The sequence below is a fragment of the Salmo trutta genome, unplaced genomic scaffold, assembly GCF_901001165.1.
Source record: "Salmo trutta unplaced genomic scaffold, fSalTru1.1, whole genome shotgun sequence".
NCBI classification, from domain to species: domain Eukaryota; kingdom Metazoa; phylum Chordata; class Actinopteri; order Salmoniformes; family Salmonidae; genus Salmo; species Salmo trutta.
Genome location: NW_021822911.1, coordinates 11,804,540 through 11,876,628, shown reverse-complemented (window position 1 = coordinate 11,876,628; position 72,089 = coordinate 11,804,540). Strand labels below are relative to the sequence as shown.

The window sequence follows — 72,089 nt, the reverse complement described above, 5'->3', positions numbered from 1 at the left end:
CAACTTCAACGGGCTAGGGACGTCCCAAGGATGTATCTCTACCTAAAAATACATGATCTAAGTGATTTATAGATGGTATTCAGCAGTCATAAAGCCTAATTTACTTTAATGAACTACTAAAATAGTGATTTTGTCAGACAGCAGCTCTACACTTTATTGAGTGACTGATCCATTCATCCTTCCATCCCTCCTCAGCCTTCCTCTCCTCTGAAGACCCAGTGAGGGTGGAGCTCAGTCAGAGAGCTGTTGAGGGACTGGTTAGGAAGAACACTTCTACAGCCAGAGAGGTGAGAGGTCACACATGGTTTATATGGTAAATATTTATGTCCCCTTAGTGGTTCATCACATCAGCAAAAAGGAATATGTTCCATCATCTATGTTTATTTACATTAGTGCAAATTGTCCACTGATATTGGTGTAATTTCTCACCCCTTTTGGCTGTATGAAAGTTAATTTCCCCTCAGACACACACATTTGTTCTTTGATATAATGAAGGTCATTTGTGTCAAATGTACTTTTCCACACTCATTCACCCCATCTCTTTACATTGCTGATGGATATTCGGTGGCCAGACTCAAATTCAGAACACAATGCCCATCCTGGCAGATCTAAACCTAATGCAGCTCATTGTGACTTTAGTGCATCCAGACCTAATGCAGCTTGGAGTGATCAGAAGTCACATTTAGGTGCCAGGTGTAACTGAGGCTGTAGATGCTCCATATCCATTACTTTGAGTGTTTTATATAATATGACTAAATGTGTTTATTTCTGTGTTGCAGGGGCAGTCAATAAATGGAACAGCAAGGCCACAGAACATGACATAAGCAGAGCTGTGGGAGACCACCTCAAGCCCCTGGTAGAGTCGGGGGTGGTGTTTACCACTCCACCACGCCTTCAGCAGGCTGGAAAAGTGGGATTGATCTGGTTGATCCATTTGAATCCTTTGACATATTGATTTCAACAAATGAACTGGGTTGGTTGAAAAGTGATACTAAACGTACATTCCATGCACTATTTTGACAGTGGAACATCTAATGATTTTATACTGTTTTTCATACTAAGATGGACCAAGAGTCTGTTGATTGGTCAGTCATTGGGTTAATATGTTTTGCAATATGTTCAAATCAAATCAAGCTTTATTTATACAGCACATTTCAGACATTGATGCAACACAATGAATTCACAGGAATAAACAAATATTTACCACAACAAACAAGATCAACAACTGAAAGACTAGTGAGCATTCTAAGGAAATTCCATTGATTCAAATATTAATTGGATGCAACATCCAACCCAAAATATCAGCTTGTTTTACAACACTGTTTGTTGTTACGTTCCCCAGCAAGAAACCAGAAATGTCCCTTAATTAGATTTTTTATTTTTTTTATTTAAAAATTCTAAAATGAATTTTAACAAAACAGACAGAGTTACTGACAACAACCACAATTGAATATTAACAACTGGGACATAAAAGACACCCACCATGAGACCCACTAAATCTGCCCAAGAAGAGGAAAAGAAAAGAAAAACCCACACCAAACTTAAAGACAGGAAGCAAACCAAAAAGGTGGAGCAACTAAAGGTGTTGACTCTCCACATGTATCAAGACAACTGGAGCACTGGGCCAGACACTCTTAAATAGAACCTGGACCAGCTCAGGTGAAACACCTTCCCACTAACGAGATGGACAAGCCAGCACAGGTGTAACACATACTGACTAACGAGGTGACACCAATCAGTGCGTCCTACGAGCTAGACGTGCTAACGAGCTAGACGTGCTAACGAGCTAGACGTGCTAACGAGCTAGACGTGCTAACGAGCTAGACGTGCTAACGAGCTAGACGGGCTAACGAGCTATACGGGCTAACGAGCTAGACGGGCTAACGAGCTAGACGTGCTAACGAGCTAGACGTGCTAACGAGCTAGACGTGCTAACGAGCTATACCAGCTAACGAGCTAGACGTGCTAACGAGCTAGACGTGCTAAAGTCCAACCTCAAAACATAAATGAAAAAACCAAAGCCTGTAACACCTTCCCCCTTAAGACAACAAATATATCCTATATTTTTGTTGGACAAGTTTGCTCACCACCAACAGAAAACAACTTGCTGTCAACAATTAAAAACAAGAAAAAACAAGTACTTCTAAATAATAATATACAATCAGAATTTTTTTCTCCTTTTTCTTTCTATAGAATCCTAAAACCCACTAGTTTCTAAAACTCTCGTTCCCTCGCCCAAACAAAACTCAATTACTAAATGTAAATATGAATACCAAATGTACACCCCTTTGTTAATATGTATTGGTAATAATTAACTTAATGGTGAGGCATGGAATAATAAAACGTATCTTTTGTCAGGCTGAATGTTTGAAATATGAGGTGATTTGAGTCATGCTTCTTCAGTAGTAGAATAAAGACAATTAGCATTTGAATGTTGTCAATAAATGCTGGAGTGATGTAGGATTGTTAATAAAATTGATTATAGACCAATTTATTATACTGTGTCCATGTGTATAGGCTGCAAGTACGTTGAAATGAAGCTGTTTTCAAGTCATTGAAAAAACGACCAGAAAAGACCTCTTTTCAACTTTCACTTTCAACTACAACCGAACATATATTGGACATCGGGCATAGTCTTATTTTCAACGTCTTTTCAATGACATTTTGCTAAATGAGAATAGTGCAATGTCAAAACACAGTTTTAACGTGTCCAAATCAATAACCAGTAAGCAGAAACAGTTGGCGATATATTGAAAACCTAAACATTTTGAAGTGTTGTGTTTTGATTCAAGTTTTATTAAATCTCATAAATAGCAACTCTTCCATTTCAGAGCCTGGATTTTCCCCTTGAGGCTAATATCCATATCATGTTGAAATCAATAGAACAGGGGACAAACGTTTAGGGTTCTACATTATGACATCATTAAAATACTCCTACTACAATGTTAAAACATTCTACATTGTGACATTATATCATTGATATCATGAAACAACTCCTTCATGTATTTTCTGATGTTTAATCAGAGATCTTTTATCAGAGTATCTCTTCCCACATTGATCACAGCTAGGAGGTTTCTCTCCTGTGTGTGTTCTCTGGTGAATAGTTAGACAGCTAGATGTAGTAAAACTCTTCCCACATTGATCACAGCTAAAAGGTTTCTCTCCAGTGTGTATTCTCTGGTGTGATTTCAGGGTTTGTAGGCCAATAAAACTCTTCCCACATTGATCACAGCCATAAGATTTCTCTCCTGTGTGTGTTCTCTGGTGTATAGTTAGACAGCTAGATGAAGTAAAACTCTTCCCACATTGATCACAGCTATAAGGTTTCTCTCCTGTGTGTCCCCGCTGGTGTACTATCAAGTTGCTTAGCTGAGTAAAACTCTTCCCACATTGATCACAGCCATAAGGTTTCTCTCCAGTGTGTGTTCTCTGGTGTGATTTCAGGGTTTGTAGCAGAATAAATCTCTTCCCACATTGATCACAGCCGTAAGGTTTCTCTCCTGTGTGAATTCTTTGATGTATTTTAAGGTTTGATGAAGAGTTGAATCTTTTCCCACAGTCAGAGCAGCAGTGAGATTTCTTCCCTGTGGGTCTCTGCTGGTGTTTCTTGAGTAGTTCTGATCTGGAGAGACTCTTCTCTGCCTCTTCAGCATCATGTTGTTGAGGCTCCCCAGAGGATCCAAGATAGTCCCGTCTCTCTCCTGTGTGAACAACAAAGTCAGACAGATGGTTAAAGTCCCACAACAGTGGAAATCCACTATTTATTTGAGGTAAAGGGTGATGCCCAGAGCGTACCAATGAAGCTGTACAACAATCGACGTCTGTTAAATTTGAAAATTAAGACAGTCAAGATAGCAACAATAGTCAGATTTAGTCTTGTTTTCACAGAAGTAACATCGATGAATGTAGGCTAGAAATAAGTTATTCAAGTTGTTAAAATCCTAAAAAGTGTGCCAGATGACTTTTGGTCTCCAATAAAGGCCTTTATCTGTGTTTGCTAAAATTGCAGCACGAGGGCAAAGCACACACAATCTGGTTGCAGAAACTCCTCCCTGCTAATGAGGAAACCGATAGTTATGGATGTAGTATATCTGGTAATGAGGAAACCGCTAGTTATGGATGTGGTATATCTGGTAATGAGGAAACCGCTAGTTATGGATGTAGTATATCTGGTAATGAGGAAACCACTAGTTATGGATGTAGTATATCTGGTAATGAGGAAACCGCTAGTTATGGATGTGGTATATCTGGTAATGAGGAAACCGCTAGTTATGGATGTAGTATATCTGGTAATGAGGAAACCGCTAGTTATGGATGTAGTATATCTGGTAATGAGGAAACCACTAGTTATGGATGTAGTATATCTGGTAATGATGAAACCACTAGTTATGGATGTAGTATATCTGCCTAGATCAAAAATGGTGAGCAAAGATTTTAGATTTTCACAATGTATTCTGAATATCACAGCACAAGATCAGGAGTGCTACTCAAGGAAACTCACATTAAGCTCTGTGTCTATTTACCAATTCACCACCGTGGGGCAAAACTCAGGGGAGTTCTCATAGGCTGATAGCAAAAACAGTCTCCATTTACAGGTTGATTATGAGTGTATTTCCCACTACTTTAAGATTATAATTGTAAGGCTCGCTTGAATCACCTGCTTAATATGTTTGTGTTATTGTCGCAAATCAACTGCTTTATACTTAAAAAAACACTTCAACCAGTAACATGCTCTTTGGCTAGCTTTGCCATCAGCCTGACAATAAGGGTTTGTACACTAAGTGTTTAACAAATTGGCCCATAACTTTACCTAACAATAACATAGACCTACTGTAGGACCCATAACTTCCCCTAACAACAACATAGACCTACTGTAGGACCCATAACTTCACCTAACAACAACATAGACCTACTGTAGGACCCATAACTTCACCTAACAACAACAACATAGACCTACTGTAGGACCCATAACTTCACCTAACAACAACATAGACCTAGGACTATAAATCATTTCATATTTCAGGTGAAACAAGGAAACTAAAATGTCTTTGTCATGACATTTCATAACCAGATAATTTTGTGAATAATCCCACAAACCTACTCTGTAATGTGTTGTCATTCTAAATGTCCTGAATAAAGGAAAATAACTCTGTGTGTTAAACAATAGCCTATCCATCAAAGAACAGTTCTCTACACATTATGAGCTAAGTATCTCTGTGTCCAGACAGACTAACGAGACCCTACAGTAAATCAAGCAGACAATAACACATTATAAACATCAATTTGTTATGGACTAACACGGACTGAGACGGACTAACACGGACTAACAGTTGAAGCATCAGTTCAGTTCAAGTTCTGCACATACAGTTGATTTTATTAAACACATGGGGTGTGTCTATATGGAAAAATACACGTCATAACATTTCAACCAATCAATCGGTAGAAAGAAAATGTATTTTTTAATCTGCCCTAGAACATACAACATGCTCTCATTCAGACCCCTTTTAAGCATTTTGTTACATTACATTACAACCTTATTCTAAAATGGAAACATTTTTTTTAAATGATCAATCTTCAGACAATACCCCATAATGATATCACAATACCCCATAAAAGTGAGAGAAAGTTTAGAATTACCAGTAGGTTGTAACTCTCTAGGTCATGCCAGTAGGCTACAGTAGGTTGTATCTCTCTTGGTCATGCCAGTAGGTTACAGTAGGTTGTATCTCTCTAGGTCATGCCAGTAGGTTACAGTAGGTTGTATCTCTCTAGGTCATGCCAGTAGGCTACAGTAGGTTGTAACTCTCTAGGTCATGCCAGTAGGTTACAGTAGGTTGTATCTCTCTAGGTCATGCCAGTAGGTTACAGTAGGTTGTAACTCTCTAGGTCATGCCAGTAGGTTACAGTAGGTTGTAACTCTCTAGGTCATGCCAGTAGGTTACAGTAGGTTGTAACTCTCTAGGTCATGCCAGTAGGTTACAGTAGGTTGTATCTCTCTAGGTCATGCCAGTAGGTTACAGTAGGTTGTAACTCTAGGTCATGCCAGTAGATTACAGTAGGTTGTATCTCTCTAGGTAGTGCCAGTAGGCTACAGTAGGTTGTATCTCTCTAGGTCATGCCAGTAGGCTACAGTAGATTGTAACTCTCTAGGTCATGCAAGTAGGTTACAGTAGGTTGTAAATCTCTAGGTCATGCCAGTAGGTTACAGTAGGTTGTATCTCTCTAGGTCATGCCAGTAGGTTACAGTAGGTTGTATCTCTCTAGGTCATGCCAGTAGGTTACAGTAGGTTGTATCTCTCTAGGTCATGCCAGTAGGTTACAGTAGGTTGTAACTCTCTAGGTCATGCCAGTAGGTTACAGTAGGTTGTAACTCTCTAGGTCATGCCAGTAGGTTACAGTAGGTTGTATCTCTCTAGGTCATGCCAGTAGACTACAGTAGGTTGTAACTCTCTAGGTCATGCCAGTAGTTTACAGTAGGTTGTATCTCTCTAGGTCATGCCAGTAGGTTACAGTAGGTTGTATCTCTCTAGGTCATGCCAGTAGACTACAGTAGGTTGTAACTCTCTAGGTCATGCCAGTAGGTTACAGTAGGTTGTATCTCTCTAGGTCATGCCAGTAGGCTACAGTAGGTTGTAACTCTCTAGGTCATGCCAGTAGGTTGTATCTCTCTAGGTCATGCCAGTAGGCTACAGTAGGTTGTAACTCTCTAGGTCATGCCAGTAGGTTGTATCTCTCTAGGTCATGCCAGTAGGTTACAGTAGGTTGTATCTCTCTAGGTCATGCCAGTAGGTTGTATCTCTCTAGGTCATGCCAGTAGGTTACAGTAGGTTGTATCTCTCTAGGTCATGCCAGTAGGTTACAGTAGGTTGTATCTCTCTAGGTCATGCCAGTAGGTTACAGAAGGTTGTATCTCTCTAGGTCATGCCAGTAGGTTACAGTAGGTTGTATCTCTCTAGGTCATGCCAGTAGGTCACAGTAGGTTGTATCTCTCTAGGTCATGCCAGTAGGTTACAGTATGTTGTATCTCTCTAGGTCATGCCAGTAGGTTACAGTAGGTTGTATCTCTCTAGGTCATGCCAGTAGGCTACAGTAGGTTGTAACTCTCTAGGTCATGCCAGTAGGTTGTATCTCTCTAGGTCATGCCAGTAGGGTGTAACTCTCTAGGTCATGCCAGTAGGTTGTAACTCTCTAGGTCATGCCAGTAGGCTACAGTAGGTTGTATCTCTAGGTCATGCCAGTAGGTTACAGTAGCTTGTATCTCTCTAGGTCATGCCAGTAGGTTGTAACTCTCTAGGTCATGCCAGTAGGTTACAGTAGGTTGTATCTCTCTAGGTCATGCCAGTAGGTTACAGTAGGTTGTAACTCTCTAGGTCATGCCAGTAGGTTACAGTAGGTTGTAACTCTCTAGGTCATGCTAGTAGGTTACAGTAGGTTGTATCTCTCTAGGTCATGCCAGTAGGTTACAGTAGGTTGTATCTCTCTAGGTCATGCCAGTAGGTTACAGTAGGTTGTAACTCTCCAGGTCATGCCAGTAGGTTACAGTAGGTTGTAACTCTCTAGGTCATGCCAGTAGGTTACAGTAGGTTGTATCTCTCTAGGTCATGCCAGTAGGTTACAGTAGGTTGTAACTCTCTAGGTGATGCCAGTAGGTTACAGTAGGTTGTAACTCTCTAGGTCATGCCAGTAGGTTGTAACTCTCTAGGTCATGCCAGTAGGTTACAGTAGGTTGTAACTCTCTAGGTCATGCCAGTAGGTTACAGTAGGTTGTATCTCTCTAGGTCATGCCAGTAGATTACAGTTGGTTGTAACTCTCTAGGTCATGCCAGTAGGTTACAGTAAATTGTAACTCTCTAGGTCATGCCAGTAGGTTACAGTAGGTTGTATCTCTCTAGGTCATGCCAGTAGGTTACAGTAGGTTGTAACTCTTGGTCATGCCAGTAGGTTACAGTAGGTTGTATCTCTCTAGGTCATGCCAGTAGGTTGTATCTCTCTAGTAGGTTACAGTAGGTTGTAACTCTCTAGGTCATGCCAGTAGGTTACAGTAGGTTGTATCTCTCTAGGTCATGCCAGTAGGTTACAGTAGGTTGTATCTCTCTAGGTCATGCCAGTAGGTTACAGTAGGTTGTATCTCTCTAGGTCATGCCAGTAGGTTACAGTAGGTTGTAACTCTCTAGGTCATGCCAGTAGGTTACAGTAGGTTGTAACTCTCTAGGTCATGCCAGTAGGTTACAGTAGGTTGTAACTCTCTTGGTCATGCCAGTAGGTTACAGTAGGTTGTATCTCTCTAGGTCATGCCAGTAGGTTGTATCTCTCTAGTAGGTTACAGTAGGTTGTAACTCTCTAGGTCATGCCAGTAGGTTACAGTAGGTTGTATCTCTCTAGGTCATGCCAGTAGGTTACAGTAGGTTGTATCTCTCTAGGTCATGCCAGTAGGTTACAGTAGGTTGTAACTCTCTAGGTCATGCCAGTAGGTTACAGTAGGTTGTAACTCTCTAGGTCATGCCAGTAGGTTACAGTAGGTTGTAACTCTCTAGGTCATGCCAGTAGGTTACAGTAGGTTGTAACTCTCTAGGTCATGCCAGTAGGTTACAGTAGGTTGTATCTCTCTAGGTCATGCCAGTAGGTTACAGTAGGTTGTAACTCTCTAGGTCATGCCAGTAGGTTACAGTAGATTGTAACTCTCTAGGTCATGCCAGTAGGTTGTAACTCTCTAGGTCATGCCAGTAGGTTACAGTAGGTTGTAACTCTCTAGGTCATGCCAGTAGGTTACAGTAGGTTGTATCTCTCTAGGTCATGCCAGTAGGTTACAGTAGGTTGTAACTCTCTAGGTCATGCCAGTAGGTTACAGTAGGTTGTATCTCTCTAGGTCATGCCAGTAGGTTACAGTAGGTTGTATCTCTCTAGGTCATGCCAGTAGGTTACAGTAGGTTGTATCTCTCTAGGTCATGTCAGTAGGTTACAGTAGGTTGTAACTCTCTAGGTCATGCCAGTAGGTTACAGTAAATTGTAACTCTCTAGGTCATGCCAGTAGGTTGTAACTCTCTAGGTCATGCCAGTAGGTTACAGTAGGTTGTAACTCTCTAGGTCATGCCAGTAGGTTACAGTAGGTTGTATCTCTCTAGGTCATGCCAGTAGGTTACAGTTGGTTGTAACTCTCTAGGTCATGCCAGTAGGTTACAGTAGGTTGTAACTCTCTAGGTCATGCCAGTAGGTTACAGTAGGTTGTATCTCTCTAGGTCATGCCAGTAGGTTACAGTAGGTTGTATCTCTCTAGGTCATGCCAGTAGGTTACAGTAGGTTGTATCTCTCTAGGTCATGTCAGTAGGTTACAGTAGGTTGTAACTCTCTAGGTCATGCCAGTAGGTTACAGTAAATTGTAACTCTCTAGGTCATGCCAGTAGGTTACAGTAGGTTGTATCTCTCTAGGTCATGCCAGTAGGTTACAGTTGGTTGTAACTCTCTAGGTCATGGCAGTAGGTTACAGTAGGTTGTATCTCTCTAGGTCATGCCAGTAGGTTACAGTAGGTTGTAACTCTCTAGGTCATGCCAGTAGGTTACAGTAGGTTGTATCTCTCTAGGTCATGCCAGTAGGTTACAGTAGGTTGTATCTCTCTAGGTCATGCCAGTAGGTTACAGTTGGTTGTAACTCTCTAGGTCATGGCAGTAGGTTACAGTAGGTTGTATCTCTCTAGGTCATGCCAGTAGGTTACAGTAAGTTGTATCTCTCTAGGTCATGCCAGTAGGCTACAGTTGGTTGTATCCAAGTTAAAACAATTATCAACCCAATGTGGAAAGTGTTGAATTTGGTCAACAACAAAATGAATGGCTTATTTGCTACGTGAGGTTTACTTGATCTAACAGAAGTTTCATAATGATTAAGTTGTTATGTGGACACGTGACATACCGACAACTTTGATAAAAACACTATAGGAGTTGTCTCCAGATCGCTATGCATATTCATCACTACATGCCGTGGCCCCCCAGTCTGCGGTCAGCAGATAGACCTCAAATATATATGTTAAGTCACTTTTTGGAAACGGAACGGAGAAAACAAGGGGTAGCTTGTTCTCTACGTCGTCTGATTCTAGACATATCAGTCATCATCTCAGGACCCTCCGTTGAAGAGGTATTGACGAGCCAACTCCGAATATCCAAAGTTAAAAACTAATTGAAGGTGGTACTTACTGGTGTTACTCAGTTCTCCTGTCTCCTCCTCTTCATCTTTCAATGTGACAGTAATCTCTCCTTCCTTCTTCACTCCAAAAACAGCATCATCCTCTTGTTTAACTGAAACGTCTTTCTCTTCTTCTTTCACTGTAACAGCCTCACCCTCTACTTCTTGTTTTACTGTAACATCCTCCTCTTCCTCCTCCTCTTTCACGACAATGTTCAGCCCCAGAGCTTCTTTCTCCGTCCAGCAGACCTCATCTTCTTTAACAGGAGGGGAGTAGTTTAGGGAGCTCATGTTCGGGGATGTTAGCTAGCTAGCTATCATTAGCGACTAGGCTAAACGCTAACTTAACCAGCCAGCTACTATAGCTGACTAATAAAAAATAACGTAATATTAAATTAAATAGGTTAACAAGTAGATACGACAGAAGTGTGTCTAAAACACAGTAGGTAATATAGACCGAAAGCGTATAAATAGCTTGAATGTTTCGGCTATGTTGGCTAGCAAGCTACCGAGGTGGTTGACGAGCTGTTTATGAAGAACCGTCCACTAGATTATACGTCACGCTGCAGCATCGCCTGAAAGACGCACATCGCCGTCTGCTGACTGGAGGGAAACGCAGTTGAGGATCACATTTTATTTTCAGCCAAAGATTATCTTACATGGATTTAATTAAATAATACTATTATATTGAGAAATACATAGACCTGAATGTGTTGGTTGATTAGTGCGAATAAAAAATGTTTACTACAGCACATTTAAGGCAGTTTCATTAAGTCAAACTAAATCTAAATAAGTAGCCAGCTACTGTAGGTCTATACTGCTCCTACATGGTGTAACAATACATCATGTAGATGTATATAATGAACAGACTAGGTCTATACTGCTCCTACATGGTGTAACAATACATCATGTAGATGTATATAATGAACAGACTAGGTCCATACTGCTCCTACATGGTGTAACAATACATCATGTAGATGTATATAATGAACAGACTAGGTCTATACTGCTCCTACATGGTGTAACAATACATCATGTAGATGTATATAATGAACAGACTAGGTCTATACTGCTCCTACATGGTGTAACAATACATCATGTAGATGTATATAATGAACAGACTAGGTCTATACTGCTGCTACATGGTGTAACAATACATCATGTAGATGTATATAATGAACAGACTAGGTCTATACTGCTCCTATATGGTGTAACAATACAACATGTAGATGTATATAATGAACAGACTAGGTCTATACTGCTCCTACATGGTGTAACAATACAGTGCATTCGGAAAGTATTCAGACCCCTTCACTTTTTCCACATTTTGTTACATTACAGCCTTATTCTAAAATGATTAACACTACCGTTCAAAAGGTTGGAGTCACTTAGAAATGTTCTTGTTTTTGAAAGAAAAACACTTTTTTGGTCCATTAAAATAACATCAAATTGATCTGAAACACAGTGTAGACATTGTTAATGTTGTAAATGACTATTGTAGCTGGAAACAGCTGATTGTTTATGGAATATCTACATTGGCGTACAGAGGCCCATTATAAGCAACCATCACTCCTGTGTTCCAATGCCACGTTGTGTTAGCTAATCCAAGTTTATCATTTTAAAAGGCTAATTGATCATTAGAAAACCCTTTTGCAATTATGTTAGCACAGCTGAAAACTGTTGTGCTGATTTAACAAAGCTTTTGTAAACAGTGTTGTTGCATAACAATCAGGGAGTAGAACAACAATAATTATCACCCTCTTGACCAATCTTCCCTCCCCTTAACATTGGGTTGATTCAGACCCTGTCAGTGTACCAGGTGGACATTGGGTTTGATTCAGACCCTGTCAGTGTACCAGTTGGACATTGGGTTGATTCAGACCCTGTCAGTGTACCAGGTGGACATTGGGTTTGATTCAGAGCCTGCCAGTGTACCAGGTGGACATTGGGTTTGATTCAGACCCTGTCAGTGTACCAGGTGGACATTGGGTTTGATTCAGACCCTGCCAGTGTACCAGGTGGACATTGGGTTTGATTCAGACCCTGTCAGTGTACCAGGTGGACATTGGGTTGATTCAGACCCTGTCAGTGTACCAGGTGGACATTGGGTTTGATTCAGACCCTGTTGGTGTACCAGGTGGACATTGGGTTTTATTCAGACCCTGTCAGTGTACCAGGTGGACATTTGGTTTGATTCAGACCCTGCCAGTGTGCCAGGTGGACATTGGGTTTGATTCAGACCCTGCCAGTGTACCAGGTGGACATTGGGTTTAATTCAGACCCTGCCAGTGTACCAGGTGGACATTGGATTTGATTCAGACCCTGCCAGTGTACCAGGTGGACATTGGGTTTGATTCAGACCCTGCCAGTGTACCAGGTGGACATTGGATTTGATTCAGACCCTGCCAGTGTACCAGGTGGACATTGGGTTTGATTCAGACCCTGCCAGCATGGCCAGAAATGTATTCCAAGGTCAGTAACTTATAACCACAGAACCACCCCAGACCTTTCATGCATGACTAAAAACACCTAAGTATTAGATTTACTGCCATGGTCTAGTATGTCACCGCCTCAGACACCATTCACAATGCTGGCTGGGGTACGAGTAAAACATGACATATTATTTCCTAACCATTCACAATGCTGGCTGAGGTACGAGTAAAACATGACATATTATTTCCTAACCATTCACAATACTGGCTGAGGTACGAGTAAAACATGACATATTATTTCCTAACCATTCACAATGCTGGCTGAGGTACGAGTAAAACATGACATATTATTTCCTAAGCATTCACAATGCTGGCTGAGGTATGAGTAAAACATGACATATTATTTCCTAACCATTCACAATGCTGGCTGAGGTACGAGTAAAACATGACATATTATTTCCTAACCATTCACAATGCTGGCTGAGGTACGAGTAAAACATGACATATTATTTCCTAACCATTCACAATGCTGGCTGAGGTACGAGTAAAACATGACATATTATTTCCTAACCATTCACAATGCTGGCTGAGGTACGAGTAAAACATGACATATTATTTCCTAACCATTCACAATGCTGGCTGAGGTACGAGTAAAACATGACATATTATTTCCTAACCATTCACAATGCTGGTTGGGGTACGAGTAAAACATTACATATTATTTCCTAACCATTCACAATGCTGGCTGAGGTACGAGTAAAACATGACATATTATTTCCTAACCAGTCACAATGCTGGCTGAGGTACGAGTAAAACATGACATATTATTTCCTAACCATTCAGAATGCTGGCTGAGGTACGAGTAAAACATGACATATTATTTCCTAACCATTCACAATGCTGGCTGAGGTACGAGTAAAACATGACATATTATTTCCTAACCATTCACAATGCTGGCTGAGGTACGAGTAAAACATGACATATCCTTAATCAACTAGTCTCTCACTGTTTAACCAGAATAACATGAGTTGTGTCCTTCAGACTGTTAGGCTGTTAGGCTGTTAGTTAGTTACAGAAATGTAAAGGGTACGAATCAGAGACGTCGCTAGGGCTAAAATATTCATTAGCCCCCCCCCCCTAAGTAAATCAATATCAGTCAATATATTTTTTCTGTGATTTCGTTTTTTCGTCAACCGTTCCATCGCATCTTAAACTTCTTACCGGGCCGACACTAGGACCGGGGGAGGCTGCTGCTGCACTAGTGACTGTTAGACTTTCTTCAGCAAAGATGGCGGACAGAAATACGAGGAGAGAGGGGTACCCCTACACAGAACTGAACTGGATCAAAGATGGCGGACAGAAATACTAGGAGAGAGGGGTACCCCTACACAGAACTGATCTGGATCAAAGATGGCGGACAGAAATACTAGGAGAGAGGGGTACCCCTACACAGAACTGAACTGGATCAAAGATGGAGGACAGAAATACTAGGAGAGAGGGGTACCCCTACACAGAACTGAACTGGATCTAAGATGGAGGACAGAAATACTAGGAGAGAAGGGTACCCTTACACAGAACTGAACTGGATCAAAGATGGCGGACAGAAATACTAGGAGAGAGGGGTACCCCTACACAGAACTGAACTGGATCAAAGATGGCAGACAGAAATACTAGGAGAGAGGGGTACCCCTACACAGAACTGAACTGGATCAAAGATGGCGGACAGAAATACTAGGAGAGAGGGGTACCCCTACACAGAACTGATCTGGATCAAAGATGGCGGACAGACATACTAGGAGAGAGGGGTACCCCTACACAGAACTGATCTGGATCAAAGATGGCGGACAGAAATACTAGGAGAGAGGGGTACCCCTACACAGAACTGAACTGGATCAAAGATGGAGGACAGAAATACTAGGATGGAAGCAAATGTAAGGGATTATAGCGTCATAACGAATCATGCAGAAACATGTACAGTTGACAGGAATGTTAGTTAATGTAGAGACAAACGATTATGCATTTTTTATCATGAAGTTGATTTACGAAAATCGCGATTTAGCATTAACGAGCTAGCTGACTAGCTAACATTAACGAGCTAGCTGACTAGCTAACATTAGCCAGCTAGCTGACTAGCTAACATTAACCAGCTAGCTGACTAGCTAACATTATCCAGCTAGCTGACCAGCTAACATTAACCAACTAACTGACTAACATTAGCCAGCTAGCTGACTAACTAACATTAGCCAGCTAGCTGACTAACTAACATTAGCCAGCTAGCTGACTAGCTAACATTAACCAACTAGCTGACATTAGCCAACTAGCTGACTAGCTAACATTTGCCAGCTAGCTGACTAGCTAACATTAGCCAGCTAGCTGACTAGCTAACATTAGCCAACTAGCTGACTAGCTAACATTAGCCAGCTAGCTGACTAGCTAACATTAGCCAGCTAGCTGACTAGCTAACATTAGCCAGCTAGCTGACTAGCTAACATTAGCCAGCTAGCTGACTAGCTAACATTAACCAGTTAGCAGACTACCTAACATTAACCAACTAGCTGACTAGCTAACATTAACTAACTAGCTGACTAGCTAACTTTAGCCAGCTAGCTGACTAGCTAACATTAGCCAGCTAGCAGGGCTAGCTTTATGGGTGTTGTGACATGAGTATGAAATTGTACATCTGGTTGTTTCAGGGACTCCTGAAACAACCAGCAAACCAGGCTGTCGTTTTGTGAAACAGTGGATGTATAGAATCTGGCTAGCTGAAGAATTTACTGTAAATTGAATGTACAATTGTGTAAGCTTGCCTTGCTGATATTTGCCATGCAGATAGATGAAATAACGTAGCTAGCTATGTTCTTGCTTATTGTGCAGTGGATGATTATAATACCTGTATGTCTATGGATGTGTAGCTAGCTATCTAGCCGATCTGTGTATGGACCCAAACGTTTGCTATACATATTAGTTCAGAACCTATGAACCTCAGCTATCATAGCCAGTTGTATCAACTTCAAAACAGCCTGAATGACATTAATGAAGCCTATGGATTGAGTAGAATATAATATCATGTTGTGCCAAGGATGCAAGTCGTATATACATGTAGTTATTACCATGCATGAGATCCCCACTTTGTAGCCTGTACATTTAATATATTCACTGATCATGTACTCTACCTTGGCAAATAAAGGTGCAGTTTAGGTATGAATGTCTTTGAGATTATTTTTCAGTCATATCCAATACCAGGATTATCAAATTCCAGTCTTTGAATGACGCTGTGTCTGCATGTATGGATTACAATTATAAACTTCGACAGTGTTTACCAATCTTGGTCCTGGGACATCAATGGTTACACATTGTAACTAATAGACTAGAAACAGGATTTATCTAGTTCATTCATATATACATAAATATAATGTTAAAAAACAGAACACTACACTTCCTATGCATCATGTAAATACTCTAACACTGGTTAATCTCAACATCTAATGCCCTTCATCTGCATTGATCTGATAAACACAGGATAGGTGGAGTATTTCATCAAATTACACTTCATTTCAACCAGTAGAGAATGTGAAACACTTTATTGAAAAGCTCATTATACAAGTGTTATAAATACAAGTTCAATCTGTCCTTCAATGCACATCTGTTGTGCATTATAAAAACAGAGGAAGAAAGAGGAGGGGGTGAGAGAGGTGTAAAAGACAGAAAGGGAAAGAGGTAAGCACATAGGAGCAGGGAAGGCAGCACATGATTAATGAATCACAGTGCTACCTAAATATTCTCTCAGTTCATAACAATTACATAATAGTGTCTCTCGTCGGCACAAAGGTTCTTAAAAGCAGGTGAGGTGGCGATGATGGGACTGGGGGTTGGCATCCTCTCACATCAAAACATATCTGCAGACGAGAGACAGATGGAGAGAGAGAGCATGTTTAAACCTTGTGTTTTTATTTTTTATTCTAACATTGTTAGTCATCAATCAGGAGATGAAATGCAAAACTGACCTTGTATCATTAACTCTGGGACTACTGCATCTCTATCTGTATTTCAATGTAAAGCATCTCTTTAATAATGCTTCCTGTATAATATAAACTGACCTTGGATCATTAACTCTGGGACTACTGCATCTCTATCTGTATTTCAATGTAAAGCATCTCTTTAATAATACTTCCTGTTGACCTGACCAAGTGACCTCTCACCTCTGATCATGCTGAGCCCTCTATGTAGCCAGTTCAGATGCAGGAGGGGTTCACCGACACAGCTGATATAACCTAGAGGATTTAGGGAGAAGGGGAGAGAGGGATGAAGTGAAGGAGAGAGACTGTTATTGAGAAAATAAGGTAGTTAAAGTGACAGTGTTCAACAGTAATCTGTGTGTGGCCTTACCTGGTGTCCACACCACACTAAGTGGCTGCAGAGTACTTTATGCTGAAAAACATGAACGGACCCACAAGGACAAACAATATAGCGTAGTTATAGAAATAATGAAGTGTCTCACTATTCTCCATGGTTGGCCCTCTTGCATATTCTTTGAAGGTTGAAGGAGCCACAGTTATACACCTGAACCTGTTTACTGCACAACACAATCCATCAATCAGATTGATTCATGAGTGTGTAGGTGTGGGTTATAGGGTGTCTAATTGTTCTACATTTTTTCAATAAGGGTGATTTAAAATAGCCTGTTTTGTTTTTGTACAGACATCACACCCTTACCTAAACAGCACCCTCACATGAGAAGTAGAAATCAAAGGGAGATAAACTGTGAACTGAATAACTGCAGTTGACATAGCTCAGTAAATGGAAGAATACTCTTATTGCAATGTGAATGGCTCTTAAAAGAGCCTTTGGTTGTGCATAGTGACGTCTATGGTGTTGCCAGGGAACAGCACCCTCTTTGAAGAAGTAGGAGGTGAAGATCTCCTGCACACGGATTGCCTCTCTTGCTGCGTTGTTGGACCCCATCCTTGAAACATCCTGCAGAGCTGCAGACTCCTTCTCTGGCACACGGCGGTGAGCTGCAGATCCCCTCCTGGTCCTCGTGTCCATCCTCATGAAGTTACGCAGGACACAGGTAGCCTTCACACACCTGAATTCCTCCAGGAGGCAGTCCCAGATGGCCCTGGTCACCCAACCTTGCAGTGCCCTACACGGTAACTGTAGGCAATCGTTATGAAGGAATCTCCAGTTACAAGGTATCTGTAGGAATATGGAAGACAATGTAATTATTAGACTGTTACATCACCAGGTCATTGTGGATTACTAAAGTATAATATCCCTGATAACAAATCATGATAACATTGGATTGATAAATGCATGGGCACACATATGTACATGTGTAGCATGTGACAATAACAGGATCATATCAAGGACAGCATCACAAATGAATACATAAATACCACTTGAAGCTTGATGATGAGTTGATCATTTGAATCAGCTGTGCAGTGTGACGGCAAAAACAACAATGTGCCCCTCTGAGTCCCCAGGACTGAGAACCACTGCTCTTCATTGGGACCTCTTCATATGTAGACTGGCTTTCATAGAGCTCTTTATCTGAGGACAGAAAACCTCACAAGAAACAGACTTCATTATAGTCAAATTACACCACACTGAATATTATGTTACTATTATCTCCGTCCTCACTTCTAGGGACAGGAACTACACAAAAGTACCTGCCCTATCCTTTCACCCTCCTCCATGGCTGTTCTACATTTGGAGTTTGTTTTTTTACAGTGATAAATAGATAGCTGGTCTGATGTGAAGGAGGAGGTTGATCATCAGGAGTCAGATGTGAAGGAGGAGGTTGATCATCAGGAGTCAGATGTGAAGGAGGAGGTTGATCATCAGCAGTCAGATGTGAAGGAGGAGGTTGATCATCAGGAGTCAGATGTGAAGGAGGAGGTTGATCATCAGCAGTCAGATGTGAAGGAGGAGGTTGATCATCAGGAGTCAGATGTGAAGGAGGAGGTTGATCATCAGGAGTCAGATGTGAAGGAGGAGGTTGATCATCAGGAGTCAGATGTGAAGGAGGAGGTTGATCATCAGTGAACCTCTAGGATTGTGGCTGGGCTGGCGTTTCCACTTCCAGCTTGGTCATATATTTTGATACATTGAATGTTGATATTGTGAACCTATGTTATATATTTGTACCTCCTGTTTCAGGAAGTGATGTCACTAGGTACTGCCCCTATATATACAGTGCATTCGGAAAGTATTCAGACCCCTTCACTTTTTACACATTTTGTTACATTATTCAAACATTTATGAGGAAAACATTGATTTAATCCATCTACACACAATACCCCATAATGACTTCACAATACCCCATAACGACATCACAATAGCCCATAATAACATCACAATACCCCATAATGACAAAGCAAAAACCGTTTTTTAGAAATGTTTGCAAATGTAACAAAAACAACAACTGAAATATCACATTTACATACAGTACCAGTCAAAAGTTTATACACATCTACTCATTCAATGGTTTTTCTTTATTTTGACTATTTTCTACATTGTAGAATAACATTGAAGACATCAAAACTATGAAAAAACACATGGAATCATGTAGTAACCAAAAAAGGTGTCACGTCCTGACCAGCAGGTGGAGTAGGTGTATAGTTTTGGTCAGGGCGTGGCAGAAGAAGTTGTGTTTTCTATGTTCTGTCTAGGTTGGGTGTTTCTATGTAGAGTTAATTGGGGTGGACTTCCAATTGAAGGCAGCTGTGTGGTGTTGCCTTTGATTGGAAGTCCTATATTAGTTGGGTGTGTTTGTCTGTGTGTTTGTGGGGAATTGTTTTTGCACTGCGTTAGTATAGCATGCAAAACTGTTGGTGTCGTGAGTATCGGTTTTTTCTTCTTCTGTGGATGCTTTACTCTTGTTTTTGTGAATTAAAAGAATGAGTATCCACAACTCTGCTGCATTTTGGTCTTCCCTGCAACAGCACGACATTATTTGTGACAAAAGGGTTAAACAAATCAAAATACATTTTATATTTCAGATATTTCAAAGCAGTCACTCCTTGCCTTGATGACAGCTTTGCACACTCTTGGCATTCTCTCAACCAGTTTCATGAGGTAGTCACCTGGAATTAATTTCAGTTAACAGGTGTGCCTAGTGAAATGTTAATTTGAGGAATTTCTTTCCTTCTTAATGCGTTTGAGCCAATCAGTTGTGTTGTGACAAGGTATGGGTGGCTCTCATGAGGATTGCCACAGGAAATGAAGACCCAGAGTTACCTCTGCTGCAGAAGATATGTTCCTTAGAGTTAACTGCACCTCAGATTGCAGCTCAAATAAATGCTTCAGAGTTCAAGTAAGACACATGTCAACATCAACTGTTCAGAGGAGACTGTGTGAATCAGACCTTCATGGTCGAATTGCTGCAAAGAAACAACTACTAAAGGACATCAATGAGAAGAAGAGACTTGCTTGGGCCAAGAAACATAAGAAATAGACATTAGACCAGGGAAATTTGTCCTTTGGTCTGATGAGTCCAAATTTGAGATCTTTGATTCTAACCGCCGTGTCTTTGTGAGATGCAGAGTATGTGAACGGATGATCTCCGCGTGTGCGGTTCCCACCGTGAAACATGGAGGAGATGTGATGGTGTGGGGGTGCTTTGCTGGTGACACGGTCTGTGATTTAGTCAGAGACTGCGTGAATCAGGCCTTCATGGTTGAATTGCTACATGCAAAAACACTGTTTACAAATAATGTGCTTTTTAAAAAAAAAAGGACATTTCTAAGTGACCCCAAACTTTTGAACGGTAGTGGTGTATTGTTACACCATGTAGGAGCAGTATAGACCTAGTCTGTTCATTATATACATCTACATGATGTATTGTTACACCATGTAGGAGCAGTATAGACCTAGTCTGTTCATTATATACATCTACATGATGTATTGTTACACCATGTAGCAGCAGTATAGACCTAGTCTGTTCATTATATACATCTACATGATGTATTGTTACACCATGTAGGAGCAGTATAGACCTAGTCTGTTCATTATATACATCTACATGATGTATTGTTACACCATGTAGGATCAGTATAGACCTAGTCTGTTCATTATATACATCTACATGATGTATTGTTACACCATGTAGGAGCAGTATAGACCTAGTCTGTTCATTATATACATCTACATGATGTATTGTTACACCATGTAGGAGCAGTATAGACCTAGTCTGTTCATTATATACATCTACATGATGTATTGTTACACCATGTAGGAGCAGTATAGACCTAGTCTGTTTATTATATACATCTACATGATGTATTGTTACACCATGTAGGAGCAGTATAGACCTAGTCTGTTCATTATATACATCTACATGATGTATTGTTATACCATGTAGCAGCAGTATGGACCTAGTCTGTTCATTATATACATCTACATGATGTATTGTTACACCATGTAGGAGCAGTATAGACCGAGTCTGTTCATTATATACATCTACATGATGTATTGTTACACCATGTAGGAGCAGTATAGACCGAGTCTGTTCATTATATACATCTACATGATGTATTGTTATACCATGTAGGATCAGTATAGACCTAGTCTGTTCATTATATACATCTACATGATGTATTGTTACACCATGTAGGAGCAGTATAGACCGAGTCTGTTCATTATATACATCTACATGATGTATTGTTACACCATGTAGGAGCAGTATAGACCGAGTCTGTTCATTATATACATCTACATGATGTATTGTTACACCATGTAGGATCAGTATAGACCTAGTCTGTTCATTATATACATCTGCATGATGTATTGTTACACCATGTAGGAGCAGTGTAGACCTAGTCTGTTCATTATATACATCTACATGATGTATTGTTACACCATGTAGGAGCAGTATAGACCTAGTCTGTTCATTATATACATCTACATGATGTATTGTTACACCATGTAGGAGCAGTATAGACCTAGTCTGTTCATTATATACATCTACATGATGTATTGTTACACCATGTAGCAGCAGTATGGACCTAGTCTGTTCATTATATACATCTACATGATGTATTGTTACACCATGTAGGAGCAGTATAGACCAAGTCTGTTCATTATATACATCTACATGATGTATTGTTACACCATGTAGGAGCAGTATAGACCGAGTCTGTTCATTATATACATCTACATGATGTATTGTTATACCATGTAGGATCAGTATAGACCTAGTCTGTTCATTATATACATCTACATGATGTATTGTTACACCATGTAGGAGCAGTATAGACCGAGTCTGTTCATTATATACATCTGCATGATGTATTGTTACACCATGTAGGAGCAGTGTAGACCTAGTCTGTTCATTATATACATCTACATGATGTATTGTTACACCATGTAGGAGCAGTATAGACCTAGTCTGTTCATTATATACATCTACATGATGTATTGTTACACCATGTAGGAGCAGTATAGACCTAGTCTGTTCATTATATACATCTACATGATGTATTGTTACACCATGTAGCAGCAGTATGGACCTAGTCTGTTCATTATATACATCTACATGATGTATTGTTACACCATGTAGGAGCAGTATAGACCTAGTCTGTTTATTATATACATCTACATGATGTATTGTTACACCATGTAGGAGCAGTATAGACCTAGTCTGTTCATTATATACATCTACATGATGTATTGTTATACCATGTAGCAGCAGTATGTACCTAGTCTGTTCATTATATACATCTACATGATGTATTGTTACACCATGTAGGAGCAGTATAGACCGAGTCTGTTTATTATATACATCTACATGATGTATTGTTACACCATGTAGGAGCAGTATAGACCGAGTCTGTTCATTATATACATCTACATGATGTATTGTTATACCATGTAGGATCAGTATAGACCTAGTCTGTTCATTATATACATCTACATGATGTATTGTTACACCATGTAGGAGCAGTATAGACCGAGTCTGTTCATTATATACATCTACATGATGTATTGTTACACCATGTAGGAGCAGTATAGACCGAGTCTGTTCATTATATACATCTACATGATGTATTGTTACACCATGTAGGATCAGTATAGACCTAGTCTGTTCATTATATACATCTGCATGATGTATTGTTACACCATGTAGGAGCAGTGTAGACCTAGTCTGTTCATTATATACATCTACATGATGTATTGTTACACCATGTAGGAGCAGTATAGACCTAGTCTGTTCATTATATACATCTACATGATGTATTGTTACACCATGTAGGAGCAGTATAGACCTAGTCTGTTCATTATATACATCTACATGATGTATTGTTACACCATGTAGCAGCAGTATGGACCTAGTCTGTTCATTATATACATCTACATGATGTATTGTTACACCATGTAGGAGCAGTATAGACCAAGTCTGTTCATTATATACATCTACATGATGTATTGTTACACCATGTAGGAGCAGTATAGACCTAGTCTGTTCATTATATACATCTACATGATATATTGTTACACCATGTAGCAGCAGTATGGACCTAGTCTGTTCATTATATACATCTACATGATGTATTGTTACACCATGTAGGAGCAGTATGGACCCAGTCTGTTCATTATATACATCTACATGATGTATTGTTACACCATGTAGCAGCAGTATGGAGGTACAGTGGGGGACAAAATTGTTGACACCCTTGATAAAGATGAGCAAAAACGACTCTATAAAATAAATAATTAAAATACTGAGCTATATTGTAGTAAAATAAATAAAGGGAAATTATATTATTTTATACATTTATATTATACTAATACAATAAAAATAAAGGGAAATTATATTATTTGACACTAATACAATTGCTCAGAGAAAGAGATTAAGTGTAACATGTAATTCTCAAACGGTAGGGGTTTGAATTATTGCCACCCATGTTTTCAATACTCCAGCTCCCTCCCCTTGGGAGGATAACGACACTGAAATGTTTTGAGATTAGAGAACACATTGGAAGGGATCTTAGACCATTCCTCCAGACAGAATCTCTCCAGGTCCTTGTTTTATTTAGTCTGTCTTATGGACTGCCCTGTTCAATTCAAACCACAGGTTTTCAATGGAGTTCAAGTCTGAAGACTGAGATGGCCATTGAAAATGTTGATTTTTGTGCCCAAATAACCATTTCTTTGTGGATGTTGATGTGTCTTGCTGGAAGATCCACTTATGGCCAAGTTTCAGCCTCCTAGCAGAGAGGTAACCAGGTTTTGGGCTAAAATATCCTGGTAGTGGGTAAAGTTTATTTATTTATTTTATACAGTAATTTTTGCTCATCTTTATCTAGGGTATCAATAACTAGGTGCTTATTTTGATATCTAGTTATTTGACTGAATCAGAAATACAGATGTGGAGTAGATGTAGAGTTTGTTTAAAATTTTCATAAAAAACTGAACTAATCAAACAACACTTGTTGCTCTTTATACGTGTTGATATAATATTCATATTTAATGGAGAGGAAAAAAACGTTTCCCTAAACTGCTTTATAATATTATAATTCAATGAAGAATAAAAATAGTTTTCCCTCCTCAACTGCGTTTCCTCCCTCCAGACAGCAGATGGCGATATGTGTCTTTCAGGCGATGTTTCTAGTGTGACGTATAATCTAGTGGACGGAACGCTTCTTCAACAACTGCAGCCACCTCGGTAGCTCGCTAGCCGACAAAGTCTGAACATTCAAGTTCTTTAGACAATTTCGTGGTTTAATTGTCTCTGTGATTTAAACATAGTACTACATTTTATGTAATATTTACGTTGTAAGTCAGCTAGCTGGCTGGTTAAGTTAGCACTAGTCTAGTCGCTAATGCTAACTAGCTATTATCCCCGACCATGAGTTCACTAAGCTACTCTCCTCCTGTTAAAGAAGAAGAGGTCTGTTGGACGGAGAAAGACACTCTGGTTAAAGAGGAGGAGGAAGAGGAGGCTGTTACAATACAAAAACAAGTAGAGGGTGAAGCTGTTACCGTGAAAGAAGAAGAGAAAGACGTTACAGTGAAAGAAGAGGAAGACGCTTTCAGAGTGAAAGAGGAGGAGGATGTTACTGTGAAAGAAGAGGAGGATGATGCAGTTTTTGGAGTGGAGGATGAAGTGAAAGAAGATGAAGACGTTTTTGGAATGAAGGATGAAGAGGGGGAAATTACTGTCACATTAGAGGAGGACGAAGAAGAGAAGACTGGAGAACTGATTAACACCAGTAAACACAGTGAGTACTATCTTATAAAACAGGGACATTGATCTGATTAACACCAGTGAATACTATCTAATAAAACAGGGACATTGATCTGATTAACACCAGTAAATACAGTGAGTACTATCTTATAAAACAGGGACATTGATCTGATTAACACCAGTAAATACAGTGAGTACTATCTTATAAAACAGGGACATTGATCTGATTAACACCAGTGAATACTATCTAATAAAACAGGGACATTGATCTGATTAACACCAGTAAATACAGTGAGTACTATCTAATAAAACAGGGACATTGATCTGATTAACACCAGTGAATACTATCTAATAAAACAGGGACATTGATCTGATTAACACCAGTAAATACAGTGAGTACTATCTAATAAAACAGGGACATTGATCTGATTAACACCAGTAAATACAGTGAGTACTATCTAATAAAACAGGGACATTGATCTGATTAACACCAGTAAATGCAGTGAGTACTATCTTATAAAACAGGGACATTGATCTGGTTAACACCAGTAAATACAGTGAGTATTATCTTATAAAACAAGGACATTGATCTGATTAACACCAGTAAATACAGTGAGTACTTTCTATAAAACAGGGATATTGATCTTTTTTTTTTTTAAATTAAAATTTATTTCACCTTTATTTAACCAGGTAGGCAAGTTGAGAACAAGTTCTCATTTACAATTGCGACCTGGCCAAGATAAAGCAAAGCAGTTCGACAACATACAACAACACAGAGTTACACATGGAGTAAAACAAACATACAGTCAATAATACAGTAGAAAATGTGAGCAAATGAGGTGAGGTGAGATAAGGGAGGTAAAGACCAAAAAGGCAGTGGTGGCGAAGTAAATACAATATAGCAAGTAAAACACTGGAATGGTAGATTTGAAGTAGAAGAAAGTGGAAAGTAGAAATATAAATAATGGGGTGCAAAGGAGCAAAATAAATAAATACAGTAGGGGAAGAGGTAGTTGTTTGGGCTAAATTATAGATGGGCTATGTACAGGTGCAGTAATCTGTGAGCTGCTCTGGCAGCTGGTGCTTAAAGCTAGTGAGGGAGATAAGTGTTTCCAGTTTCAGAGATTCTTGTAGTTCGTTCCAGTCATTGGCAGCAGAGAACTGGAAGGAGAGGCGGCCGAAGGGGGAATTGGCTTTGGGGGTGACCAGAGATATACCTGCTGGAGCGCGTGCTACAGATGGGTGCTGCTATGGTGACCAGCGAGCTGAGATAAGGGGGAACTTTACCTAGCAGGGTCTTGTAGATGACCTGGAGCCAGTAGGTTTGGCGACGAGTATGAAGCGAGGGCCAGCCAACGAGAGCGTACAGGTCGCAGTGGTGGGTAGTATATGGGGCTTTGGTGACAAAACGGATGGCACTGTGATAGAGTGCATCCAATTTATTGAGTAGGGTATTCTAGGCTATTTTGTAAATGACATCGCCGAAGTCGAGGATCGGTAGGATGGTCAGTTTTATAAGGGTATGTTTGGCAGCATGAGTGAAAGATGCTTTGTTGCGAAATAGGAAGCCAATTCTTGATTTAACTTTGGATTGGAGATGTTTGACAGTCTAACCAGACAGTTGTCCACATATTCTAAGTCAGAACCGTCCAGAGTAGTGATGCTGGACGGGCGGGCAGGTGCAGGCAGCGATCGGTTGAAGTGCATGCATTTAGTTTTACTTGTATTTAATCTCTTACATCTAGACGTTCCGCTAGCGGAACACCTGCTCCAATATCCAATGATGGGCGTGGCGCGAAATACAAACTCCTCTAAAATCCGAAAACTTCCATTTTTCAAACATATGACTATTTTACAGCATTTTAAAGACAAGACTCTCGTTAATCTAACCACACTGTCCGATTTCAAAAAGGCTTTACAGCGAAAGCAAAACATTAGATTATGTCAGCAGAGTACCCAGCCAGAAATAATCAGACACCCATTTTTCAAGCTAGCATATAATGTCACAAAAAACAAAACCACAGCTAAATGCAGCACTAACCTTTAATGATCTTCATCAGATGACACACCTAGGACATTATGTTATACAATACATGCATGTTTTGTTCAATCAAGTTCATATTTATATCAAAAAACAGCTTTTTTACGTTGGCATGTGACGTTCAGAACTAGCATACCCCCCGCAAACCTCCGGTGAATTTACTAAATTACTCACGATAAACGTTCACAAAAAACATAACAATTATTTTAAGAATTATAGATACAGAACTCCTCTATGCACTCGATATGTCCGATTTTAAAATAGCTTTTCGGTGAAAGCATATTTTACAATATTCTCAGTAGATAGCCTGGCATCACAGGGCTAGCTATTTAGACACCCAGCAAGTTTAGCCTTCACCAAACTCCGATTTACTATTAGAAAAGTTTGATTACCTTTGATGTTTTCATCAGAATGCACTCCCAGGACTTCTACTTCAATAACAAATGTTGGTTTGGTCCAAAATAATCCATAGTTATGTTCAAACAGAGGCGTTTAGTTCGTGCGTTCAGGACACTATCCGAATGGTAAATAAGGGTCACGAGCACGGCGCATTTCGTGACAAAAGATTTCTAAATATTTCATTACCGTACTTCGAAGCATGTCAACCGCTGTTTAAAATCAATTTTTATGCCATTTTTCTCGTAAAAAAGCGTTAATATTCCGACCGGGAATCTGCAATTAGGTAAACAGCCGAAAGAAAATATATCACTGGGTCGACTCGGGCATGCGCCTAATTCCTTTGTCCTGTGATCGGCCACTTGGCAAAGGCGATAATGTGTTTCAGCCTGGGGCTGCCTCGACATCGTTCAGCTTTTTCCCGGGCTCTGAGAGCCTATGGGAGCCGTAGGAAGTGTCACGTTACAGCTAAGATCCTGACTCTTCAATAAACAGGCAAGAACAACAACACCTTGTCAGACAGGCCACTTCCTGCATGAAATCTTCTCAGGTTTTTGCCTGCCATATGAGTTCTGTTATACTCACAGACACCATTCAAACAGTTTTAGAAACTTTAGGGTGTTTTCTATCCAAAGCCAATAATTATATGCATATTCTAGTTACTGGGCAGGAGTAGTAACCAGATTAAATCGGGTACGTTTTTTTATCCGGCCGTGCAAATACTGCCCCCTATCCCCAACAGGTTAATCATCTGTCTGACTTTGTTGTTCACACAGGAGAGAGACGGGACTATCGTGGATCCTCTGGGGAGCCTCAACAACCTCATGCTGCTGAAGAGGCAGAGAAGAGTCTCTCCAGATCAGAACACCTCATTAAACACCTGCAAAGACCCACAGGGAAGAGAACTCACTGCTGCTCTGATTGTGGGAAGAGATTCACCTCATCAGGCATTAAAATTCATCAGAGAACACACACAGGAGAGAAACCTTACAGCTGTGATCAATGTGGGAAGAGTTTTACTACATCTGGCTCTCTGAATCTACACCAGAGAACACACACAGGAGAGAAACCTTATAGCTGTGATCAATGTGGGAAGAGTTTTGGTCAATCTTTCCATCTGACTCAACACCAGAGAATACACACAGGAGAGAAACCTTATAGCTGTGATCAATGTGGGAAGAGTTTTGGCCAATCTTGCCATCTGACTCAACACCAGAGAATACACACAGGAGAGAAACCTTATAGCTGTGATCAATGTGGGAAGAGTTTTGGTCAATCTAGAGAGCTGACAGTGCACCAGAGAATACACACAGGAGAGAAACCTTATAGCTGTGGTCAATGTGGGAAGAGTTTTGGTCATTCTGGACAGCTGACAGTGCACCAGAGAACACACACAGGAGAGAAACCTTACAGCTGTGATCAATGTGGGATGAGTTATACTACATCTGGCTCTCTGAATCTACACCAGAGAACACACACAGGAGAGAAATCTTATATCTGTGATCAATGTGGGAAGAGTTTTGGTCGATCTTGCCATCTGACTCAACACCAGAGAATACATACAGGAGAGAAACCTTACAGCTGTGATCAGTGTGGGAATAGTTTTACTACATCTGGCTCTCTGACTTTACACCGGAGAATACACACAGGAGAGAAACCTTATAGCTGTAATCAATGTGGGAAGAGTTTTACTACATCTAGCCAGCTGACTTTACACCAGAGAATACACACAGGAGAGAAACCTTATAGCTGTGGTCAATGTGGGAAGAGTTTTGGTCAATCTAGCCAGCTGACATTACACCAGAGAACACACACAGGAGAGAAACCTTATAGCTGTGATCAATGTGGGAAGAATTTTTGTCAATCTGGCAATCTGACAGTGCACCAGAGAACACACACAGGGGAGTAAACTTATAGCTGTGATCAATGTGGGAAGAGTTTTGGTCAATCTTGCCAGCTGACATTACACCAGAGAACACACTGTATTGTATATATACAATAAATGTATTGGAGATGAGTTTTGTTTGGGCTCGTTCCAAGGGGATGAGAGTGCTAGAAGCTAGTGAGTTTTAGGATTCTATAGAAAGAGAAAGGATAAAAAAGTATGATTGTATATTATTATTTAGAAATGTGTGTAGCCAGTAGACACCATGTTTATATTGTAGAAGGTGAAGCTTTGTAGATGATTATGTGAAATGGAAGTTGTAGAGATACTCTGAATGATCGGCTGAAAAGCCAACTGACATTTACTCCTGAGGTGCTGACCTGTTGCACCCTCGATATATATGACATATACTATTTTTTAACAGTTTCACTAATTCATTTTAATTAACTTAATCATTATGATTCAACATCAGTTCACCGTCTCACCTCATACTGTATTGGAGCAGCAGCAGCTGACTGCCCGGTTCAACATCAGTTCACCGTCTCACCTCATACTGTATTGGAGCAGCAGCAGCTGACTGCCCGGTTCAACGTCAGTTCACCGTCTCACCTCATACTGTATTGGAGCAGCAGCAGCTGACTGCCCAGTTCAACATCAGTTCACCGTCTCACCTCATACTGTATTGAAGCAGCAGCTGACTGCCCAGTTCAACATCAATTCACCGTCTCACCTCATACTGTATTGGAGCAGCAGCAGCTGATTGCCCGGTTCAACATCAGTTCACCATCTCACCTCATACTGTATTGGAGCAGCAGCAGCTGACTTGATCGTTGATACTAATCATCATGTTTGAATCTGAGAGTAAATAGAGCCGACTAAACTCTAAAAATGAAGGGTTCAACTGGAGTTGTTCTCAGATCCCCTAAGAACCGTAGGGTTCTTGGTCAATGAAAAACAGCCCCAAAAGGTTCTTCAAAGAACTTGTTAGAAGGTGGGTTCATCGAGGAACCTCCGTTGTTGCTGGACTTCTTCCGGGAACTTCGCAATTACAACTGAAAACGATGGTGACAAGTTTGGATGCGACAACAGTTAAAAAGGTTAATTTGGGTTGATGTTTGGCTCTGAATATGTCTCGAAATAATTTATTATAATAATACAACATACTAATAATGAATAACGAAGACAATGATGGTTTTCTGTGAATATCTTCCATAACGTTAATACAGTTAATGAACGTAAATATTAGAAAGCCGGGTTTGACCGTCGGCGTTGTATGAGCTACAGTACAGTACAGTTATCTAGCTAGCTAACGTTATGTCCTAACTAGGCACAACTAGGTTTGGATTATTTCCTCAACTATATTCTTTCCTATATATTGTATATCGTTTCCATAAAGCCAACATGGCTTTACACTCATTAACGTAAGTTTCCAATCTAGAGCAGTTCTCACTTTTGTGATAATGAACTAGCTAACGTTAGCTTCGTTAACTAACTAACTAACTAACTAACTAACTAACCAACCAACCAACCAACCAACCAACCAACCAACTAACCAACTAACCAACTAACCAACTAACCAACTAACCAACTAACTAACTAACTAACTAACTAACTAACTAACTAAGGACGGTGACCTGTCCAGACCAGATGTTACAACGAACTGAATCGTCAATGGAGGTCTTCCTCTTTATATAGCCTGCTACAGCATGCAATACTATTAACTCACAAGGGGGCATAACGTAACATGTACAATACTATCCCATTTTGGAAATGTTACATGGACAATACTATCCCATTTTGGAAACGTTACATGTACAATACTATCCCATTTTGGAAACGTTACATGTACAATACTATCCCATTTTGGAAACGTTACATGTCCGCCCCCTTGTGGAGGGAAATTAATATCTTAGCCTCTTATGGCTAGGGGGCAGTATTTTCACGGCTGGATAAAAAATGTACCCGATTTAATCTGATTATTAGTCCTGCCCAGAAACTAGAATATGCATATAATTATTAGCTTTCGATAGAAAACACTCCAAAGTTTCTAAAACTGTTTGAATGGTGTCTGTGAGTATAACAGAACTCATTTGGCAGGCCAAAACGTGAGAAGATTCTGTACAGGAAGTACCCTGTCTGACCATTTCTTGCCCTTCTTTGTCATCTCTATCCATTACAAAGGATCTCTGCTGTTACGTGACACTTCCTACGGCTCCAATGGGCTCTCAGAGCCCGGGAAAAAGTTGAATGACGTAATTCAAAGACCTGGCTGAAACACACGAGCGCTTTTGCTAAGTGGTTTATCAGAGGACAAAGGGCTTAGGCTCGTGCACTGGCCTCCCCCGCCTTTCTGTTTTTCCCTCTATTTACCGAAACACAGATTCCCGGTCGGAATATCATCGCTTTTTTACGAGAAAAATGGCATAAAAATTGATTTTAAACAGCGGTTGACATGCTTCGAAGTACGGTAATGAAATATTTAGAAATCTTTTGTCACGAAATGCGCCATGTGCGCGACCCTTATTTACCATTCGGATAGTGTCTAGAACGCACGAACAAAACGCCGCTGTTTGGATATAACGATGGATTATTTTGGACCAAACCAACATTTGTTATTGAAGTAGAAGTCCTGGGAGTGCATTCTGATGAAGAACAGGAAAGGTAATCAAACTTTTCTAATAGTAAATCTGATTTTGGTGAGTGCTAAACTTGCTGGGTGTCTAAATAGCTAGCCCTGTGATGCCGGGCTATCTACTGAGAATATTGTAAAATGTGCTTTCACCGAAAAGCTATTTTAAAATCGGACATATCGAGTGCATAGAGGAGTTCTGTATCTATAATTCTTAAAATAATTGTTATGTTTTTTGTGAACGTTTATCGTGAGTAATTTAGTAAATTCACCGGAGGTTTGCGGGGGTATGCTAGTTCTGAACGTCACATGCTAATGTAAAAAAGCTGGTTTTTGATATAAATATGAACTTGATTGAACAAAACATGCATGCATTGTATAACATAATGTCCTAGGGTTGTCATCTGATGAAGATCATCAAAGGTTAGTTCTGCATTTAGCTGTGGTTTTGTTTTTTGTGACATTATATGCTAGCTTGAAAAATGGGTAGTCTGATTATTTCTGGCTGGGTACTCTGCTGACATAATCTAATGTTTTGCTTTCGCTGTAAAGCCTTTTTGAAATCGGACAGTGTGGTTAGATTAACGAGAGTCTTGTCTTTAAAATGCTGTAAAATAGTCATATGTTTGAAAAATGGAAGTTTTCGGATTTTAGAGGAATTTGTATTTCGCGCCACGCCCATCATTGGATATTGGAGCAGGAACATCTAGATGTAAGAGGTTAGATGGTAGCTGTAGATGGGATTCAAATGCATAATGGTATTACTACAGTGTCTAGACTACCTCTTTTGTATAAATGCCCTTCAGAATCCAAACAAAGTATTGCCACGCAGCAAAATGTTGCATATAATCTTTCAAGTCAGCCTGATAAAATATTGAACAATTTGTGTACAAAGATATCTTGAAATGTGATATTAGGCCTGTATGGCAGTACTGTTACTGTATGGCAGTACTGTATTGGCTAGTGCTTTCTCCAATATGTTCTTCTATTTTACATTGTATGTAGATGCCATTTATCTTTCAAAATGTATTTAATATATATATTTGTTTTTTTGAAAGACTTCTTTGACACATTTTCTCTTCCTTTGAAATTCTTATAGGACAGAAGATGGACACAATGCAATTGGGATCAAGAAGAAGGTACAGATATGTTGTAGGACAGCTGCATTTGAAGTGTACATTTAACCTACATAGCAGTCAATACAAACTGACATCTATTAGCATACAAATGTGTGCAAATTATCTTTTCAGATCTTCTCAGAAATGAATCAAGTCCATGGAATGGATATAGACAAAAATATATTTCAAGGACTATCAGAGGTAGAGAGGCGAGGCAGGGGTGAGGACATCATCCTGCTATTTTGACAGTCCCTGAAGGACAATACAGAAGAGGGATCTGCTCTTATTCCTTCCCTTTCTCCAATGTATTTTGTAATGAAATTAGCAAGTGTAGTAAGGACATTGCTTTACTTTACTAGGACTGGAGACCACAGCAGCGATTCTGCTCTTGCCTTACCTCTTCAATGAGGACCCGAGTGGCCTTTATGTCCGTGACAAGGTATGTCTATGCACCAATCATCTGTTTCTTCATAAACATAGGTGTGCATGCTTATATAACACTACAGCTGAACATTTGTTATGTTCTTTGTTAATTGTTTGTGTATTAATCTTTTCTTACTTTTGTTGACACAGATTTCACTGCTCTTCACTCCTTTACTGCACATCGGTGGAAATCCATTTCACCATGAGAGTGAAATCCCGCTGGCCTTTGATGGGGAGAACATCCAGGCCCTCGAGGACGTCCCCATGAGAGTGAAATCCCGCTGGCCTTTGATGGGGAGAACATCCAGGCCCTAGAGGACGTCACCATGAGAGTGAAATCCCACTGGCCTTTGATGGGGAGAACATCCAGGCCCTCGAGGACATCCCCATGAGAGTGAAATCCTGCTGGCCTTTGATGGGGAGAACATCCAGGCCCTCGAGGACGTCACCATGAGAGTGAAATCCCACTGGCCTTTGATGGGGAGAACATCCAGGCCCTAGAGGACGTCCCCATGAGAGTGAAATCCCACTGGCCTTTGATGGGGAGAACATCCAGGCCCTCGAGGACGTCACCATGAGAGTGAAATCCCACTGGCCTTTGATGGGGAGAACATCCAGGCCCTAGAGGACGCCCCCATGAGAGTGAAATCCTGCTGGCCTTTGATGGGGAGAACATCCAGGCCCTCGAGGACGTCACCATGAGAGTGAAATCCCACTGGCCTTTGATGGGGAGAACATCCAGGCCCTCGAGGACGTCCCCATGAGAGTGAAATCCCGCTGGCCTTTGATGGGGAGAACATCCAGGCCCTCGAGGACGTCCCCGTGGGACTTGGGGCTCTGCTACGACTGGATTTTTTATTTTCCCTTCAATTTCCCAAAAATGTCAGAAAAACAATTATGTTGTTAAGTGACTGTGTTCTGGGGATCAGAGAAGTCGGGGTGAAGTTACCAGGGCCGGTCATAAAGATGGAGAACTTCCTAACATAACTAAGTGGATATGATATACACACTAAAGCTGAAACATCTGTATTTAGCATCAAGTCTACAATATTGTTAGTTTACCTATGATTCATTTTTAATGTTTTTATTGTTCATCCTTATTTTGTAACTGTCATGAAAATCACTATACATAGTAAATGTATTATTTATTATGGTCTGACATGTCTGCAGAAATGTTGCAATTTTGTAATGTGTTTTGTTTGGTAAATTGTTTTGAAAATATTAATTCACATTTGTGGTGCCACTAAATAAACAATGAATTATTTAAATCCATATTGTCAATATTGTTATTAAAATATATTTTTATAATGGAGGGAGGGTGGATAGGGAGTTTAAAAAATGAACCCCATAAGGTTCTTAGAGGAACCATGATAAGGGGTTCTTTGGAGAACTTAGAGGGGTTCCCACAAAAGGTTCTTCAAATAACTTATAGGGGTTCCCACAAAAGGTTCTTCAAATAACTTTTAGGGGTTCCCCCACAGTTCCAATTTGAAGAACCCCTACAGGATACTCCAGGAACCTTTACTTTTTAGAGTGTATATTGATAAAAGTCACCTTGTCCGAGAGACATTTACATAGTTATACACAGCCCAATTTGGGATGACTATTTTAGGGTGAAATAGTGGTCACAACAGACAGACCTGATATCGGCCATAATTCAACGTCCTTGGACGTCACGTGCTGAGTGGGTATGACCAAAGTTATTCTATTTAGCTAAATTTTTACACTATAATAAATGTTTCTGATGCCGCATCGCCCGTTTTCAAAGGGAGTCGTTGGCTTGTAGGGGCAGCCCCCCCCCCCAGACCTTAAGGGCAGTTTTATTTCAAATATAGTACCCGGACGGAGAAAGTCCAAAAAGCATTATATAGTTTCATCGTTAGGGTAACTTCCCCTAAAGTGGACACACTCCCATCAGTTTCTGAGACAACTGCCCAGACTTTGTAGACTGTTTAATAATGCTTAAACCTCTTCTTTATCAAATGATCCATTAAAGATACCAACTCAAAACCTACGTTAGTCTACATATGGGTTGTTTAAATTGTATCTAATTATATTCCCAGTATTACTTCATCAAATCTCTATTAATCGATTATACACACATATAATTCATAATATTTTCATATATTCACAGAATCCATATAAAACGTAAGAAATTCTCAGGTAGTCACGACAGCCATTCCATTTGCTTTTTCAAGGACTCTCCACAGCTACGAAGCAGCTCTCCAAACATACTCCCAGCAGAACCAAAAATAAACTTTTGTTTCCCGGACAATGACCGGATCGTCAACGGTTCTCTAACCTCCCAGAGACCACGGCAAAATCAAGCCTCCCAGGAACAATAGACCTTCTGCTGCTTTCTAAAATATCATCCCGCTCTCAATACCACCCCTGTGATGTTCTATGATGGGCAGTGAAGGAACCCCAAGATAACGTTATATCAAAGCTTATTATCCACATGTCAATCATCTGATTAAGCATATTTCTATATGAGGAACTATAGATCTATCTCTGTGAGGAACTATAGATCTCTGTGAGGAACTATAGATCTCTAGGAGGAACTATAGATCTCTGTGAGGAACTATAGATCTCTAGGAGGAACTATAGATCTCTGTGAGGAAATATAGATATGTGAGGAACTATAGATCTCTGTTACTATCCAAACTTCAGATTAAGACACAGTCACACAACTCTCATATGACAGTCACACAATGCTATTCCCAAACATACCTAATCAATTAGTTGTTTTTCAACAATATTTGAACATACAGGAATATTTTTATCTCATAGTTTTATCTCATTTCTATCTCATAGTTAGTTCCTAGGATAATGAAACAAATACATTTACATCTTTCAATACTTCTAAAATGGGGTCCAGGTTTACAACAATTACAGCTACACCTTACTATCTTATACTATACCATAAATGGTCTTAACTAGTAAACACAGATTCTAGTTTTCATCCAGTTTGCACAGATAGCTGACTCAGCCTCAGATTCTGACTGCGCCCTGTTTACACCTCCACACAGGAATACACACTCAGAGCCTATGAGGATTTTCTAAAAACTCCATTTTGCGTGCTTCGCTCACCTCTTTCTTTTTTAACTACTTTCGAGATGTGGTATCCACTCGGCTCGCTGCCTCTCAGATCAAAGGTGGGACCATCTGCTCCATTCCCGAAGTGTGGTCTTCCTGAGATCCCAAGTTAGAGGGATCCCTTGTACACCATTTACCCAGGTCGTCAGGAGCGGTCACCAAGTGAAGATTCACATCCCCAAATGTGCTTGTTATTTTCTTTAATATGAAATGAGGATTGACAAACTTATCACACAAGTCAGAGTTATTCTTAAAATATCTTTATTCACTTATAAGGCAGCAGGTCAATACAATACAGACATATAAAGTGAATCAATTGAGTGCTCTATGATAAATGATGGCTGGTCAACGAATCACCCCCAGATGATTCGTTGAGAGATGAATCACCCCCAGATGATTCGTTGAGAGATGAATCACCCCCAGATGATTCATTGAGAGATGAATCACCCCCAGATGATTCGTTGAGAGCCCCGAGACAAAAGTACAAAGGTATTTTAAAGCCAAGATACACCCCTTTCAACCTACATGACCAACAACAGATGTATAGAACGGGTCACAAGGTTAAGATTTGTATGAAAGATACTGTCTGCTGAGAATTATAAGTATCTGCTGTAAAAACAGTACTCTTTGTGTAGAGACCAGGGTCTGGGTCTGGGGTCATCTCTCCCTGGTACCATATAGAACAGAAACATTAACTCATGCTCTGGAATGCAGTCTCTTTAGGTTTTATCACCCAAAAGACATTGTAAATCTCCTGTCAGTGTTTTCTCCCAGAGGCCCATCCTCAGTAGAAAACACAGACAGGAGTGTTGAAATATGACAAAAGCTCTAGGCTGTTTTTAACCACTTCCGGTTGTCACAGGAAGTTCTTACTCAACACACGTTGTCTTTGGGGAAGACATAAACAGAATCCTGAATAAGAAGTCTCTACCTTAATAATTGACTGAATGACACATGGTTGAGTTGCGTGATTTTCACTATCTGCAGGTGGCCATATGACAATAGCTCTAGGCTGTTTTTAACAACTTCCGGTTGTCACAGGAAGCTCTTGCTTCACACACGTTGTCTTTGGGGTAGTCTCAGTCCTGTCTGATGCTGTCTGGTCAGTGAAACAGTCTGTCTCAGTCCTGTCTGATGCTGTCCGGTCAGTGAAACAGTCTGTCTCAGTCCTGTCTGATGCTGTCCGGTCAGTGAAACAATCTGTCTCAGTCCTGTCTGATGCTGTCTGGACAGTGAAACAGTCTGTCTCAGTCCTGTCTGATGCTGTCTGGTCATAAAGAGTATAACATTGTTGCTGCCCGTAGCGTTGAAGGCAAGGGAAGCCAGTGAGCATTTGGCTTCCTTTGATTGTGTTGACTGTGCTAGCTGTGCTAGCTGTGTTAGCTGTGCTAGCTGCGCTAGCTGCGTTAGCTGCGCTAGCTGCGCTAGCTGTGCTAGCTGTGCTAGCTGTGCTAACTGTGTTAGCGGTGTTAGCTGTGTTAGCTGTGCTAGCTGTGCTAACTGTGTTAGCGGTGTTAGCTGTGTTAGCTGTGTAAGCCGTTTTAGCTGTGCTAACTGTGTTAGCTGTGTTAGCTGTGCTAACCGTGTTAGCTGTGCTAGCTGTGTTAGCTGTGCTAATCCAAGTTTATGGTTTTAAAAAAGAGCAAAATTAAAGACAGATCGTAACTGTAGGTGCTGAACTCTCTGTGTCGTTTTAAAGCAATAGTCGTTTTGTCGTCCCTAAAACGTCTGAAACATATATTTTGCTTTGACCGTGCTGCACGTCACCTAACTGTTTGGTTACATGCAATACGCTTTGTGTGGACTTCACCGGACAGCGGTTGCTCTCTGGTTTTGAGATGAAAACAAATGTCTAGTTTAATTTATTCTGCCGCTGTGTCTAGTAGTAGTACCATCAACAGACAGCAGGGGGCAGTAGAACCTGTCTTCCCAGTGGAAAGGCAGACACAGTGGATTCATTTGTCTTTAATAAGATCAAACTGAACTAACTGCTATCTTGAAATGTTGAAAAAGTGTTTTTAAATAGGCATCCTATCATTTGAAAATTAGTTGAAAGGCTAAGTGATTCTCCTCCTGAGAAGAAGCTGACAGCCTTCAAACAGAGCAAAGAAAGTGGTCCCAAACAATATGTCAAAATGAATACAAAAATGATACAGCTGTCTTTAATAAGATCAAACTGAACTAACTGCTATCTTGAAATGTTGAAAAAGTGTTTTTAAATAGGCATCCTATCATTTGAAAATTAGTTGAAAGGCTAAGTGATTCTCCTCCTGAGAAGAAGCTGACAGCCTTCAAACAGAGCAAAAAAAGTGGTCCCAAACAATATGTCAAAATGAATAAAAAAATGATACAGCTGTCTTTAATAAGATCAAACTGAACTAACTGCTATCTTGAAATGTTGAAAAAGTGTTTTTAAATAGGCATCCTATCATTTGAAAATTAGTTGAAAGGCTAAGTGATTCTCCTCCTGACAAGAAGTTGACAGCCTTCAAACATAATGCAAAAAAAGTGGGCGTGAACATAGAATATTTTTGGGTCAAAAAAAAGAATATACAGCTGTCTTTAATAAGATCAACCTGAACTAACTGCTATCTTGAAATGTTGAAAAGTGTTTTTAAATAGCTCAGTCTTATCACTCAATATGAGTCAAAATCTGTCACTTCCAGGAGTGCTCATTTTGTCAAAAATGAAAAAATGAAAAAATTAACAACTCACAGCTGTGACCTCTATGGGCTACGGGGGCAGTATTGAGAATTTTGGAAAAAATATGTGCCCATTTTTAACTGCCACCTACACCAACTCAGAAGCTAGAATATGCATATTATTGTTCAGGTTTGGATAGAAAACACTCTGAATTTTCTAAAACGGTTTGAATGGTGTCTGTAAGTATAACAAAACTCATATTGCAGGCAAAAACCTGTGAAAAATAGATTAAAAAAAATGAGAATTTTGTGACTGTACTATTTAGTGTCATTGTTTAATAGATACCACAGTGAGAAAGGATTCATTTCGCAACTCCTACTGCTTCCACTAGATGTCAACGATCTTTATAAAGTTGTTTGAAGCGTCTGTGATGAACAGGGAGCAAATTAGAATGCAGGGAAGTTGACATGTCGTCACTTCATTTTTTCACGCCTGCGCATAAATCTGAGAAGAGTGCATTTGTCATAATCGTTTTTCTAGACAAAGAATAGGTTGTGTGAAAATATTACTGATGTTTACTGATGTTTCACGTTAAAAATGGACCAAAAGATTGATGCTAAACAACGTTTGACATGTTTGAACGAACGTAGATAGATTATTTACTAGGTTTTTTTAGCTTTTCGGCGTGATTTTACACCCCCACCCACCACGTTTTGTGGGAGCCTACTGAACGCTAACTACATGGTGTTATTTGGACATAAATTATGAACTTTGTCAAAAGAAACCACATTTGTTCTGGACCTGGGATTCCTGGCAGTGCCTTCTGATGGAGATAATCAAAGGTAAGGGGATATTTACAATGTTATTATGATATTAGATGCTGCTAACTGTATAGCCTAGCATGTTGTTATTAGCATAGTACCCCGTTTATTGCAAAATGTGATTTCCCAGTAAAGTTATTTTGAGATCTGGCCATTTCGGTAGCAATTACGAGATGATAATATATTATTCTTTGAATGACAATATTATAATTTACCAATGTTTTCGAATAGTAATTCCGTGATTTGTAACGCTGGATTCACTGGAGCATTCGAGCCGAAAAAAATTCTGAATTTCACCGCGACTGTAAATGCTGTTTTTGGATATAAATATGAACTTGATGGAACTAAAAATGCATGTATTGTATAACATAATGTCCTATGAGTGTCATCTGATGCAGATTGTCAAAGGTAAGTGCATAATTCTAGCTGGTTTTCTCTCAGTTGATGCCCTTCTCTATATTGGCTAAACATTACACACAGCTATTGTCAATGTACTCTCCTAACATAACCTAACTTTATGCATTCTCCGTAAAGCCTCTTTGAAAAACGGACAACGTGGTTAGATTTAGGAGATGTGTATCTTTCAAATGGAGGAAAATAGTTGATTATTTGAGTATTTGAAATGATTAGACTCTTGCAGTTTTGAATTCCCCGCCATGGTCACATGACAATGAATCCCAATACCGGGCAGGGATCCTCAACAGGTTTTAATAGACCCAACTCAAACATCTGCTATCTTGAAATGTCCAAAAAAGTTATTTAAATGGGCCTACCAGACATCTTCTTGAGAGAAGATAAGGTCAGGGACTCCTGACTGACTCTCTGTCATGTTGAAATAGGTTCTCCTGTCTTACTTTCTGTCATGTTGAGATTGGTTTCCCTGTCTTACTTTCTGTCATGTTGAGATTGGTTAGTTCTTCTTGAGAGAACTAACCCAAAATTAGTCCAACTAACCCAAAATTAGTCGAAAGGCTAAGGGATTTTCTAAATAGCTCAGTCTTATCACTCAATATGCGTCAAAATCTGTCACTTCCAGGACTGCTCATTTTGTCAAAAATGAAAAAATGAAAAAAATAACAACTCACAGCTGTGTTAATAGACCCAACTCAAACATCTGCTATCTTGAAATGTCCAAAAAAGGTATTTAAATGGGCCTACCAGACATCTTCTTGAGAGAAGATAAGGTCAGGGACTCCTGACTGACTTTACTCTCCGTCATGTTGAAATATGACAAAAGCTCTAGGCTGTTTTTAACCACTTCCGGTTGTCACAGGAAGTTCTTACTCAACACACGTTGTCTTTGGGGTAGACATAAACAGAATCCTGAATAAGAAGTCTCTACCTTAATAATTGACTGAATGACACATGGTTGAGTTGCGTAATTTTCACTATCTGCAGGTGGCCATATGACAATAGCTCTAGGCTGTTTTTAACAACTTCCGGTTGTCACAGGAAGCTCTTGCTTCACACACGTTGTCTTTGGGGTAGTCTCAGTCCTGTCTGATGCTGTCTGGTAAGTGAAACAGTCTGTCTCAGTCCTGTCTGGTCAGTGAAACAGTCTGTCTCAGTCCTGTCTGATGCTGTCCGGTCAGTGAAACAGTCTGTCTCAGTCCTGTCTGATGCTGTCTGGACAGTGAAACAGTCTGTCTCAGTCCTGTCTGATGCTGTCTGGTCATAAAGAGTATAACATTGTTGCTGCCCATAGCGTTGAAGGCAAGGGAAGCCAGTGAGCATTTGGCTTCCTTTGATTGTGTTGGCTGTGCTAGCTGTGTTAGCTGTGCTAGCTGTGTTAGCTGTGCTAGCTGTGCTAGCTGTGTTAGCTGTGTTAGCTGTGTTAGCTGTGCTAGCTGTGCTATCTGTGCTAGCTGTGCTAATCCAAGTTTATGGTTTTAAAAAAGGGCAAAATTAAAGACAGATCGTAACTGTAGGTGCTGAACTCTCTGTGTCGTTTTAAAGCAATAGTCGTTTTGTCGTCCCTAAAACGTCTGAAACATATATTTTGCTTTGACCGTGCTGCAGGTCACCTAACTGTTTGGTTACATGCAATACGCTTTGTGTGGACTTCACCGGACAGCGGTTGCTCTCTGGTTTTGAGATGAAAACAAATGTCTAGTTTAATTTATTCTGCCGCTGTGTCTAGTAGTAGTACCATCAACAGACAGCAGGGGGCAGTAGAACCTGTCTTCACAGTGGTAAGGCAGACACAGTGGATTCATTTGTCTTTAATAAGATCAAACTGAACTAACTGCTATCTTGAAATGTTGAAAAAGTGTTTTTCAATAGGCATCCTATCATTTGAAAATTAGTTGAAAGGCTAAGTGATTCTCCTCCTGAGAAGAAGCTGACAGCCTTCAAACAGAGCAAAAAAAGTGGTCCCAAACAATATGTCAAAATGAATAAAAAAATGATACAGCTGTCTTTAATTCTTAAGGTAGAGACTTCATATTCAGGATTCTGTTTATGTCTACCCCAAAGACAACGTGTGTGGAGCAAGAGCTTCCTGTGACAACCGGAAGTAGTTAAAAACAGCCTAGAGCTATTGTCATTTAAAACGCACATAGTGAAAATCACGCAACTCAACCATCTGTCATTCAGTCAATTCTTCAGGTAGAGACTTCATATTCAGGATTCTGTTTATGTCTACCCCAAAGACAACGTGAGTGGAGCAAGAGCTTCCTGTGACAACTGGAAGTTGTTAAAAATAGCCTAGAGCTATTGTCATATGGCCAACCAGCAGATTGTGAAAATCACGCAACTCAACCATGTGCCATTCAGTCAATTCTTAAGGTAGAGACTTCATATTCAGGATTCTGTTTATGTCTACCCCAAAGACAACGTGTGTGGAGCAAGAGCTTCCTGTGACAACCGGAAGTTGTTAAAAACAGCCTAGAGCTATTGTCATATGAAACGAACATAGTGAAAATCACGCAACTCAACCATGTGCCATTCAGTCAATTCTCAAGGTAGAGACTTCATATTCAGGATTCTGTTTATGTCTACCCCAAAGACAACGTGTGTGGAGCAAGAGCTTCCTGTGACAACCGGAAGTTGTTAAAAACAGCCTAGAGCTATTGTCATGTGGCCAACCAGCAGATAGTGAAAATCACGCAACTCAACCATGTGCCATTCAGTCAATTCTTAAGGTAGAGACTTCATATTCAGGATTCTGTTTATGTCTACCCCAAAGACAAAGTGTGTGGAGCAAGAGCTTCCTGTGACAACCGGAAGTTGTTAAAAACAGCCTAGAGCTATTGTCATATAAAACGCACATAGTGAAAATCACGCAACTCAACCATCTGTCATTCAGTCAATTCTTAAGGTAGAGACTTCATATTCAGGATTCTGTTTATGTCTACCCCAAAGACAAGGTTTGTGGAGCAATAGCTTCCTGTGACAACCGGAAGTTGTTAAAAACAGCCTAGAGCTATTGTCATATAAAACGCACATAGTGAAAATCACGCAACTCAACCATCTGTCATTCAGTCAATTCTTAAGGTAGAGTCTTCATATTCAGGATTCTGTTTATGTCTACCCCAAAGACAAGGTTTGTGGAGCAAGAGCTTCCTGTGACAACCGGAAGTTGTTAAAAACAGCCTAGAGCTATTGTCATATAAAACGCACATAGTGAAAATCACGCAACTCAACCATCTGTCATTCAGTCAATTCTTAAGGTAGAGACTTCATATTCAGGATTCTGTTTGTGTCTACCCCAAAGACAACGTGTGTGGAGCAAGAACTTCCTGTGACAACTGGAAGTTGTTAAAAACAGCCTAGAGCTATTGTCATATGGCCAACCAGCAGATAGTGAAAATCACTCAACTCAACCATGTGCCATTCAGTCAATTCTTAAGGTAGAGACTTCATATTCAGGATTCAGTTTATGTCTACCTCAAAGACAACGTGTGTGGAGCAAGAGCTTCCTGTAACAACCGGAAGTTGTTAAAAACAGCCTAGAGCTATTGTCATATGGCCAACCAGCAGATAGTGAAAATCACGCAACTCAACCATGTGCCATTCAGTCAATTCTTAAGGTAGAGACGTCATATTCAGGATTCTGTTTATGTCTACCCCAAAGACAACGTGTGTGGAGCAAGAGCTTCCTGTGACAACCGGAAGTTGTTAAAAACAGCCTAGAGCTATTGTCATATAAAACGCACATAGTGAAAATCACGCAACTCAACCATCTGTCATTCGGTCAATTCTTAAGGTAGAGACTTCATATTCAGGATTCTGTTTATGTCTACCCCAAAGACAAGGTTTGTGGAGCAAGAGCTTCCTGTGACAACCGGAAGTTGTTAAAAACAGCCTAGAGCTATTGTCATATAAAACGCACATAGTGAAAATCAAGCAACTCAACCATCTGTCATTCAGTCAATTCTTAAGGTAGAGACTTCATATTCAGGATTCTGTTTATGTCTACCCCAAAGACAAGGTTTGTGGAGCAAGAGCTTCCTGTGACAACCGGAAGTTGTTAAAAACAGCCTAGAGCTATTGTCATATAAAACGCACATAGTGAAAATCACGCAACTCAACCATCTGTCATTCAGTCAATTCTTAAGGTAGAGACTTCATATTCAGGATTCTGTTTATGTCTACCCCAAAGACAACGTGTGTGGAGCAAGAACTTCCTGTGACAACTGGAAGTTGTTAAAAACAGCCTAGAGCTATTGTCATATGGCCAACCAGCAGATAGTGAAAATCACTCAACTCAACCATGTGCCATTCAGTCAATTCTTAAGGTAGAGACTTCATATTCAGGATTCAGTTTATGTCTACCCCAAAGACAACGTGTGTGGAGCAAGAGCTTCCTGTAACAACCGGAAGTTGTTAAAAACAGCCTAGAGCTATTGTCATATGGCCAACCAGCAGATAGTGAAAATCACGCAACTCAACCATGTGCCATTCAGTCAATTCTTAAGGTAGAGACTTCATATTCAGGATTCTGTTTATGTCTACCCCAAAGACAACGTGTGTGGAGCAAGAGCTTCCTGTGACAACCGGAAGTTGTTAAAAACAGCCTAGAGCTATTGTCATATAAAACGCACATAGTGAAAATCACGCAACTCAACCATCTGTCATTCGGTCAATTCTTAAGGTAGAGACTTCATATTCAGGATTCTGTTTATGTCTACCCCAAAGACAAGGTTTGTGGAGCAAGAGCTTCCTGTGACAACCGGAAGTTGTTAAAAACAGCCTAGAGCTATTGTCATATAAAACGCACATAGTGAAAATCAAGCAACTCAACCATCTGTCATTCAGTCAATTCTTAAGGTAGAGACTTCATATTCAGGATTCTGTTTATGTCTACCCCAAAGACAAGGTTTGTGGAGCAAGAGCTTCCTGTGACAACCGGAAGTTGTTAAAAACAGCCTAGAGCTATTGTCATATAAAACGCACATAGTGAAAATCACGCAACTCAACCATCTGTCATTCAGTCAATTCTTAAGGTAGAGACTTCATATTCAGGATTCTGTTTATGTCTACCCCAAAGACAACGTGTGTGGAGCAAGAGCTTCCTGTGACAACCGGAAGTTGTTAAAAACAGCCTAGAGCTATTGTCATATGGCCAACCAGCAGATAGTGAATATCACTCAACTCAACCATGTGCCATTCAGTCAATTCTTAAGGTAGAGACTTCATATTCAGGATTCTGTTTATGTCTACCCCAAAGACAACGTGTGTGGAGCAAGAGCTTCCTGTGACAACCGGAAGTTGTTAAAAACAGCCTAGAGCTATTGTCATATGGCCAACCAGCAGATAGTGAAAATCACGCATCTCAACCATGTGCCATTCAGTCAATTCTTAACCTCTCTGGCGCATGTGGGACGAACTTGTCCCACCTACGTAACAGCCACTGAAATCCAGTGGCGCGATTTTTGAATCGTTAGAAATACTATTACTTCAATTTCTCAAACATATGACTATTTTACAGCTATTTAAAGACAAGAATCTCGTTAATCTAACCCCACTGTCCGATTTCAAAAAGGCTTTACAACGAAAGCAAAACATTAAATTATGTCAGCAGAGTGCCCAGCCAGAAATAATCAGACACCCATTTTTCAAGCTAGCATATCATGTCACATAAACCCAAACCACAGCTAAATGCAGCACTAACCTTTTATGATCTTCATCAGATGACACACCTAGGACATTATGTTATACAATACATGCATGTCTGTTCAATCAAGTTCATATTTATATCAAAAAACAGCTTTTTACATTAGCATGTGACGTTCAGAAAAAGCATAACCCCCGCAAACTTCCGGGGAATTTACTAACAGTTTGCTAAATTACTCACGATAAACGTTCACAAAAAGCATAACAATTATTTTAAGAATTATAGATACATTACTCCTCTATGCACTCGATATGTCCGATTTTAAAATAGCTTTTCGGATGAAGCACATTTTGCAATAATCTAAGTACATAGCCCGGCATCACAGGGCTAGCTATTTAGATACCCACCCAGGTCAGCCTCCACCAAAATCACATTTCCTATAAGAAAAATGTTCTTACCTTGCTTGTTCTTCGTCAGAATACACTGCCAGGACTTCTACTTCAATAACAAATGTTGGTTTGGTCCCAAATAATCCATCGTTATATCCAAACAGCGACGTTTTGTTCGTGAGTTCTAGACACTATCAGAATGCTTCATCACGGTGTCGCGCATGGCGCATTGGCGTGACAAAAATGTCTAAATATTCCATTACCGTACTTCGAAGCATGTCAACCGCTGTTTAAAACCAATTTTTATGTCATTTATCTCGTAGATAAGTGATAATATTCCGACCGGGAATATGCATTGAGCCTAAACAGCCGAATTAAATTTCTCCTCAGGAGCGAATCGTGCACGCGCCTCATTCAAAGGTCCTCTGAGCCGCCACTTGCCAAAGCCGATAATGTGTTTCAGCCTGAGGCTCCCTCGTCAACCTTCAGTTATTTCCCGGGCTCTGAGAGCCTATCGGAGCCCTGGGAATTGTCACGTTACAGCTAAGATCCTTACTTTTCAATAAACAGATGCAAGACGCACGACTCCTTGTCAGACAGGGTACTTCCTGCTTGAAACCTTGTCAGGTTTTTGTCTGCCATAGGAGTTCTGTTATACTCACAGACACCATTCAAACAGTTTTAGAAAATTCAGTGTTTTCTATCCAAACCTGAACAATAATATGCATATTCTAGCTTCTGAGTTGGTGTAGGAGAGAGTTAAAAATGGGCATATATTTTTTCCAAAATTCTCAATACTGCCCCCTATCCCCAACAAGTTAAGGTAGAGACTTCATATTCAGGATTCTGTTTATGTCTACCCCAAAGACAACGTGTGTGGAGCAAGAGCTTCCTGTGACAACCGGAAGTTGTTAAAAACAGCCTAGAGCTATTGTTATATAAAACGCACATAGTGAAAATCACGCAACTCAACCATCTGTCATTCAGTCAATTCTTAAGGTAGAGACTTCATATTCAGGATTCTGTTTATGTCTACCCCAAAGACAAGGTTTGTGGAGCAAGAGCTTCCTGTGGCAACCGGAAGTTGTTAAAAACAGCCTAGATCTATTGTCATATAAAACGCACATAGTGAAAATCACGCAACTCAACCATCTGTCATTCAGTCAATTCTTAAGGTAGAGACTTCATATTCAGGATTCTGTTTATGTCTTCCCCAAAGACAACGTGTGTTGAGTAAGAGATTCCTGTGACAACCGGAAGTGGTTAAAAACAGCCAAGAGCTATTGTCATTTAACCTGCACATAGTGAAAATCACGCAACTCAACCATCTGTCATTCAGTCAATTCTTAAGGTAGAGACTTCATATTCAGGATTCTGTTTATGCCTACCCCAAAGACAACGTGTGTCTATTCTTTTTGCAAAAAAAACTAAAACACACACACATTTTGGCAATAGGGACATAGTGTGGGGCTTAGCGGCTTATACCGCCTTCAATAGTTATTTTTGTTCAAACGATTCAAGAACCGTCAGACCTAGAGCTCCGAAATTTTAGAAACCTGTTCTAGAGCTCAAGTCGATAGTGCATGGTTATTTATGTGGCTCTAGAAGGTTCTCAGACCGAGAAACCGCCTCGTGCATTTGCAATGTGTTCAATTCATTTTGAATATCACGGACATGGCGACATGTAGAAATGTCCCAGAGTCGCAAGACTAGGTGCATTGAAACCGCCTCGGCCCATAGAGACGGACCCCAATGTCTCTGTCCGATAGCTCATTCAGGGACCCTGTAGTAACGCCCTGAAAAAGTGGATTTTCAGCACCATTTAAGGCCATTGCTCGGGCACCGAATGACCTATCGAGCCAAAACTTGGGATTCGGGGTCGCCTCACATAGGCCTACACATATTGTCAGAGCTGGACCCGCAGCTATAACGTAACTATGTGTTTTATGTTTTTTTATGGTTAACCTCTACGGGCCACGGGGGCAGTATTGAGAATTTTGAAAGAAATATGTGCCCATTTTTAACTGCCTCCTACACCAACTCAGAAGCTAGGATATGCATATTATTAACACATTCGGATAGAAAACACTCTGAATTTTCTAAAACAGTTTGAATGGTGTCTGTAAGTATAACAAAACTCATATTGCAGGCAAAAACCTGTGAAAAATAGATTAAAAAAAATGAGAATTTTGTGACTGTACTATTTAGTGTCATTGTTTTAAAGATACCACAGTGAGAAAGGATTCAGTTCGCAACTCCTACTGCTTCCACTAGATGTCAACGATCTTTAGAAAGTTGTTGGAAGCATCTGTCATGAATACAGACCGAATAAGAAAGCTTACAAGTTGACACGTCATCACTTCATTTTTTGCGCCTGCGCATGAATCTGAGAAGAGTGCCTTTGTCATTATCGTTTATTCTAGACACTTGATAGGTTGTGTGAAAATATTACTGATGTTTACTGATGTTTCACGTTAAAAATGGAACAAAAGATTAGTGCTAAACAACGTTTGACATGTTTAAACAAACGTAAATAGATTATTTACTAGGTTTTCTTTAGCTTTTCGACGTGACTTTACACTGCCCACCTCATTTTGTGGGAGCCTACTGAACGCTAACTATTTGGACATAAATTATGAACTTTGTCAAAAGAAACCACATTTGTTCTGGACCTGGGATCTCTGGCAGCGCCTTCTGATGGAGATAATCAAAGGTAAGGGGATATTTAGAATGTTATTATCGATATTAGATGATGCTAATGCTAACGGTATAGCTTAGCTTAGCTTAGCATATAGCTTATTGTTGTTAGCATAGTACCCAGTTTATGCAAAATGTGATTTCCCAGTAAAGTTATTTTGAGATCTGGCCATTCGGTAGCAATTACGAGATGATAATATATTATTCTTTGAATGACAATATTATAATTTACCAATGTTTTCGAATAGTAATTCCGTGATTTGTAATGCTGGATTCACTGGGTGCATTCGAGCCGAAAAAAATTCTGAATTTCCCCGCGACTGTAAATGCTGTTTTTGGATATAAATATGAACTTGATGGAACTAAAAATGCATGTATTGTATAACATAATGTCCTATGAGTGTCATCTGATGCAGATTGTCAAAGGTAAGTGCATAATTCTAGCTAGTTTTCTGTCTGTTGATGCCCTTCTTTGAATTGGCTAAACATTACACGCAGCTATTGTCAATGTACTCTCCTCACATAACCTAACTTTATGCATTCTCCGTAATGCCTCTGAAAATCGGACAGCGTGGTTAGATTTAGGAGATATATCTTTCAAATGGAGGAAAATAGTTGATTATTTGATTTTTTGAAATGATTACTCTTGCAGTTTTGAATTCCCCGCCATGGTCACATGACAATGAATCCCAATACCGGGATAAGATCGGGATAAGATCCTCAACAGGTTAAAATTGAAAGCACTGTGAATTATGGGCCTTCTCTGACATATGTGATAGTTGGCTTCTATATGAGTTGGAAAAAGTTGATTTGGTGTCAGATGGTATCAATTTGGTGTCAGAATGACATCTAATTGACTGATAGACGCTGACTGCTGGGTGACGAGCAATGGAGAGGAACCATAGTCACTGCCCGGCCATCCCGAGTTCATCGGGCCAGTCAATTATGCATTTCTGCAGTATTTTTGAGCATGCCTAAATTCGTAATGCTAAATGCCCATTGAATCATATTGCAAACGTAACGCGCAATATTGCAAACGTAACGTGCATTTGCAATATGATTCAACAGCAAAAAATATCACCAAAGTTGACATGATGAATCATATTGCAAACGTAACGCGCAATATTGCAAACGTAATGTGCATTTGCAATATGATTCAACAGCAACAAATATCACCAAAGTTGACATGATGAATCATATTGCAAACGTAACGCACAATATTGAAAACGTAATGTGCATTTGCATTATGATTCAACAGCAATAAATATCACCAAAGTTGACATGATGAATCATATTGCAAACGTAACGCGCAATATTGCAAACGTAACGCGCATTTGCAATATGATTCAACAGCAATAAATATCACCAAAGTTGACATGATGAAATCAACACAATGAGCGATAGAGAGGAACCACAGTCACTGCACGGCCATCCCCAGTTCATTGGGAGAGTCAATTATGCATTTCTGCAGTGTTTTTGAGCATGCCAAATTCGTGATGTTAAGGCCCATTGAAACATATTGCAAATGCGCATCCGTGCACATGGTGACCCGAAATGGGTTACCAGGATTAATTTTTGAGAAGGGTTTTAAATGCCTTTAGGGGGGTGCAAGGGGTCCACGGTTGGGTAGGGAGCACCTTCCATCAGTGCCCATCCAGTATGGGGCGCCCCTAATCATTTTGGACATTTTTCAAAAAATTGCTAAAAAACGACAGTCCCACTTCTCTCATGTCACCATCAAGCCATGGAGAGGAACCACAGTCACTGCACGGCCATCCCCAGTTCATCGGGACAGTCGATTATGCATTTCTGCAGTGTTTTTGAGCATGCCAAATTCGTGATGTTAAGGCCCATTGAAACATATTGCAAATGCGCATCCGTGCACATGGTGACCCGAAATGGGTTACCAGGATACATTTTTTACAAGGGTTTTAAATGCCTTTAGGGGGGTGCAAGGGGTCCACGGTTGGGTAGGGAGCACCTTCCATCAGTGCCCATCCAGTATGGGGCGCCCCTAGTCATTTTGGACATTTTTCAAAAAATCGCAAAAAAATGACTGTCCCACCTCTCTCATGTCACCATCAAGCCATGGAGAGGAACCATAGTCACTGCACGGCCATCCCCAGTTCATCGGGACAGTCAATTATGCATTTCTGCAGTATTTTTGAGCATGCGAAATACGTGATGCTAAATGCCCATTGAATCATATTGCAAATGCGCATCCGCGTATTTGCAATATGATTCAACAGCAAAAAATATCACCAAAGTTGACATGATGAAATCAACACAACGAGCGATGGAAGAGGAACCAGGAGCCTTCCTGAGGTCCTCCCGATCTGTGCAAGCCTAACCTTGACCCTGTGGAATTAACCCTTCACAGTGAAAAGAAGGTTTTTAGATCAAACTGTGCGCAATGACTTCTCTCCCCATAGGAACACATAGACTATTCTCCAAAATTCAACCTGAAGCCTATGTGGGTTATGAATACCTTATGAACCTGTCTTCTATAACAATCCATCAGGCTACTGTGAGGTCTACCTGTGTCAATTCCAAGGTTCCTGGAGCCACCGGAAGTTGTTAAAAACAGCCTAGAGCTATTGTCATATGGTTAACCAGCAGATAGTGAAAATCACTCAACTCAACCATGTGCCATTCAGTCAATTCTTAAGGTAGAGACTTCATATTCAGGATTCTGTTTATGTCTACCCCAAAGACAACGTGTGTGGAGCAAGAGCTTCCTGTGACAACCGGAAGTTGTTAAAAACAGCCTAGAGCTATTGTCATATGGCCAACCAGCAGATAGTGAAAATCACGCAACTCAACCATGTGCCATTCAGTCAATTCTTAACCTCTCTGGCGCATGTGGGACGAACTTGTCCCACCTACGTAACAGCCACTGAAATCCAGTGGCGCGATTTTTGAATCGTTAGAAATACTATTACTTCAATTTCTCAAACATATGACTATTTTACAGCTATTTAAAGACAAGAATCTCGTTAATCTAACCCCACTGTCCGATTTCAAAAAGGCTTTACAACGAAAGCAAAACATTAAATTATGTCAGCAGAGTGCCCAGCCAGAAATAATCAGACACCCATTTTTCAAGCTAGCATATCATGTCACATAAACCCAAACCACAGCTAAATGCAGCACTAACCTTTTATGATCTTCATCAGATGACACACCTAGGACATTATGTTATACAATACATGCATGTCTGTTCAATCAAGTTCATATTTATATCAAAAAACAGCTTTTTACATTAGCATGTGACGTTCAGAAAAAGCATAACCCCGCAAACTTCCGGGGAATTTACTAACAGTTTGCTAAATTACTCACGATAAACGTTCACAAAAAGCATAACAATTATTTTAAGAATTATAGATACATTACTCCTCTATGCACTCGATATGTCCGATTTTAAAATAGCTTTTCGGATGAAGCACATTTTGCAATAATCTAAGTACATAGCCCGGCATCACAGGGCTAGCTATTTAGATACCCACCCAGGTCAGCCTCCACCAAAATCACATTTCCTATAAGAAAAATGTTCTTACCTTGCTTGTTCTTCGTCAGAATACACTGCCAGGACTTCTACTTCAATAACAAATGTTGGTTTGGTCCCAAATAATTCATCGTTATATCCAAACAGCGACGTTTTGTTCGTGAGTTCTAGACACTATCAGAATGCTTCATCACGGTGTTGCGCATGGCGCATTGGCGTGACAAAAATGTCTAAATATTCCATTACCGTACTTCGAAGCATGTCAACCGCTGTTTAAAACCAATTTTTATGTCATTTATCTCGTAGATAAGTGATAATATTCCGACCGGGAATATGCATTGAGCCTAAACAGCCAAATTAAATTTCTCCTCAGGAGCGAATCGTGCACGCGCCTCATTCAAAGGTCCTCTGAGCCGCCACTTGCCAAAGCCGATAATGTGTTTCAGCCTGAGGCTCCCTCGTCAACCTTCAGTTATTTCCCGGGCTCTGAGAGCCTATCGGAGCCCTGGGAATTGTCACGTTACAGCTAAGATCCTTACTTTTCAATAAACAGATGCAAGACGCACGACTCCTTGTCAGACAGGGTACTTCCTGCTTGAAACCTTGTCAGGTTTTTGTCTGCCATAGGAGTTCTGTTATACTCACAGACACCGTTCAAACAGTTTTAGAAAATTCAGTGTTTTCTATCCAAACCTGAACAATAAAATGCATATTCTAGCTTCTGAGTTGGTGTAGGAGGCAGTTAAAAATGGGCATATATTTTTTCCAAAATTCTCAATACTGCCCCCTATCCCCAACAAGTTAAGGTAGAGACTTCATATTCAGGATTCTGTTTATGTCTACCCCAAAGACAACGTGTGTGGAGCAAGAGCTTCCTGTGACAACCGGAAGTTGTTAAAAACAGCCTAGAGCTATTGTCATATAAAACGCACATAGTGAAAATCACGCAACTCAACCATCTGTCATTCAGTCAATTCTTAAGGTAGAGACTTCATATTCAGGATTCTGTTTATGTCTACCCCAAAGACAAGGTTTGTGGAGCAAGAGCTTCCTGTGGCAACCGGAAGTTTTTAAAAACAGCCTAGAGCTATTGTCATATAAAACGCACATAGTGAAAATCACGCAACTCAACCATCTGTCATTCAGTCAATTCTTAAGGTAGAGACTTCATATTCAGGATTCTGTTTATGTCTACCCCAAAGACAACGTGTGTTGAGTAAGAGATTCCTGTGACAACCGGAAGTGGTTAAAAACAGCCAAGAGCTATTGTCATTTAACCTGCACATAGTGAAAATCACGCAACTCAACCATCTGTCATTCAGTCAATTCTTAAGGTAGAGACTTCATATTCAGGATTCTGTTTATGCCTACCCCAAAGACAACGTGTGTCTATTCTTTTTGCAAAAAAAACTAAAACACACACACATTTTGGCAATAGGGACATAGTGTGGGGCTTAGCGGCTTATACCGCCTTCAATAGTTATTTTTGTTCAAACGATTCAAGAACCGTCAGACCTAGAGCTCCGAAATTTTAGAAACCTGTTCTAGAGCTCAAGTCGATAGTGCATGGTTATTTATGTGGCTCTAGAAGGTTCTCAGACCGAGAAACCGCCTCGTGCATTTGCAATGTGTTCAATTCATTTTGAATATCACGGACATGGCGACATGTAGAAATGTCCCAGAGTCGCAAGACTAGGTGCATTGAAACCGCCTCGGCCCATAGAGACGGACCCCAATGTCTCTGTCCGATAGCTCATTCAGGGACCCTGTAGTAACGCCCTGAAAAAGTGGATTTTCAGCACCATTTAAGGCCATTGCTCGGGCACCGAATGACCTATCGAGCCAAAACTTGGGATTCGGGGTCGCCTCACATAGGCCTACACATATTGTCAGAGCTGGACCCGCAGCTATAACGTAACTATGTGTTTTATGTTTTTTTATGGTTAAAATTGAAAGCACTGTGAATTTATGGGCCTTCTCTGACATATGTGATAGTTGGCTTCTATATGAGTTGGAAAAAGTTGATTTGGTGTCAGATGGTATCAATTTGGTGTCAGAATGACATCTAATTGACTGATAGACGCTGACTGCTGGGTGACGAGCAATGGAGAGGAACCATAGTCACTGCCCGGCCATCCCGAGTTCATCGGGCCAGTCAATTATGCATTTCTGCAGTATTTTTGAGCATGCCTAAATTCGTAATGCTAAATGCCCATTGAATCATATTGCAAACGTAACGCGCAATATTGCAAACGTAACGTGCATTTGCAATATGATTCAACAGCAAAAAATATCACCAAAGTTGACATGATGAATCATATTGCAAACGTAACGCGCAATATTGCAAACGTAATGTGCATTTGCAATATGATTCAACAGCAACAAATATCACCAAAGTTTACATGATGAATCATATTGCAAATGTAACGCACAATATTGAAAACGTAATGTGCATTTGCATTATGATTCAACAGCAATAAATATCACCAAAGTTGACATGATGAATCATATTGCAAACGTAACGCGCAATATTGCAAACGTAACGCGCATTTGCAATATGATTCAACAGCAATAAATATCACCAAAGTTGACATGATGAAATCAACACAATGAGCGATAGAGAGGAACCACAGTCACTGCACGGCCATCCCCAGTTCATTGGGAGAGTCAATTATGCATTTCTGCAGTGTTTTTGAGCATGCCAAATTCGTGATGTTAAGGCCCATTGAAACATATTGCAAATGCGCATCCGTGCACATGGTGACCCGAAATGGGTTACCAGGATTAATTTTTGAGAAGGGTTTTAAATGCCTTTAGGGGGGTGCAAGGGGTCCACGGTTGGGTAGGGAGCACCTTCCATCAGTGCCCATCCAGTATGGGGCGCCCCTAATCATTTTGGACATTTTTCAAAAAATTGCTAAAAAACGACAGTCCCACTTCTCTCATGTCACCATCAAGCCATGGAGAGGAACCACAGTCACTGCACGGCCATCCCCAGTTCATCGGGACAGTCGATTATGCATTTCTGCAGTGTTTTTGAGCATGCCAAATTCGTGATGTTAAGGCCCATTGAAACATATTGCAAATGCGCATCCGTGCACATGGTGACCCGAAATGGGTTACCAGGATACATTTTTTACAAGGGTTTTAAATGCCTTTAGGGGGGTGCAAGGGGTCCACGGTTGGGTAGGGAGCACCTTCCATCAGTGCCCATCCAGTATGGGGCGCCCCTAGTCATTTTGGACATTTTTCAAAAAATCGCAAAAAAATGACTGTCCCACCTCTCTCATGTCACCATCAAGCCATGGAGAGGAACCATAGTCACTGCACGGCCATCCCCAGTTCATCGGGACAGTCAATTATGCATTTCTGCAGTATTTTTGAGCATGCGAAATACGTGATGCTAAATGCCCATTGAATCATATTGCAAATGCGCATCCGCGTATTTGCAATATGATTCAACAGCAAAAAATATCACCAAAGTTGACATGATGAAATCAACACAACGAGCGATGGAGAGGAACCAGGAGCCTTCCTGAGGTCCTCCCGATCTGTGCAAGCCTAACCTTGACCCTGTGGAATTAACCCTTCACAGTGAAAAGAAGGTTTTTAGATCAAACTGTGCGCAATGACTTCTCTCCCCATAGGAACACATAGACTATTCTCCAAAATTCAACCTGAAGCCTATGTGGGTTATGAATGCCTTATGAACCTGTCTTCTATAACAATCCATCAGGCTACTGTGAGGTCTACCTGTGTCGATTCTAAGGTTCCTGGAGCCACCGGAAGTTGTTAAAAATAGCCTAGAGCTATTGTCATATGGCCAACCAGCAGATAGTGAAAATCACGCAACTCAACCCCGTGCCATTCAGTCAATTCTTAAGGTAGAGACTTCATATTCAGGATTCTGTTTATGTCTACCCCAAAGACAACGTGTGTGGAGCAAGAGCTTCCTGTGACAACCGGAAGTTGTTAAAAACAGCCTAGAGCTATTGTCCTATGGCCAACCAGCAGATAGTGAAAATCACGCAACTCAACCATGTGCCATTCAGTCAATTCTTAAGGTAGAGACTTCATATTCAGGATTCTGTTTATGTCTACCCCAAGACAACGTGTGTGGAGCAAGAGCTTCCTGTGACAACCGGAAGTTGTTAAAAACAGCCTAGAGCTATTGTCATATGGCCAACCAGCAGATAGTGAAAATCACGCAACTCAACCATGTGTCATTCAGTCAATTCTTAACCAGCATGGCTACCACAACATTCTGCAGCGATACGCCATCCCATGTGCTTAGTGGGACTATCATTTGTTTTTCAACAGGACAATGACCCAAAAACACACCTCCAGGCTGTGTAATGGCTATTTGACCATGGAGAGTGATGGAGTGCTGCATCAGTTGACCTGGCCTCCACAACCACCCGACCTCAACCCAATTGAGATGGTTTGTGATGAGTTGGACCACAGAGTGAAGGAAAAGCAGCTAACAAGTGCTCAGCATATGTGGGAACTTCTTCAATACTGTTGGAAAATCATTCCAGCTGAAGCTGGTTGAGAGAATGCCAAGAGTGTGCAAAGCTGTCATCAAGGCAAAGGATGGCTACTTTGAAGAACCTAAAATATATTTTGATTTGTTTAACACTTTTTTGGTTACTACATGATTCCATATGTGTTATTTCATAGTTTTGATGTCTTCACTATTATTCTACAATTTAGAAAATAGTAAAATTAAAGAAAAACCCTTGAATGAGTAGTTGTGTCCAAACTTTTGACTGGTACTGTATAGTTAAATGCACTAAAGAGGAACAATGGGTACAGATTGAAGATGCACTCGCTCATCCACACAATAATTGTACGTATCTATTTTCAAAGGATAAAATATAGAACATTAACAGCTTCATACTTAAGAACACTAGAACAATGTGGAAGAACACTAGAACAATGTGGAAGAACACTAGAACAATGTGGAAGAACACTAGAACAATGTGGAAGAACACTAGAACAATGTGGAAGAAAATTGAACGTTTCAACAAGAATCAATATGAATTCCTAAAAACACAACGTTCTGGAACAATCCATCTATAGCTCTCAGGATTCACCCATAAATTGGTCCACAAGGAAAACTAAAGGTATAGAAACCGGAAATTACTTGGCAACAGGAAATACATTTATTTCGGTGACAGAGCTATAGAGCAACTTTGGACTACAGTAGATACACTACATGACCAAAAATATGTGGACACCTGCTTGTCGAACAACTTATTCCAAAATCATGGTCATTAAAATGGAGTTGGTCCCCCCTTTGCTGGTATAACAGCCTCCACTCTTCTGGGAAGGCTTTCCACTAAATGTTGGAACATTGCTGTGCTTCCATTCAGCCACAAGAGCATTAGTGAGGTCGGGCACTGATGTTGGGCGATTAGGCCTGGCTCGCAGTTGGCGTACCAATCCATCCCAAAGGTGTCCGATGGGTTGAGGTCGGGGCTCTGTGCAGGCCAGTCAAGTTCTTCTACACCGATCTCGACAAACCATTTCTTTATGGACCTCGCTTTGAGCACAGGGGCATTGTCATGCTGAAACAGGAAAGGGTCTTCCCCAAATTGTTGCCACAAAGTTGGAAGCACAGAATCGTCTACAATGTCATTGTATAACGTAGCGTTTACACCACTCCAGCTGACGCTTGGCATTGCGCATGGTGATCTTAGGCTTGTATGTGGCTGCCATGGTAACCCATTTCATTTAGATCCTGACAAAAAGTTATTGTGATGACGTTGCTTCCAGAGGCAGTTTGGAACTCGGTAGCGAGTGTTGAAACCGAGGACAGACGATTTGTACTCGTTACGCGCTTCAGCACATGGCGGTCCCGTTCTATGAGCTTGTGTGGCCCACCACTGAGCGGTTGTTGCTCCTAGATGTTACCGCTTCACAATAACAGCACTTACAGTTGATTGGGGAAGCTCTAGCAAGGCAGAAATTCAACAAACTGACTTTTTGGAAAGGTGGCATCCTATGACGGTGCCACGTTGAAAGTCACTGAGCTCTTCAGTACGGGTCATACTACTGCCAATGTTTGTCTATGGAGATTACATGGCTGTGTGCTCGATTTTATACACCTGTCGGCAACAGGTGTGGCTGAAATAGCCGAATCCACTAATTTGAAGGGGTGTCCACATACTTTTGTATAGATAGTGTATGTCATCACTGTAAACAACTTGCTTTAACAATTCAACATTTGCTAAACAGCACCATGTTAGACTACTGCAGCCTCACTCTAGCAACGATATCAAAGTCCTTTTTGAGAACGCGAAAATTAAAAGTGTGCGTCAAACGGTTTTCTTGGAATGATTTGTAGCCATGTCTCGACTATCTGTGCATGAGAGTCCATCCAACTCAGTTTCCCTACCAGAAAAAAAACGTGATTCCGTAAAGTCAATTTGTGTACGCGATTTCAGGAAGAAACTTAAGAGCAAATGGACTGACCGCGTTTTGCGACTGTCTGCTCACTTGACCGCAGTTAATATTGGCCTAGGAATTGTCCTCCAGTTTAATACAATGGAATTGCAATATTGATTGAGGGCTAGTCTATTCTGTGAGACATCTAAGTTGTGATTTTGCTGCAAATCCATTAAAGTTTTGTTGTTGGCCAGCTTGTTGATGGTATTCACATCTTACAGTGTAGCTTTATCAATTCCTACATTAAAAAACGGCATTTAAGCTCAGAACTTCAGTAGAATGCCGTTTTAAAACCACGCATCAGTTCAACAACTATTTTCAAGACAGGACTTACTCCTGTTCAGATCTTCTGTCTCCTCCTCCTCTTCTTCCTCCTTCAATATGACAGTTCTCTCTCCTTCCTTCACTCCAAAAAAAGCATCATCTTTCTTTTCTTCTTTCAATGTAACAGCCTCAGCCTCAACTTCTTTTTGTAGTGTGACATCCTCCTCTTCCACTTTCACGACCACGTTCAGACACAGACCCTCTTCCTCCTCCTGTTTCACTAGAGCCTCTTTCTCCGTCCAGCAGACCGCCTCTTCTTTAACAGGAGAGTAGCTTAGTGAACTCATGGTCGGGAATGTTAGCCAGCTAACCTAGCTAGTTAGCGACTAGCCTAGTGATAGGCTAATTTATCAAGCCAGCTACCGTTACCTGACTAAACGGAAATATGACATTAAATGGAGAAAATAGTTATAAGACAGAATTATGTTTAAAATACAGTGACAAATATACACCGAAGCAGTCTGAACAGCTTGAATGACTCGGCTAGGAAGCTACCGAGGTGTCTGACTAGATGTTGTTGAAGAAGTGTTCCGTCCACTACATTATACGTCACGCTGAAAGCATCGCCTGAAAGACGCACGTCTCCGTCTGTTGACTGGAGGGAAACGCAGATAAATGTTGATTTTATTTCCAGAGAAAAAGTGCATTTTTACATTTATTTCATTAAATAATAATATAATAGTCAGACAACTGCAGATTTGTAATAAGTAATAATAACCTACTTCCACCTTCTACCAACCCAACAGATGGTAATACTACAGTGAATATTAACCAATGAGGTGGGTCTTTCCACATTCTACCAACACAACAGATGTTTCTACTACAGTGAATATTAACCAATGAGGTGGGTCTTTCCACATTCTACCAACACAACAGATGTTTCTACTACAGTGAATATTAACCAATGAGGTGGGTCTTTCCACATTCTACCAACCCAACAGATGGTAATACTACAGTGAATATTAACCAATGAGGTGGGTCTTTCCACATTCTACCAACCCAACAGATGTTTCTACTACAGTGCATATTAACCAATGAGGTGGGTCTTTCCACATTCTACCAACACAACAGATGGTAATACTACAGTGAATATTAACCAATGAGGTGGGTCTTTACACATTCTACCAACACAACAGATGTTTCTACTACAGTGAATATTAACCAATGAGGTGGGTCTTTCCACATTCTACCAACACAACAGATGGTAATACTACAGTGAATATTAACCAATGAGGTGGGTCTTTCCACATTCTACCAACACAACAGATGTTTCTACTACAGTGAATATTAACCAATGAGGTGGGTCTTTCTACATTCTACCAACCCAACAGATGTTTCTACTACAGTGAATATTAACCAATGAGGTGGGTCTTTCCACATTCCACCAACACAACAGATGTTTCTACTACAGTGAATATTAACCAATGAGGTGGGTCTTTCCACATTCTACCAACACAACAGATGTTTCTACTACAGTGAATATTAACCAATGAGGTGGGTCTTTCCACATTCTACCAACACAACAGATGTTTCTACTACAGTGAATATTAACCAATGAGGTGGGTCTTTCCACATTCTACAAACCCAACAGATGGTAATACTATGAAGCAATGCTTTCAGGTTAATAAAAGTTTAATTCCCAAATAGCCTCTACAGGTTTGGTCATTATCAGGTATTGGAGCGTTGAAAGATGATGCACAACAACGGTTTCTTCCAGGAAACCACGACTCCAATAACCACCGTGGTCAAAATAACTGTAAAGTACTTCACTATTGAAACAACTACCGCTATAATCAACCTGTTCGCAATACATGGGTATTGGGATCTAACCTCATTGATCTGTCAGTAAGCTATGTTTACATGGGTATTGGGATCTAACCTCTTTGATCTGTCAGCAAGCTATGTTTACATGGGTATTGGGATCTGACCTCATTGATCTGTCAGTAAGCTATGTTTACACAGGTATTGGGATCTAACCTCTTTGATCTGTCAGCAAGCTATGTTTACATGGGTATTGGGATCTGACCTCATTGATCTGTCAGTAAGCTATGTCTACATGGGTATTGGGATCTAACCTCATTGATCTGTCAGTAAGCTATGTTTACATGGGATCTGACCTCATTGATCTGTCAGTAAGCTATGTCTACATGGGTATTGGGATCTAACGTCATTGATCTGTCAGTAAGCTATGTTTACATGGGATCTGACCTCATTGATCTGTCAGTAAACTATGTTTACATGGGTATTGGGATCTGACCTCATTGATCTGTCAGTAAGCTATGTCTACATGGGTATTGGGATCTGACCTCATTGATCTGTCAGTAAGCTATGTCTACATGGGTATTGGGATCTGACCTCATTGATCTGTCAGTAAGCTATGTCTACATGGGTGTTGGGATCTGACCTCATTGATCTGTCAGTAAGCTATGTTTACATGGGTATTGGGATCTGACCTCATTGATCTGTCAGTAAGCTATATCTACATGGGTATTGGGATCTGACCTCATTGATCTGTCAGTAAGCTATGTCTAAATGGGTATTGGGATCTGACCTCATTGATCTGTCAGTAAGCTATGTCTACATGGGTATTGGGATCTGACCTCATTGATCTGTCAGTAAGCTATGTCTACATGGGTATTGGGATCTAACCTCCTTGATCTGTCAGTAAGCTATGTTTACATGGGTATTGGGATCTGACCTCATTGATCTGTCAGTAAGCTATGTTTACATGGGTTTTGGGATCTCAGCTATAGTATAATCCAGCAAAGCAGTCCTACCAGCTAGCAGTGTAATGAACCTTGTCTGATAGCCAATCAACCGTGTCCTAATTAACTACAATGACCATAATCCATAATGCCTACTTGTCTTGTCTGTTTATTTTACACTTGCTATGTAAATGAGACAGAAGAATGTATGATGGTCAATGCTATCTGGGATCCTTGGGACATCTCTACCCTAAACCCTAACCTTAACCCCTACCTTAACCATTTTAAATGTCAAATTCAATGGGCTAGGGACGTCCCAAGGATGTATCTCTACCTGAAAATACATGATCTAAGTGATTGATAGTTGGTATTCAGCAGTCATAAAGCCTAATTTACTTTAATAAACTACTAAAATAGTGATTGGGTTCATTTGTTTTACAGTATGTTAAAATCAAATCAAGCTTTATTTATACAGCACATTTCAGACATGGATGCAACACAAAGGCTCCACAGGAAAAAACAAATATTTAGTACACAACAAACAGAATAATAACAACTGAAAGACTAATGAGCATTCTGATGAAATGCCATTGATTAAAATACTAAGAATTGGATTCAACATCTAACCCAAAACATAAGCTTGTTTTACTCCATAGTTTGTTGCTAAGATCCACAGCAAATATCACTAAAATAGAAGAGGGGAACAAACAGAGTCACTGACAACAACCACAACTAAAAAGGTGGGGTTTTAGGAGGGTCTCTGAAAGAAACTATGGGGGTGTCCACTGAAAGTTGACTAGTAACAACAACTGGGACCTAAAAGACACCCACCATGAGACCCACTAAATCTGCCCAAGAAGAGACAAACAAAAGAAAAACCCACACCAAACTTAAAGACAGGAAGCAAACCAAAAAGGTGGCGCAACTAAAGGTGTCGACTCTCCACATGTATCAAGACAACTGGAGCACTGGGCCAGACACTCTTAAATAGAACCTGGACCAGCTCAGGTGAAACACCTTCCCACTAACGAGATGGACAAGCCAGCACAGGTGTAACACATACTGACTAACGAGGTGACACCAATCAGTGCGTCCTACGTGCTAACGAGCTAGACGTGCTAAGGAGCTAGACGTGCTAACGAGCTAGACGGGCTAACGAGCTAGACGGGCTAACGAGCCAGACGGGCTAACGAGCTAGACGTGCTAACGAGCTAGACGTGCTAACGAGCTAGACGTGCTAACGAGCTAGACGTGCTAAAGTCCAACCTCAAAACATAAAATGGAAAAACCAAAGACTAACACCTTAAAAGAATGCTTACCATCAACAGAAAACAACTTCCATTTCACATTATAATCAACTACAATGCTTCACCTTCACCAATATAAACATGGTGTCTACTGGCTGTCATCAATAAAAAAATATTTTCCCCCACTAGCTACTAGAACTCTCGTCTTCCTAAAACTCACTAGCTTCTAGAACTCTCGTCTTCCTAAATCCCACTAGCTTCTAGAACTCTCGTCCCCCTAAATCTCACTAGCTTCTAGAACTCTCATCCCCTTGGAACGAGTCCAAACAAAACTCATCTCCAATACGGAAAAACGTGCAGTCAAAATAAATTGTGATCCATGGCAACGCACTGGCTAAACGCAAAACACAAATCTTTTTGACTGCCCACCCTTGACACAATCAGAAACCAAGTTGTCCTTACCACGGCCATGTCTGATTTCAAGAGGAAACTCACTGCAGAGCTTCTCTCTTTTCAGGGTTCACTTGATAGGCATGTTGTTGGATCGGGGCCCAGTCCCCAATGTCATGCTCTAGTACATTTGGGTTGGCACATCTGAGAATGAACCCTGATATTCTAAAAGCAGGGCATCAATGTCAATGTAATTGTACCCAAAAATTGTCAATTTGTTGCATAAATAAAGATGACTAAATGTTACATGAATTATAAATATGAAATATCAAAAGCAAATGTACACCCCTTTGTTAATATGTATTGGCAATAATTAACTTAAGGGTGAGGCATGTAATAATAAAACATGTATCTTTTGTCAGGCTGAATGTTTGAAATATGAGGTGATTTGAATCATGCTTCTTCAGTAGTGGAATAAAGACAATTAGCACTTGAATGTTGTAAAGAAATACTGGAGTGATGTAGGATTGTTAATAAAATTGATTATAGACCAATTTATTATACTGCGTCCATGTGTATAGGCTGCAAGTACGTTGAAATTAAGTTGTTTTCAAGTCATTGACAAAACGACCAGAAAATACATCTTCTCAACTTTCACTTTCAACTACAACCAAACTTTTAAATTACATTTTGCTAAATGTCAATGTCAAAAAAAAGTTTTAATGTGTTCAAATCAATAACCGATATGCAGAAACAGTTTGGGATATACTGAAAACCTAAACATTTTGAAGTGTTGCATTTTGATTCCAGTGCGTCACCAACGTGGTAAGTGTAACCCAGCTCTTTTTTTGTTAGTCACTTTTTGTTAAATCACATAAATAGTAACTCTTCCAATTCAGAGCCTGGATTTTCCCCCTGAGTCTAATATCCATATCATGTTGAAATCAATAGAACAGGGGACAAACGTTTAGGGTTCTACATTGTGACATCATTAAAATACTCCTACTACAATGTTAAAACATTCTACATTGTGACATTAATTCATTGATATCATGAAACAACTCCTTCATGTGTGTTCTCTGGTGTATAGTTAGACAACTAGATGTAGTAAAACCCTTCCCACATTGATCACAGCTAAAAGGTTTCTCTCCTATGTGTACCCGCTGGTGTCCTATCAGGGTGCTTAGCTGAGAAAAACTAGTCCCACATTGATCACAGCCAAACGGTTTCTCTCCAGAGTGTATTCTCTGGTGTGATTTCAGGGTTTGTAGCAGAATAAATCTCTTCCCACATTGATCACAGCCGTAAGGATTCTCTCCTGTGTGTGTTCTCTGGTGTATAGTTAGATAGCTAGATGTAGTAAAACTCTTCCCACATTGATCACAGCTAAAGGGTTTCTCTCCTGTGTGTGTTCTCTGGTGCATAGTTAGATTGCTAGATGTAGTAAAACTCTTCCAACATTGATCACAGCTATAAGGTTTCTCTCCTGTGTGTGTTCTCTGGTGTGATTTCAGGGTTTGTAGCAGAGTAAAACTCTTCCCACATTGATCACAGCCGTATGATTTCTCTCCTGTGTGAATTCTTTGATGTATTTTAAGGTTTGATGAAGAGTTGAATCTCTTCCCACAGTCAGAGCAGCAGTGAGATTTCTTCCCTGTGGGTCTCTGCTGGTGTTTCTTGAGGAGTTCTGATCTGGAGAGACTCTTCTCTGCCTCGTCAGCATCATGATGTTGTTGAGGCTCCACAGAGGATCCACGATAGTCACGTCTCTCTCCTGTGTGAACAACAAAGTCAGACAGATGGTTAAAGGCCCACAACAGTAGAAATCCACTGTAAAAGGTAATGCCAACAGCGGAGCCATGATGTTGTTGTACAACAATTGACGTCTGTAATGTCATGTTAAAATTGTTGGACAAATGTCTTAAAATGAGCAAGAATAGTCATATTTTGTCTTGTTTTCACATTAGTAGTGAAATCGATGATTGTAGGCTAGAAATAAGTTAAAGTTGCTGAAATCCTAAGCAGTGTGCCAGACGACGTCTGGTCTCCAATATAGGCCCCTTTCTGTGTTTAATAAAATTGCGGCACGAGGGCAAAGCACACAATTTGATTGCAGAAACTCATCCCTGCTAATGAGGAAACCACTAGTTATGGATGTAGTATATCTGGTAATGAGGAAACCACTAGTTATGGATGTAGTATATCTGGTAATGAGGAAACCGATAGTTATGGATGTAGTATATCTGCCTGGAGCAAAAATGGTGAGCAAAGATTTTAGTTTTTCACAATGTATTCTGAAAGTGAATGGGGGAGAACTCAGGGGAGTAACCTCCATTTCCAGGTTGATGATGAGTTCATTTCACAATACTTTGGATTATAATTGTAAGGCTCATTTGAATGTCCTGTTTATTATAATGTTTGCTACAGCATTAACCTCTCTAGGGTTGGGGGCAGTATTTTCACGGCCGGATAAAAAACGTACCCGATTTAAACTGGTTACTACTCTTTTCCAGAAACTAAAATATGCATATAATTATTTGATTTGGATGGAAAACACCCTAAAGTTTCTAAAACTGTTTGAATGGTGTCTGTGAGTATAACAGAACTCATATGGCAGGCAAAAACCTGAGAAGATTCCATACAGGAAGTGCCCTCTCTGACTATTTCTTGGCCTTCTATAGCCTCTTTATGGAAAATAGTGGATCTCTGCTGTAACGTGACAATTTCTAAGGCTCCCATAGGCTCTCTGAAGGCGCCAGAAAATGGAATGAGATCTCTGCTGTCTCTGGGCTAGGTACAGGAGTGCTGTTTGTGTGAGGGGTCAGGCTGGTGGCTCAGAGACAGGAGATGCGCAGCCACGAGAGTACTCCATGTTTTTCTTCACCAGTTTGAATGAATACAATATCGAGAAGTGGCCATGTTTTTCTTTCAGCCTTTGAATGAAAACAACTTTGCCCGGTTGGAATATTATCGCTATTTTACGAGAAAAATAGCATAATAATTGATTTTAAACAGCGTTTGACATGCTTCGAAGTACGGTAATGGAATATTTCAAAAAAAAATTGTCACGACATGCGTCCTCGCGTCACCGTTCGGATAGGGACCTGAACGCACTGACAAAACAGAGGATATTTAAACATAACTATGGATTATTTTGAACCAAAACAACATTTGGTGTTGTAGTAGAAGTCCTGGGAGTGCATTCTGACGAAGAACAGCAAAGGTAATCCAATTTTTCTTATAGTAATTCTGAGTTTAGTGAACGCCAAACTTGGTGGGTGTCAAATTAGCTAGACCGTGAGGGCGAGCTATCTACTCAGAATATTGCAAAATGTGCTTTTGCCGAAAAGCTATTTTAAAATCGGACACCGCGATTGCATAAAGGAGTTCTGTATCTATAATTCTTAAAATAATTGTTATGTTTTTTGTGAACGTTTATCGTGAGTAATTTAGTAAATTCACCGGAAGTTTTCGGTATGTTTGCTAGTTCTGAACGTCTCATGCTAATGAAAAAAACTGGTTTTTGATATAAATATGAACTTGATTGAACAAAACATGCATGTATTGTATAACAATATGTCCTAGGAGTGTCATCTGATGAAGATCATCAAAGGTTAGTGCTGCATTTAGCTGTGGTTTTGGTTTTTGTGACATTATATGCTAGCTTGAAAAATGGGTGTCTGATTATTTCTGGCTGGGTACTCTGCTGACATAATCTAATGTTTTGCTTTCGTTGTAAAGCCTTTTTGAAATCGGACAATGTGGTTGGATTAACGAGAGTCTTATCTTTAAAATGGTGTAAAATAGTCATATGTTTGAGAAATTGAAGTTATAGCATTTTTAAGGTTTTTGAATATCGTCAGGTCACCGCATGTGTGGGAGGTGGGACAAAAGAGCTGTCTGAGCCATGTTGAGTAGGACTAGGGGCTCTGCAGTAAAATAAAACAATGATAACTACCCTAAACAACAGTATACAAGGCATATTGACATTAGAGAGACATAAAGCGAGGCATAAAGCAATCACAGGTGTTGATTGGGAGAGCTAGCTAAGACAACAACAGGTAAGACAACAGTTAATCAGCTAAGACAACAACAACAGGTAAAATGGCGATGAATGGGCAGAGAGGGTCAGTTAAATACATACAGGGCCTGAATTCTAGGCTGGGGCCGACAGATAAACAAAACAAACAAAATGGAGTACCGTGATTAATGAACAGTCCAGCAGGCATCAGCTATGTAGCCAAGTGATCATAGGGTCCAGTGAACAGCAATATATGAAACAGGGAAGCCGTTAGGTAGTCGTTACTACGCTAGCCGGGAGATGCGCCTGGCTCGGGGCTAACTGGTGCTAGCTTAGAGACAAGTGCGTCACCGACGTCCGGCAAAGGCCGGTTGAGTGCACACCGGACGGAATTACGTCGGCAGACCAGTCGTGATGGATCAGCGGGGCTACGTGTCGGCAAAGGGTCCAGGCTAATTGGCAAAAGAGGTATTGTAGCTGGAGTAATTTTGTTTGCTAGCCGGGAGATGCACCTGGCTCGAGGCTAACTGGTGCTACCCAAACGTTTTGGGTAGCCTCCCACAAGCATCCCACAATAAGTTGGGTGAATTTTGGCCCATTCCTCCTGACAGAGTTGGTGTAACTGAGTCAGGTTTGTAGGTCTCCTTGCTCGTACACGCTTTTTCAGATCTGCCCACAAATGTTCTATAGGATTGAGGTCAGGGCTTTGTGATGGCCATTCCAATACATTGTTGTCCTTCAGCCATTTTGCCACAACTTTGGAAGTATGCTTGGGGTCATTGTCCATATGGAAGACTCACTTGCAACCAAGCTTTAACTTCCTGACGGATGTCTTGAGATATTGCTTCAATATATCGACATACTTTTCCTTCCTCATGATGCCATCTATTTTGTGAACTGCACTAGTCCCTATTGCAGCAAAGCACCCCCACAATATGATGCTGCCACCCCTGTGCTTCACAGTTGGGATGGTGTTCTTCGGCTTGCAAGCCTCCCCCTTTTCCCTCCAAACATAACGATGGTCATTATGGCCAAACAGTTCTATTTTTGTATAATCAGACCAGATGAAATTTTTTCAAAATGTACGATCTTTGTCCCCATGTGCAGTTGCAAACCATTGTCTGGCTTTTTTTATGGCAGTTTTGGAGCAGTGGCTTCTTCCTTGGTGAGCGGCCTTTCAGATATATGACTCGTTTTACTTTGGATATAGATACTTTTGTACCTGTTTCCTCCAGCATCTTCACAAGGTCCTTTGCTGTTGAACGTGGTACCTTCAGGCGTTTGGAAATTGCTCCCAAGGATGAACCAGACTGAGGTCTTGGCTGATTTCTTTTGATATTCCCATGATGTCAAGCAAAGAGGCACTGAGTTTGAAGGTAGGCCTTGAAACACATCCACAGGTACACCTCCAATTGACTCAAACGTTGTCAATTAGCCTATCAGAAGCTTCTAAAGCCATGGCATAATTCTCTGGAATTCTCCAAGCTGTTTAAAGGCACAGTCAACTTAGTGTATGTAAACTTCAAACCCACTGGAATTGTGATTCAGTGAATTATAAGTGAAATAATCTGTCTGTAAACAACTGTTGAAAAAATTACTTGTGTCATGCACAAAGTAGATGTCCTAACCGACTTGCCAAAATTACAGTTAGTTAACAAGAAATGTGTGGAGTGGTTGAAAAACGAGTTTTAATGACGCCAACATAAGTGTATGTAAACTTCCAATTTGACAACAATTTGACCCCCACAGCAAATCTTAACTGCCAATTATAGAATATACTATATAGCCTTGAAATCAGGTTAAAACTATAATTTTGACCTCATGGGTGGCCAGTCCTTGTATTTATAGTGTAGTCAATTCAGGCGGTAGCCCTGAGCTGGACTCAAACCTGGGTCCAGCAACTGTCAAGCCAACACCTGTTACACTAAGATGTCTGAACTTCTTGAAGAGGTCGCTAGGTTTTGGATTAAGGTTGATACAATAGCTTCCTCTATGAATGTGAGAGTGGTTACATTTCTCCAGCCCCCATCCCTCAGATGTTTACCAAACCAAGGCTCTGGACAACCATTTTGTTTCTGTTTAAAACCTAGGTTACCCCTTTAAACAAGCCACACAACAATCAATCAATCTGCAATTGAAACAATAACAAAGTTGTAATTCCATCACTGTCTTGGTAATAAGATGATGATGGGGTTGGAGAAATGTAACTACTCTCAAATTCATAGACAGACCTATGGATGCAAGGACTGACCATCCATGATATCAACATTATAGTTTTAACCATGTTGAGGCTATACAGTGTTGATTTACATTGTTTCTAAACATTGGAGTAAAAAAAGCTTATTTGGGGTTCTGATGGGGTACAACAGCTGAACTAAGCTCACGAAGCATGTGTTATATTCTTCAAGAATCAATGGCTATAAATAAATAATTTAAAGTCCAAATATGGATGTAGCTATTGCATATTTCCCCTTTAACACCACACATCAGTTCAACAACTGCAGAGTTTGTGCCTCTGTTTTTAAGACAGTACTTACTAGTGTTAATCAGGGAACGGTTTCTCAAAACCATCTTATGGCTAAGTTCACCGTTAGAACCATTGGATGCCTTAAGATGCGTTTGGGAAACCGGGACCAGATATCCAGTTTCCTCCTCCTTTTTGGATGTAACAGTCATCTCCCCCTCTTCCTCTTTCACTCTGAACGCGTCTTCCTCTTCTTTCACTGAAACGTCTTTCTCTTCTTCTTTCACTGTAACAGCCTCACCCTCTACTTCATTTTTTACTGCAACAGCCTCCTCTTCCTCCTCCTCTTTCACGGGAGCTTCTTTCTCCGTCCAGCAGACCTCCTCTTCTTTAACAGGAGGAGAGTAGCTTAGTGAACTCATGGTCGGGGATGTTAGCTAGCTAGGCTAATGCTAACTTAACCAGCCCGCTAGCTGAATAATAACAAGAACACCGTAAATATGAAATTAAATCGGATAACTAACTAGACGACAGAAGTGGGTTTAAAACACAGTGGCTAATATACACTAAAGCGTCTAAAGAGCTTTATTGGTTCGGCTATTTTGTCTAGCAAGCTACCGAGGAGGCTGAATAACTGTTGCTACTGTTGAAAGAAGCGTTCCGTCCACTACATTATACGTCACACCAACAGCATCACCTTAAATTCCCACACCGCCATCTGCTGACTGGAGTGGGTAACGCAGTTGAGTAAAATGTTAATTTTATTGTCAGACAAAAAGTTAAAGGGTAGGAATCAGGGACGTCGCTAGTCCTAAAATATTCATTAGCCCCCCCCCTAAAGACATCAATATATTTTTTCTGTGATTTCTTTTTTTCGTCAACCGTTCCATCGCATCTTAAACTTCTTACCGGGCCGACACTAGGACCGGGGGAGGCTGCTGCTGCACTAGTGACTGTTAGACTTTCTTCAGCAAAGATGGAGGACAGAAATACTAGGAGAGAGGGGTACCCCTACACAGAACTGAACTGGATCAAAGATGGAGGACAGAAATACTAGGAGAGAGGGGTACCCCTACACAGAACTGATCTGGATCAAAGATGGAAGACAGAAATACTAGGAGAGAGGGGTACCCCTACACAGAACTGAACTGGATCAAAGATGGAGGACAGAAATACTAGGAGAGAGGGGTACCCCTACACAGAACTGAACTGGATCAAAGATGGCAGACAGAAATACTAGGAGAGAGGGGTACCCCTACACAGAACTGAACTGGATCAAAGATGGCGGACAGAAATACTAGGAGAGAGGGGTACCCCTACACAGAACTGAACTGGATCAAAGATGGCGGACAGAACAACTTGGATGGAAGCTAATGTAAGGGATTTTAACATCATAACGAATCATGCAGAAACATGTACAGTTGACAGGAATGTTAGTTAATGTAGAGACAAACGATTATGCATTTTTTTATTGTAAAGTTCATTTACGAAAATCGCGATTTAGCAAGCTAGCTGACTAGCTAACATTAACCAGCTAGCTGACTAGCTAACATTAGCCAGCTAGCTGACTAGCTAACATTAACCAGCTAGCTGACTAGCTAACATTAACCAGCTAGCTGACTAGCTAACATTAGCCAGCTAGCTGGCTAGCTTTATGGGTGTTGTGACATGAGTATGAAATTGTCATTCTGGTTGTTTTAGGGACTCCTGAAACAACCAGCAAACCAGGCTGTCGTTTTGTGAAACAGTGGATGTATAGAATCTAGCTAGCTGAAGAGTTTACTGCAAATTGAATGTACAATTTTGTAAGCTTGCCTTGCTGATATTTGCCATGCAGATAGATGAAATAACATAGCTAGCTATGTTCTTGCTTATTGTGCAGTGGATGATTAAAATACCTGTATGCCTATGGATGTGTAGCTAGCTATCTAGCCGATCTGGATGGACCCAAACGTTTGGTATACATATTAGTTCAGAACCTAGCTATGAACCTC

General features: G+C 40.4%; 1 protein-coding gene across 1 annotated transcript; it reads left to right on the top strand.

Moving 5' to 3' along the window:
• Positions 1-28,149: 28,149 nt before the first annotated feature.
• Positions 28,150-64,797, top strand: LOC115186476 (zinc finger protein 2 homolog; the record flags this gene model as incomplete). Its single annotated transcript, XM_029746100.1, has 3 exons — positions 28,150-29,135; positions 31,599-31,617; positions 64,789-64,797. Coding segments are annotated over 3 exons (1,014 nt in total), but the record flags the coding sequence as incomplete, so codon positions are not given.
• Between the last annotated feature and the right edge of the window lie 7,292 nt (positions 64,798-72,089).